General features: G+C 33.1%; 1 protein-coding gene and 1 non-coding gene across 3 annotated transcripts; both read right to left on the reverse strand.

Moving 5' to 3' along the window:
- Positions 1 to 617: 617 nt before the first annotated feature.
- LOC120175820 lies at positions 618 to 724 on the reverse strand. Its single transcript, XR_005521279.1, has one exon. It is a non-coding gene; the product is annotated as a small nucleolar RNA R71 (small nucleolar RNA).
- A 7581-nt stretch (positions 725 to 8305) lies between these two features.
- Positions 8306 to 26083, reverse strand: LOC120175765 (trihelix transcription factor ASIL2-like). 2 transcript variants are annotated; one of them, XM_039182331.1, is made up of 3 exons: positions 25219 to 26083; positions 24346 to 24741; positions 8306 to 8320 (listed from the first exon to the last, which is right to left on the reverse strand). In XM_039182331.1, the coding sequence occupies exons 1-2, from the start codon at positions 25870 to 25872 to the stop codon at positions 24352 to 24354; spliced, it is 1044 nt and encodes a 347-aa protein (XP_039038262.1). In that variant the 5' UTR covers positions 25873 to 26083; the 3' UTR covers positions 8306 to 8320; positions 24346 to 24351. The 2 variants fall into 2 exon arrangements, with proteins under 2 accessions (XP_039038262.1, XP_039038263.1); XM_039182332.1 differs by lacking the exon at positions 8306 to 8320 and having other exon boundaries at positions 24224 to 24741.
- Between the last annotated feature and the right edge of the window lie 46006 nt (positions 26084 to 72089).

The following is a 72089-nucleotide window of genomic DNA, read 5'->3' on the forward strand; positions in this document are numbered from 1 at the left end:
TGACCCACAACAACATCCAGAACTTAACACCTTTTAATTCAGAGATAGAGAGAACTTTTCACCGAAGGAGACAACAAAATCAACAAGATCCAAACATGAAGAAGAATGTTATGGGAAATGATGGTGAACTATAATTGCCAATTAAAGATATTAGAATTTCCCAAACAACAATGGGAAAAATAAAGAGAGGATTCCACCTTAGCGTAATGAAATGATGCAGCCACATTACCACAACATTGATGACATAAATAGGAAAATTAGAGAGCACGTTGTACTCATTCTTGATGAATTAAATCATGATATTGTTTAGTTGGCTATCCATGTTGCCCACTTTGAGTTAAAGTTGATGATGTTTCAAATGTTGTAATCAATGGGGTAATATAGTGGAATGCACATTGAGGACCTTAGAGAACACTTGCGAGAATTTATGAAAGTGTGTGATTCATTCATATAGTAAGGAGTGATCGAAGTAGGCTTGAAGCTAAAATTATTTCCATAGTCACTTGGTGACAAAGACAAGACGTGGCTCAATTCGCTACCACCCAGTGCTATAGCATCATGGAATGAACATGCCAAAAAATTTATTGATGTGATTCAACCCTCCCAACATGAATGCTAGATTTAGGAATGACATCATATCTTTCGAGCAAATAATGGATGGGAACTTGAATGAAGCATGTGAGAGGTTTAAAGACTTGATATAAAAGTTTCCAATTCATGGTTTCCAACATTGGACACAATTATAGATATTCTACAATGTTCTTAACATGCAAAAGTTTTAAAGACTTAATGCGGAAATGTCCAATTCATTGTTTCCAGCATTGGACGCAAATAGAGGATGGTTGTAGATGCCTCTGCCAATGGAGAATTGTTGGACAAATCCTACAACGTAGCTTATGATATCTTGGATAGGATTTCCAATAATGACTATCAATACCCTAATACAAGGATCATATTAGGTAGACGCATTGTAACAACAGTGGATATCGATACTTTGAACACATTGACCACACAGGTGACATTATTGACTGAAATGATGAATAACATGCAAAAGCCTAGAGGTATGTATGAGGAAAAGGCTACAACTCTTGTCAATTGTGTTTATTGTAGTGATAACCATAACTTTGAAGAATGTCCAAAAAACCATGAGTATGTGTACTCTTTTTTAGGAATTAAAACAGGAATGACAATACCAATACTTATGTGAATACTTACAATCCAAACTTGTGAAAGCATCCTATCTTATCTTGTAGAAGTTAGAATGTGGCCAACCTCAATATGACATTACAATCAAATTTTAGGAATACACAATAGCATTATTCGCACAAACAATAAACTTAGTAGTACTCGATGCTTCAACATCAACACAACAACAAATAAGGTTGCCAAGGGTAGAATTCTAACCAACGCAACAATCAGCAAGGTTATCAAGAGCATTGGAGAATCAAGTTGGAAAGATGGCCAATATTCTCAACAACATATCATAAGGAGTATTTCCAAGTGACACTAACGTTCCAAAAGCTCAAGAAAAAACTCATTACAATGAGCATTGCAAAGTCCTCACAACACGTAGTGGACTCCACGTTGGAAAATCAAATGATGAAAGCAAAAAGGAGGAGGATGAGAGACATAAACAACAATATAAAGGCAATGAGTTGGAAGTTAAAATTAAGACACCAGCATTGGATGTCACAACAAAATATGAAAGTCATAGCAGTAACTCTAGGACATTACCTCTAGCAATGCCGACAACACTACCACATGTGATGCCAGCAGCATTGACATTGCAACAAAATCCAAGACCTCCACCTCTATTTTCTCAGATTCTAGAAAAGCAAGAAGGACTGACAATTTAGAAAATTCATTGATGTTCTACGAAAATTAGTGTTAACATCCATTACTAGAAGCATTGGAGCAAATGGAAAACAACATTAAATTTATAAACGAGGTGCTTTACAAGAAACGTAGAATTGGTGATTTTGAGACCATTGCACTCATTGAAGGGTGTAACTCCATTGTCACGAGCAAATTGCCTCCAAAGTTAAAGGATCTAGGGAGTTTTACTAATCTTTGCACTATTGGAAATTAATACATAGGTAGAGCTTTATGTGAGTTACGCTATAATATTAACTTAATGCCTTTGTCTATTTTTAGGAAACTTGGGATTAGTAAAGCATAAACCACAATAGTTACACTTCAACTTGCCAACCAATCCACTGTGTATCCAAGGGCAAGATTTAGAATGTGTTAGTCCAAGTGGAAAATTTTATTTTTTCCAACAGAATTTATTATTTTGGACTGTGAATCTGACTAAGAAGTGTCAATCATACTTGGCTGGCCATTCATTTTTACAGGTAGAGTGATAATCGATATTGAAAAGGGAGAACTTACTATTCGTCTTGATGATGAACACATTACCTTTAATGTTTTAAATCTTGTTATGAATGATAATAATGTTGAATGTCATGCTATTGACATCATTTGATGAAATTGTGCAGTAATATATGGATAAATGTCACGATATTGTGATTATCACTCCCAATGTCTGAACAACAGAAGAATCAAATGAGCCAAACCATGAAGATACTAAGTCATTTGATGGGAATAAATGCTTCTACATTGATCCTCTCATCAACAATAGTTCTACACTAATAATGTCAATAACAGAGTCGTAAGATAAGAACCTGAGGAAAATTGTAAATGTTGCATGGTGTAGAAAAACACAACATCATCCAAAAGATCAAGGAAGCTCTCACAAGGATCTTATAATGAAATTCCTTCTTTGGAGATTCAACCTGTCAAGCTACAACATTTCTATGGTGACAATGAAGAAGTGTGATTCATGACTGATTCCAACAAGCACGATTTTTAGTTCAAACAATGTCTCAATTTCACAAGTGTAAAGGACTAAGTGCAACATGATCATGTCATATCAACCTTCAACAAGCAAAAAGGGATATCGTTTTACTGGGACCTAGGATATGTTATCACAAACCTCAATTTCAATATGTGAAAACATTTTTACATGCTTTCAATAAGTCATTTATGACATTAAATTAGATTTTTTAGTTTAATTTATAATTTTTCTTTTCTTAATATTTTTTAGGAAATGTTCCCACATCGATTGCCGCACCATCATTCATTACATGTTGCCTTTTCTTCACAGCATTAACTAGAGTTACAAATGAACTTTACTACCCATCATCTTCTTGCATTCCAAACTATCATTTCTATATCATTAATAATACAACATCTGCAAAAACATTAGCGGAGTATTGGTGTCCTTTCTCCCATGTCTTATTATTTTTGCATGCATTGAGGGAAATGAACATCATAGGTTTGGGGTGTATTATTTTTTTGTGTTGTTCATTATTATATGCATTTGTCATGTTCATATTTTGTGTTGTTCATTCAACCTTTCCAAGATATTTTTTATCACGTTATTTAGATAGACAAACAATTGTCTAGACTTTGTATTTACCTATGATGAGATGATTGTCGATAGCAATATAATGTCAACAATCTTAGAATTTAAAGATAACATGAGATTGCCTTAATGATTCTTATGATGCTAAATTATTTATCGAATGTTGTGCTTGGTTCATTTGTGGATATTTTGGAGAATATTTAGTTATCTTGCATTAAAAAATTATTATATTTTGTATAAGTTCTGTGTGAACTGCTAGAGGTGCCAAACTGATTCTAGTTGAATAAATTGTTCATGGAAATCTTTTAGCTCTAGGAAACTTCGTTGCTAAGGCAATTTTGGTACGCTTAGTGAATACTAAGTAGGAAAGATAGTATCAGATAGCATGAGTGAATGAAAGTCTGCATGGGATGACTCTACCTAAAAGGCTATGGAGTTCGTTGTTGACAATACACTCAAGTATTGGCACGTAAATGTGATAAGTTAAAGCTCTAGTTAAGCTACAAAGTAATTATTATGACATCATCTGCTTTATTAATTACTTTGATAATTATGGTATTCTTTGCTAATACCCATGATGGTGAACTATCACGACTAAGAACGCACACATGCATAAGCTTTAAAAGTTGATTTGAGTTAATTTTTGGTTGTCTTGAGATACGAAAATGATTGGCAGAAAATTGCTAAGGTTATGTGGTGAAAGGTACAAGACAAGTGTGAGAGTTATGATGTCTAATTATTGAGGGAAAGTTATTGTCATGCATTGCTTGAGGACAAGCAAACACTTAGATTTAGCGGTGTGATAATTATAAAAAAGAATTATTATTTAGAGCCTTTTACTTAGGTTCAACTTCTACTTTAGAAATTTTAGAATCATATTTATATTTATTTTAGCATATTTACATCATTTGCATATTGGGAGTGAATTGTTAGTACTTGGGTAGATTTTATTATTTTTTCTGCAAATTGATATACCAATGCTATGAAATTGTTAACACTATAGACATTGTTGTGAGCTGATGCCGGATGGATTGTTGAGATGATTCTGCAGCAATTGTTGAGTCACAAACTGTTAAGATAAAATTTAGGAATTGATAAAGCTACAGAAAAAAAGGTTGGAATTTAAACTCAATGAGCTTTCAAAAAATGGAACTTTTCTAGTGGTGGAAAGTTTGACTTTGATGGGCTGTAAATATATTATTTTTCACACACTTTATTTATCCTTAGAAACCCTAATTTTCATAGTCGTCTTTTATTTTTCTCTCCTACTGTAGCTATGGCAGCCTAAAAACATTTGGGAAAACAACACTTGGATGTGAAACATGTTGCAACAGTTAGAACGAAGGCCAACGATTGATTAAGCGTCATCTTAGCGATTCAGATCGAACTTGAGAAAGGGAGTTTATTTTGTTAAGATGATTTATTTTTATTTTATGTTGAGATGTTAAACTTGGATCTTTTATTTTTGAAATATTTTTTTGGATTTCATGTTTATTCACTTTGTTTTAGTATTATTGATTGGTGTTGCTATAGTTTAATTTTAGACTTGTTTGTAGAGATATAAATTGTCTAGTAATGTTGCAAGAGTAGGTTACATCATGAATAACATCAACATCTATGAGAGAAACATTTAGCATAAAAGATATTTTTTCAGACAATTTATCATAGTATTCTTAGTACACTTATTTGAATTGCTAAAGGGATATAGTCCTAGTAATTTGTTGGTGAATATTTTCGATAGAAGAATAACCTGCTAGGTTAATGCTAGACACAGCAATCGTAATGCTACATCATTGTTAATTGCATGATGTTGTTTAATATCCCATAATCCTGTCTAAATTGATCACTACTTCATTTACTTTGTTGTAATCTCTTTTATTTTGTTTTGTTTTCTATTATATTGCTACAACATTGCTCCATTCATCAACAATACACAATTTTACATTTTTTGCGTAACAATTCTACAAAGTAATACTAATATATATGGATATGATACTCGATGTACTTGTTGCGTCCACTTTTACTACTTGATAAACGATGGTATATTCTTGCACTTATTGTTGTTATATTATTAGAAGCATCATTAGGCCCTTAGTAGAGGATTAAGGGAAACATGAGATCCTACTTTAGTGATAGAATAGTTAAACCTTAAGTATGTAGCACTTGATTAAGATCATGCATGTACCTACTGCTTAGTACCATGTCTTTAGCATTCATATGTTTGTGGAACTCATAATGCTGATCTAGGTTAGATATTATACTTCGGTGTTTGTAAGCTCAACGTTATGATGTTTTTCGTTCGTAGATCAGTAGCTTGAGCTGATCGTGGAGCACTATCACAACAGGACTCCCAATATCTTCTTTAGAGTATTGTATTGTAGCTTTAGTGGGCATGTGTATTCGTAGGAACCTTACTTATGTATCTAGTTTATCGAATTCTAAGTTTGTATTATATTTTTTAAATAATATCTCGAATCTCCAATTTATAAAATGTTTTCATAACTGTTGTTTATGTTTAGTCTTGGTACCATATATTGTGCTTTAAAAATATAAATGAACAGTTTTTGAAACCACTAGTTATCTCGGTAGCCCAATGTGGAACTTTAGGCCTAATCGGGTTTAGGGTGTTATTATATTGGAAATCATCACATCAAGGTGACAAGTTCTTTGGGATTTTTGAGAAAAAAAATTAGTTGTTGGGTTTGTGGTTATAAATATGGGATTAGGGTTTAGGGTTTTTATTATGTTTTGTTAAGAAAATATTGAAAGAAAGTTGTAATTTTTGAAAATTCTCGAAAAATGTCTACTTGGGATGAAATGTTATGCCTTGATGATGTCCATATTTCTTCGTTTGAACTCAGTTCAGAAGAACAATGGGGTATTCGTCAATGAGGAATGACACTGAAAGATCTGCATCAATGGATTATTATATATCTATAATAATTAGGGTTATATCCAGCCACATTTCTACGTGTTTTTAAGATGAACTAGACATTGATTTCAACTTTGATTGAATGTTGGAGGCCCGAGACACATACTTTCCATTTTTTGAGTGGTCAAACGACAATTACGTTGGAAGATGTCACTTACCAACTCGGTGTTCTGAATAATTATGTGGAACTAGTCAGGCAAAACGATTTTAATTGATTTGCAATTGTTCACCAAGTTTTAGGAAAGATGTCCGCACTAGAGGTCTTAGAGGGGTACCGGATATGGATCACTTGGCTGGAGTCTGAATTTAATGTAACTAACGACTCTACTGAGGAGGAGGTTATATTTGCAGCCAGAGCGTATTTGCTCCAATTGATTGGAGGGAATTGTTACCAGATAAATCTGGTAATTTGGCGTACATTCAGTATCTTTTGATATTGAATAATTTTATTGAGTGTCACAACTTTAGTTATGGCTCGATCATTTTGACATTTTTGTACTAGGAACTTTATAAGACTATAATCGTCAGAAGGGGTCAAAAAGCTGAAGTTGAGTTTCTTTTTATTGGAAGGTAATTTTTCAACTTTATTTTTAGTAAATTTTTAATTTATTTTTAATTTTTAAAATTTTTTATTTATTATATTATTTAGATGGTGTATAAAATTACAGAGACCAAGTTTTCGAGTGCAAATAAAATTGACACACAAATGAGGATCGATATCTCCAATCGACATGTGATAAATTACTAACTTTTATATTAATTTTATACTAATTTTTTATTTGTAGTAACTTTTATAATTGATGTTTATAGTTTTCTTGGATCCCGTATTATGGCGATGAGATCCAATGGTTACTTCCAATGGGATTTTTGAAGGTTCAGAGTTGTGGTGTGTCGTTACATCTTTTCTACACTTAGTGATTGTTGAGATGCATGTCACAGATAGAGTGCTGCGACAGTTTGCGTCTCATCAATCAATTCATACGCAAATATTTGATATGGACTCGGTCTATATAATTGATACGTGTGTGAAGCATGAAGATAATTAGTCGAGGAAGCATGTTGTTTACATTCAACAATGGAATGAGCGACATTTAAATGTCCCTAAGCGTATAGAAATTACAGCTATTGACCTTGATTTTGGCATTTCTCCCTACCTCCTAAATTATGAAGCATATGGGAAACCATGTTTAACAAAACATGAAGAGAGGGAACAATGGGAGAAAATGAAATCCAAGTTTGCAAAGGGAAATAAAGCATCATCATCGACATCATTTTCTTATACTTCTGTCTAGTATTTTGAATCTCAAACCAGTTATGGTTTTTATCCTCCATATCATGCTTTAATGGAGAGTTAACCAAATTAGGTTGGAGGTTCATGGGATGCAATGAAAAGCACTCAAGCATCTTCGATCAAACGTGTGGGTGAAAGTGAATGGGATCATATTATACAAGGTATTCAACTCGAGTTTATGATGACAATGATTGCATCAAATACCTAAATTACTCCATCACCATATTTCAAAGGTGGATCTCAAAGTGGAATGATGTTTAGTACACCTCCTATTCAAGAAGCAAACGAATATGAAGATGAAGATGATCAAGGTGAATGATCACGACGTACTCGACGAGCCCCACGTCATTATCATTTGACCATTCCTCGATATCGCTAAGAATTAAGAAAATATAAATAAATTTTATCATGCATTGTATTAGTTTGTTAATTATTTTGTAATAAAAGTATTTTGTTAATGATTTGTAACATTAATTTTTTAGTTAATTATTTTTTAACTTATATTCGAGCAAACTCGTCACGTCGATGTGATGAGTTTCAACGGTTACATTTTTAAAATTCAAAAGTTGCCCATTGCTCAATGGCTAGGTTTTTTAAACTCAATGGTAACTCCTCACCTCAATGTGGTGAGTTCCTTAGTTTATTTTAATTTTTCCTTTAAATATTTTTACTGAATTTAAAAATTATAAATTCCATAAGGGATTCGTTACGTCGACAAGATGAGTTCCTGTAAATATATTAAAATATTAGCTCACATGGGTCTACCTGCCTGGAGCCATTAAAAAATTATTTCCAAGAAAACTCGTCACGTCGAGGTGATGAGTTACTGTTAGGACCGTCGGCGCAACGAAAACAAAAACACGACAGTCTCACCAGCGATCCAAGTACGCAAAAACCGAAATTAGGAGGAAATGATGTGAATACTTATAGTGGGTTCCCTGAAAAACAACAACGACTAATGGTGATCATGAATGGCTTGATTCGTAAGCCTCCACGAAAATACGTCTCGGCCTCTACTCAGTTCACTCGATTGAGAGCAAAAAATTTATTTTCCCAAAAACAATTTTGAGAAAACAACTGAAGACAATGAGGCTGCTAGACCTTACACAACTTTAAATATTCGAGTTACCCTAATATCTTAGGGATTTTTGGTTATTTCGAATTAATTAAATTTTTATTTAATTAATTCAAATTAAATGTGCATTAAAGACTTATAATCCAAAATTACACTCTTTAACGTTTATTTAAACTCTTATTTAATTATTATGAATTAAAAAATTCATTAAAAGAGTTGTAATTAGAATTACATTCTTTTAATGTTTATTCACTATATTCGGGATAATTAAAATCATATGTATATCAAATATACATATATTAACTCTAGATATATTTTAGTAACGTACAACAAATTATACATCTTTGCTCAATTCAATCCTAGGGTGTGACCCTATAGGTACTTGTAACGTTAGTAGTAATTATTAGAACAATTCTAATATTACATACAATGAGTGACGTCTAGCAATATATCATTGTCACCTAAGTTACAAGAAATTATTATTCGACATACCATCTTCGTGATTAACTCTTTTATGTATTACATCATTTTGTCTTTTATATCTAGAATAGACACAAGTCTTGGAATAGTCACACTTGTATAACTCATTTATTGTTTCTTGATATTTAGAGTAGACTATAATTAACGAATAATTTGTGATATCTCATATCAACTTATTCGAGCATGGTCATGCATTTCTAGTCTCACTCAACAAGTGGCATGTGATATATTTTTTATTATATAGGAAGGACAAATCATATCTTAATCATACACACCCACTATATATATCGAGATATATTCAATAACAGTCTTTAACCAGTTACGGAGCATGTTTAACTGTATCAAAACATACAACAATATATGTTGGGGTAATATTGATCTCAAGTCTTAGGATCATACATATAGTCATCACCATGAGCAATGTTATGACCATCACATAATAATCCAAGACATATGCTCATTGTGGATCAATCCAATACATTTTTCAATTCTGACATCTCTATGTCAATGACAACTCATCAATCAATAACATGTTAGTCTTAAGCGTATTATTATTATTTATGCCCATAATAATACTTGACTAGGGATCTTTTAATAATAATAATAATAATAATAATAATAATGTTATTATATAGATTTTATTATCTTTTTATTTATGTTAAATACAAGTATATAACTGAAAATAATAGTTACAATGCCTTTATTCAATAAAATCGGTAAATAAAATGTATTATTACAATCATCATTGATCTTTGGGCATACTCTAACAGTTACCCTATTATTGTAGTGTTTGTCGTAGATTGCAAAATAAAGATTTGAATGACCTATTGGGCAAAATATATATTTTTCGCCTACCCTGTTGGGTCAAAAAAAAACCAAAAGCCTAAACTTGAAAATTACAATTAAGACCCTAAATCGAATGCACCCGACTAATATTTTATATTGAAGCCTTAAAACTAAAATCTTGAAATACATGACCCGAATCTGATCGTTATTTAAAATCGACCTATAGGCCCAAAACTCAAACGTAAAGGACCCAAACAAAAGTCAGTGTCTATTTGATGATTGCTATGTGTCGCAACCGTCTTTCGGTTGGGCCTCGAAATTGGGCTTCGACTTGAAAAATATGGATTGGAGTCGTCACCGATAATTTATTTAAAACAAATGGGTTGATCGGATACCCTATTTCTTACCTGATCTACGTCTTTCCAAAGATGTGTCGGGTTCGGGAGTCGGTTACGATCAAGGAATGATTAGCACCCTTGAACCGTCCTTTCGGTACTACGTAATTTCCAGTTGCCTTTGATTAAGAAAATTGCAAGTTAAATTAAAAGGTAAAATTTGATCTGAATTACTTACCCTTAATGAGTTTACGGAAATACCCTTAAAAATAAGATTTTAAAAGAGAATAATAATAATAAAAAAAAGTAACAAAACTAAAGATTAAACCAAGGAAATAAATGAGACCAATAATAATAAACATAAAATAATTGGATGAAAAAAAATGAAATTGAATAAAATAAAATAAATGAAGATAAAATATATATACAAAAAGAATAAAAAAGGTAAAGTGTTTTTTTCAAAAAAATAATAATAATAAGAGCAAAGAAACTAAAAATATAATGAAAATAAATAAATAGTATAAATAAAATAATAAAAATATATATATATAAATATAAAAATGTATGTATAACATAATAAAATACTAAATAGTAATAATAATAATAAAAAAATGAAAAATAAATATACATATAATATTAACTAAAAAAATAGTAATCATAGAAATATAAAATAAAATAAAGTAAGAATATATATATATAACGTTAGGAAAATATAGTAAAAAACATAGTAAATAAGTAAACATAGATAAAAAAAATAATAATATATATATATATAATAGGAAAATACAATATAACGCAAAGAAAAATGAAAAAAATTATAATAAATAAATAAATAAAATATAATTAAATATATACATATATATATATAAATAATAAGGGTTAAATTAAAATAAAAAATGAATTAGGGGTCAAAATTAATAGCCAATCGAAGAAAAAAACGACAAAACACGCGGATCCACACGACCCGTTTATAAAAATCCGAATAGTTTTTCAAAAACACAAGCCTCGGGGACTAGATCTACAGAAATAGATATTGAAAACGCCCCCGTTCATCGGCCAAAAACACTTCTCTCAGTTTTCTTTCGAAATCAAAACACAACAAAGGTAAGGAAAAATAACATGCGAAGGTATGAACTTTACCTTTCAAAATATAAATGCTTCGAAAAATGGCTACGAGTTGCTTGTAATTTTTTGCTTGGTATTTCGTATATCCTCCTCCGAATGTGTAACAATAGTGAGTTACAATGACTATTTATAATGCTTGTGGATCCTATCATTAGGAGTTTAAATAATAGTATAACTCTATCCTATTTTTAGGAGTTTGAATCCTAGAAAAATTCTATCCTATTATTAGGAGTTTGAATCCTAGTAGGACGAAAAGGTGTGTTGACAGCTGCCCCTCTTTGCCCATAGTCGTGTCACGGGGATAGGGCAAAAATTAAAAGACACACTTTTCGTTCAGCGGAGTTGAAAATTGACTTTGATGTTTCAATAACTCCCTGTCGAATTGAGTTACGGATGACTCCACCATCGTGAAGTTGAGTTCATCTTGAAATGATATGAATTTGCAGCCGTAGTTCGGAATTTGAATTAGCACGTGGCTTCCCGTTGACTTTCGGTCTTCTTCTCGGTTTAAAGACCTTGGATCGGAATCGAACTCAAAAATCTTCATTGACAAATAGTTTTTTCTTGACTTAAGCTATGCTGCTTGAAAATGGTTGCTTGTCACTCAGGCACGGCTAACCCAGATCCTCTTCTCGACTTGAAAACCTCGACTGCAACCGGAAAGTAGTGCGATTGATGTGTCATCTAGCTGAATGGAATCGAACTCGACAATTTTGATGGTAGATAACCCTTCTAACCTTGAGTTATGTTGTAAATGATGTGCCTTGGAGCTGAGCGTAGTCGAACTCGAAGGTCTTTGTTGAAAAATAATCCTTCTTTGAGTTGGATATCCCTCATCATGAAGTTGAAATCCAATCTAAAGATGGATGATGCTTGTGTGCACGATTCCCTTCGTCGTGAAGTTGAAACCGCGGGTGGCCCCTTCGTCGTGAAGTTGAGCCTGAAATTGGATATCCTTTATCGTGAAGTTGAAATCCAAGTAAGTAGCATTGTTCCGAGTCCAATATCCTCCGTCGTGAAGTTGAAATTGGCTCTGGAATCGGGAAATTGTTTGTTGACAACCAGCCATCCCTTCGTTGTGAAGTTGAACTTGTGTTGTCTCGAGTCCAATATCCTTTTTTGTGAAGTTGAAATTGGCTCCGAAATTGGGAAATTGTTTGTTGACAACCAGCGGTCCCTTCGTCGTGAAGTTGAACTTGCGTTGTCTCGAGTCCAATATCCTTCGTTGTGAAGTTGAAATTGGAACTGAAATTAAGAAGTTGTTTGTTGACAACCAGCGGTCCCTTCGTCGTGAAGTTGAACTTGCGTTGTCTGGAGTCCAATATCCTTCGTTGTGAAGTTGAAATTGGCTCTGAAATTGAGAAGTTATTTGTTGACAACCAGCGGTTCGTCGTGAAGTTGAACTTGCGTTGTCTGGAGTCCAATATCCTTCGCTGTGAAGTTGAAATTGGCTCCGAAATTGAGAAATTGTTTGTTGACAACCAGCGGTCCTTTCGTCGTGAAGTTGAACTTGCGTTGTCTGGAGTCCAATATCTTTCGCAGTGAAGTTGAAATTGGCTCCAAAATTGGGAAATTGTTTGTTGACAACCAGCGGTCCCTTCATCGTGAAGTTGAACTTGCGTTGTCTCGAGTCCAATATCCTTCGCTGTGAAGTTGAGATTGGCTCTGAAATTGGGAAGTTGTTTGTTGAAAACCAGCGGTCCCTTCGTCGTGAAGTTGAACTTGCGTTGTCTGGAGTCCAATATCCTTCGTTGTGAAGTTAAAATTGGCTCTGAAATTGAGAAGTTGTTTATTCACAACCAGCAGTCCCTTCGTCGTGAAGTTGAACTTGCCTTGTCTGGAGTCCAATATCCTTCGCTGTGAAGTTGAAATTGGCTCTGAAATTGAGAAGTTGTTTATTGACAACCAGCGGTCCCTTCTTCATGAAGTTGAACTTGCGTTGTCTTGAGTCCAATATCCTTCGCTGTGAAGTTGAAATTGGCTCTGAAATTGGGAAATTGTTTATTGACAACCAGCGGTCCTTTCGTCGTGAAGTTGAACTTGCGTTGTCTGGAGTCCAATATCCTTCGTTGTGAAGTTGAAATTGGCTCTGAAATTGAGAAGTTGTTTGTTGACAACCAGCGGTCCCTTCGTCGTGAAGTTGAACTTGTGTTGTCTGGAGTCCAATATCCTTCGCTGTGAAGTTGAAATTGGCTCTGAATTTGGGAAGTTGTTTGTTGACAACCAGTCGTCCCTCCGTTGTGAAGTTGAACTTGTGTTGTCTCGAGTGGCACGATATCCTCCATCGTGGAGTTGAAATCGAGGATAGCCACTTTGTTGTGAAGTTGAGCCTTGACTTGAATAATCTTCGTCGTGAAGTTGAAATCCAAGTATTGTATATTGCGGGTGGACACAATTCCCTTCGCCGTGAAGTTGAAACCGTGGAGACCCCTTTATTGTAAAGTTTGGCTTCGAGCTAGATATCCTTCGTCGTGAAGTTAAAATCCACTCTCGAGCAAATTGTGTTGTTTCGAGAGAAACTTTCAATCTGTCGAGTTGGTCGAAGTGTAGCTTCTTACTGCTGAGTTAAGCAACCAACATGAATCTTTAAAAGTGCTTTTGAATCGAGTATCCTTCGTCTTGAAGTTGAAACTTGACTCTAAAAGCTGTAAAAAATTATGTATGTGGAAAATGATAAATATGATGCTCTAAAATGTATGCATAAGATGCATGTAACATGAATTGTTTATATTTTATCTCCTGAAAAAGGTCTGATAATTTGCATTAGGATGTTGAATCCCCAAATGATGCCCCAATATCCAAAAATGCCCAATATTTGATGTTGAATCTCCAAATATGCCCCAAATGTTCCTCATTTCTTACTTCAGCATTGATTCTGAGCATGAGTTTTGTGTCTAAGAGTCACATGCATTTACCAAGATCCACTCTAGAGAGACTGTCTTGTTTGAAAAAAAATGTTTTTCTTTCTCTTTTATTTTCAAAGTTCTGAAAATATCAATAAAGAGTTTCGAAAAATGTTTAATCAAAAGTTTTTAAAATATTGTCTCTTTCACGGTTTTACAATTGAGACGAATCATAAAACTAGAGTTCATTGAATATCAAATGTTTAATTACAATGTTAATCCTTCAATAAATTATAGCTATTTGACACATGCCAAGATCAAAGCTATCTTTGGGAAATGGTTAAGTAAGGAAAGGATAAAAAGGTCTCAGGTTATTGTGTTCGGTCAAAGGTTTGGCATTTGATGCTCAAAGGTTTGATGGGGTAGCTTGCATTCTCCTCTACTGGAAGTGTTCTCCGACTCCCAGCTTTCATAGTCATATTTGGATTGTGCGATGCCTTATCAAGGAATTTGTGTGATCGCCTTAGTTGCATAATTTTTATATTCGAGCCACTTTTTTAGGTTTTTAACTCGAATCCTCCTTTGGTTTTAAGACATTATTCAAGATTTACGTCTTGAACCCCCTTGTTATTTTTCTCTACCATGCATTAATTACATTGTTTTTTGCAAACAAAGATTAATCCTGATGGGCGGGATGAAATCTAAAGATATTCTCTTTTGTTTAGAAATCCATGTATGATTAGAAGGGACTTTTAAGGCACGTAATGTAGGTCAGGGTTCATGGTTATGAAAGAAAAGGATAAATAGGCCCAAACAAGTGTTTCAAGGTGTTGAACCAAGGATCAATTCATTCTGATGCCTTCAATCTTGCTCAAAATGTTTCTCTCTGTTGATGCTCTATTATCTTCGAGTGAAGTGATTCAGTGATTCGGGAATGATTGTGCTTGATCAATCTCATAGTTTGAAGCTTGATGTACCATTTGTCTTTAGGGAATCTTTGCATGTGCTTTTTTGTCCCTTTTTCTTTTTGATTTTTGTTCTTTCTTTTTTTTTGTTTTCTTCTTTTTTGCTTCTTTTCTTTTTTGTTTTTGCCCTTTTTGTTCTGATTGAATCTTCGCACTTGGCATTTGGTTCATCTTTTGGTATCTCATCTGAATCAATGTCTTTGCTCATGTGAGCATATTTCTTCCACCTTGCCCCCCAGTGTGGAGGGTGATCCTTGGTTAGGGTTGAATCGGAAGAAAAATACTACAGGCTCAAAAGGGGACACAAGGGATATATTTTTTCTCCTGTTGTGAAGGGATAAAGAAAGAAAGTCGTTCATCATTTCATACATGTAAATCTTCACAGAAGAGGTATACCTAGGGGGATAGATTTTCAAGATTAATTCTATTCACATGAAAACAGTGTAATTAATGTATGATATAATTATTTCGAATGAATTCTTCTTCTTTTTTCCTAGATGTCTCAATGTTCAGGCTCCCCGCGAGATGCCCCAAGTTGGTTCTTTAGAAGAATGCTCATGTTAAAATGAACAACTCAATGCCTTGGGTTTTAATGGTAAGAAAGGTTATTTTCGAGTCTAAAAAAGACAGTGGTGTGATCTTATTGACTCAAAGAAAGGTATGAGTGTATCAAAAAGATAAAGGCAATGTTCAAGAATTTCAAAAGGAGGTAATGACAAAATTTCGTCTTTTGGTAATGACCACGAGTTATTTTGGGAAAAGAATCAAGGTATTTTATTATGAGGTTTAAGACAGGGTAATAAAGGTCTAATATTTCCATATGTCAAAAATATATAATTCTTGAAGAATTAAAAGAATCATTAATTCATTTAATATTCGAAGAACTAAAGATTAAAATTTGTTCAATTGCTCCACCTTAGAAAGCATCATAAATTCAATCATTTAAAAGATTAAGCAAATATGAAAGATCAAAGACATGTTCAAACAAAACAGTCCTCTAAGTGCAAATGGTATATGCCATGCCCCCTTCTTCTGCAAGCGCCTTATAATTTTCAGAGGAATGTTTGGGGTTTTTTATGTGGTAACAGCTAACAGCTTCAACATCGTAGCCCTTAGGATATGGAGATTCTTTTCTTAGATCATCCTGGCAGGCTTTGTCCTACAATCAGCTGATCAGGCTCCCACTGTATTGTTTTTAGGTTTTTTCTTTTGATGTTACAATCTTGCTTCCATGTGGTGTAATGTGGTTAAAACCACTTCATCGAATCCTCCATGAAGAAATTTCATGTTTATGAAAATGCTTAAAAATGAAATGTAGATCCACAACGCAAAATGAAAAAAATGCATGAAATATTCGAGGCATTGATCCAGAAAAGTGCCCATTATTATAAATAATCCTTATTTCGACAAAAATGTTTTATCTTGTAAGAGACATAAAAACAATCAAAGGTACATTCGGACTAAATCCTCTAGACCCCGAACAACTTCCAGCAGGTTGACAAGTCTTCTGTTTTCATTTGTCACTGGTTGTATGCCTTGTTGGACCACTCCTGCTTCTCTTGCCAGGCCATGTAGATGGTGAGCTGCCTTCTGTACTTGATCCAGGAAATCTCGGATGACCGCGTCTCTGGCTTTCACCCTTTGTTGTGCTTGATCCCAACGGAAACGCCACTGCAAACCCCCGTCGAAGGGCACTATCTGAAGCTCACTCGCTTGCTTTTTGAAGCTATTGTTTTAACATCTTTCTCATGTTGTTTCTCCAGATCAGCCATTTGGATTCTCAGGCGTTGGATTCTCAGGAGTTATCATTGACTTTATCTTGGTACCCTTTTCTCAAGTCTTCAAGCTCAAAATAAACTCTTTTCTACTCCCTTTCCAGTTTGTCTGCTCTATCTTTCTGAGAATCGGTATCTAGTTTCCATTGATAACGTTCAGCTTCAAGTTCCTTTACTCTCTGTTTCAACTCATTATTCACAACTTCAAACTCTGCCTTGACTATCTCAAGTTCAGAAGGGACAGGCCTGAGATGTTCCTCCATGATTCGGGTGTCTTCACAGTCTGGCATCGGGATGCTATCATTCTTTCTCAATCTTCGCCACTCCATATAATCCAGAGTAAGCATATCTCTGGCAGCCACGACATCCATCCGGGATACTTTCTTCCATGACTCGGCTGCCTCTTTGATCCTCTTCTTATAACTGTCACCGTGATACACAAACTCTGATATAGATAATCCGTATGTTGTTGGGATAAACTGATGTGGCCCATACTGTCTAAGTGCCAACAACAGAGCATACCCAACTGCACCCCAAAGTCCAAGTAAGGTCATAGTGTCATAATCCCCAAATCAGAAAAGAACATCACTTAGGAACAACCAGGGGGCTCTTCAAGTAATATCCCAGTCTTGAAGATGAGTGAAGACCTTCATCCATTCTTCCTTCGAAGCACCTTCATGCCATTTCATAGTGATGAACTCTCCCAATGGTGAATAGGTAGTGCTGAATCGGCAGTAAGCAACCCCGTTAGTCTTCCAGAAGTGGCTGTGAATCCAGACTTGAAGGAGCTGAACATATCCAATGAACCTTCCTCCACCAGTTCTTCTGCAATGATTAAGAGACCGAAAGGTCTCGACTAAGATGATCGGTACGGGGTTAACTCGCCTTGGAAGTTGTTCAAATAGTTCTACTACGGCTGCGTCGATGCACCCCAAGGTCTTTGGAAAGATAATCAAACCGTACAGACCCAGTGCAAAAAGATCTATAGTCTTCCATTCATCACGGTGGTTCTTCATTAGTTTCTTTATATGGATCCACTCGATTCCTTCCCCACTACCTTTGTGTCGGAGTCGATCAGTCACCCACTTTTCATCAACCCCTGCAATCTTGGCCAGTTCGTTCTTAAAAGGCTGACCCTTGATATGTTTGATATATGCCTTCTCTAGTCTGATGCTTTCGCAGTGCAGTAGTGTGGTACACTCTTCGATAGTGGGCACCATGTCCTCCCGGTTAAAGGTGAAGCAACTATATCCCGGGTTCCAGAATTGAACCAAGGCTCTGATTAAGGGCTCACCGGTCTTAACATGAAGCAAAAGTGCAATGTCACCATACCGCTGACTGAACTTCTGTTTTCGATCATTCTTCCAACTATCCCAGATGTCTCGAAGTTCTTGTACATTGTTATGTTTTAGGCTGATAGAGGCATAGCTAACAAGCTCTGACACATAACTTCCTTGAAGATTGTCTCCCTTTTCTTTCTGAGTCTTCTCGGACCATAGTCGTACCTCGGGGTTTTTAATCTCCTGTATTACAACACCTTTTTCCATTAATACAGATTATTTATGGTTAACGAACACATTTTTTTGGTGGATCAACACCTCTTTTGAATGATGCAGATGATGGAAATAAAATTAAAGAGAGGAAAAAAATGAAAAGAGTTAGTAAGGTAAAGATAATAATCAAAGCAATCATAAAAAATAAAAGTCCTACCCCACATGCTTATTATTCCTACCCGGATATGATCTCTATCCCGCAAGTTGATTTTGAACAAGTCCTAACCGCATAAATTTCTAGTTCACATGTTTTGAACAGAAAGTAAAGTAAAAAATAATTTCGGCATCCTAGGGTTTAAAACGAGGTTTTGGGATGGGCCCTAACTCCTTATAGTCTCCGAGTTTAGGTTCTAAAAAAAGGTACTTGAGTTCTCATTGCCGGTTCCCCCTTGGGCTTGATAGACCCTTAGTCCTAAACCCATCACAGGCTTGTGTGGACTAAGTTAAACTCGAGAGAAAACATTCCATTATGCCCGCACGGTGAATAAATTCACACGAAGACATAAGGTATATGAATCCCGAATGCTACTTTCTAGGCCCGCACGGTGAATAAATTCACACGAAGGTGTCGATTTCACCCCCACTTAAAATAGGGTTTAGAGCTCGAGTTTAGAGCCTTAGATGAAAAATCTTTAAGAGCTGAAATCATTAGAAAACGGTTAGTGCAACTATTTACTCGAAAAATATAATCAAAAGTAAGCAATAAGGATCGAAATGTTACCTAAAAATTTAAACTTACCCTTTTCGTTAAAAAGACAACTGGAAATTACCTTAGCCTAACTCACTTACCTGCTTCCTCAGTGGAGTCGCCAACCTGTCACAACCGTCTTTCGGTTAGGCCCCGAAATTGGGCTTCGACTTGAAAAATGTGGATTGGAGTCGCCACCAATCATTTATTTAAAACAAATGGGTTGATCGGATACCCTATTTCTTACCTGATCTGCGTCTTTCCAAAGATGTGTCGGGTTCGGGAGTCGGTTACAGTCAAGGAAGGATTAACACCCTTGAACCGTCCTTTCGGTACTACGTAATTTCCAGTTGTCTTTGATTAAGAAAATTGCAAGTTAAATTAAAAGGTAAAATTTGATCTGAATTACTTACCCTTAATGAGTTTACAAAAATACCCTTAAAAATAAGATTTTAAAAGAAAATAATAATAATAAAAGAAAATAACAAAACTAAAGATTAAACCAAGGAAATAAATGAGACCAATAATAATAAACATAAAATAATTGGATGAAAAAAAATGAAATTGAATAAAATAAAATAAATGAAGATAAAATATATATACAAAAAGAATAAAAAAGGTAAAGTGTTTTTTTAAAAAAAGAAAAATAATAATAAGAGCAAAGAAACTAAAAATATAATGAAAATAAATAAATAGTATAAATAAAAATAATAAAAAATATATATAAAAATATAAAAATGTGTGTATAATATAATAAAATACTAAATAGTAATAGTAATAATAAATAAATGAAAAATAAATATACATATAATATTAACTAAAAAATAGTAATCATAGAAATATAAAATAAAATAAAGTAAGAATATATATATATAAAGTTAGGAAAATATAGTAAAAAACATAGTAAATAAGTAAACATTGATAAAAAAATAATAATATAATATATATATATATATAATAATAGGAAAATAATATAATATAACACAAAGAAAAATGAAAAAAATTATAATAAATAAATAAATAAAATATAATTAAATATATACATATATACATATAAATAATAAGGGTTAAATTAAAATAAAAAAATAAATTAGGGGTTAAAATTAAAAGTCAATCGAAGAAAAAAACGACAAAACACGCGGATCCACACGACCCGTTTATAAAAATCTAAATAGTTTTTCAAAAACACAAGCCTCGGGGACTAGATCTACAAAAATAGATCTCGAAAACGCCCTCGTTCATTGGCCAAAAACACTTCTCTCAGTTTTCTTTCGAAATCAAAATACAACAAAGGTAAGAAAAAATAACATGCGATGGTATGAACTTTACCTTTCAAAATATAAATGCTTCGAAAAATGGCTACGAGTTGCTTGTAATTTTTTGCTTGGTATTTCGTATATCCTCCTCCGAATGTGTTACAATAGTGAGTTACAATGACTATTTATAATGCTTGTGGATCCTATCTTTAGGAGTTTAAATAATAGTATAACTCTATCCTATTTTTAGGAGTTTGAATCCTAGCAAAATTCTATCATATTTTTAGGAGTTTGAATCCTAATAGGACGAAAATGTGTGTTGACACTATGAAACAAGAATATAGAAAAGATTAGAAGGCAATTGATTTCATTTGATCAAGTTGGATCTTGGATTTTTGGGTATAAATCAGTAAAAAAATATCGCTCATAATGTAGTAAACTTAGAAGGTCACTTTAGCACATCTTGAAGAAATAGAACCAGGTCATTCGCATATGACTCAATTTGATGATTCGCTCGACACAGATTGAGGATATATGAATACAGGAGGTTGCTTGCTCCGCACATCTCGAAGTGATAAGACTTGTTTTGTTAATCTATTCCAACACATCCTAATAAGATAGGGTTTTGGAGATAATAAATACATTCTATCTTAATCATCTCTTTTCGATAATTACATTTTTAATATCATATTTGAATGTTTTAACACATATAAGGTCTTACGGATGACCCAAAAATTCTAACATCAAGCCCAAAGGTCTTAAAGATGACTTGAAAGACTTAGTAGACGAGGAGCTTTATAAATCAATTTCTTACTTTAAAAATTTACCTTTCTAAAACATTTTACTCAAAGGATTTAATATGCGAGAAACTTTAAATATTAATTTATCATTTTTAAAATTTTTCTTTTAAAAGATTATACCTGAAAGTCTTACAAATGACTGAAAAACATAACATATTGTTGAGAAAAAAAAACTTAACATCATACTCGAAGGTTTTACCGACGATCACATGGACTATTTAAGCGAGAGATTTAGGAATCAGATTTTTATTTTTCAAAAATTCATATTTTCTTAAAAACATCATTTTCGAAATATATTGATGATACCTAGAAGGTCTCAACCACCATGAATTCCCTCATTTTTGTATCTTTGTTCTTCAGGTGATTGACTCTACAACTCTTATACTTTTAGCTTTTCCTTGAGGCTTTACCACTCTGAGCTCAATTTCCTCAATTTTTTAGGCTTAAATCTTATGTACATTTGGCTCAAAGTGGAAAATATACTTTTACTCCTTTTGATTTTTTTTTCTATAACCAAAACTATCTCTTAGAATTATATATTAGGTTCAATTCTCACCCGTTAAGGTACAAAATTAACAACTAAATGCACCTTGAATTATAGTTTTTAAGCTTGGTTCAGTTTCTATAATGTTAACTCAAAATTTATGGACCTTTACAGTTCTAGTAATTACATTTTGTTACAATAATGTTTTGTCGTCTAAATACATCCTTATTCATTTTTGTAAGTTTAATTTGTCAATTACATGTTCTAGTTTCTTGAATATATAACAAAAACCTAATTTGATAAAGTTAGAATTATTAAATACAAAGGAGCCTTGCATCGCACGAATGATAAAACAAATTGATAAATGAAGCAAATTTGGTTACAAGTTAAAATCTGATTCGAATTAATTAATTAATAAATCATATACTACTATTGATTATATATATGTTTGTGTGTGAATGAAAAAACTACATTAAAAGTCATCTAAAATCTAATTCAAAATAATCAATCAATAGATCAAATATTACTGTTGACTATATATATATATATAATAAAACAAGAACATAATAAATTATAACCCATAGGGAATTCAATAGTGTGGTCAAGTTATATGATTTTATCCAGATATCGTTTAAAATTATGACACCGCAATTTGAAATTTCTAGCTCCACCTCTGTTTATGGTGATTACAAGATAATCTCTGTTTAAATTTTTTTAATCATTGATAACATATACATATCTACAGACGCAATTGTTTGAACCCTTAATCTCTAGAAATAACAACATTTTCTTTAATCACTACGATCACTTTGTGAATTCTATTTGAATATGGATATTAAGCATGCACATTTGAACCAATAAATGATGAATATTTTTTTTATGAAAAAAATAGGTTAAATAAAAAGTAAGTTATAAAAAAGGCAACACAATCCTGATATAGGAATCTAAAGTGCGTGAAGAAAAATAAAATCAAAATATTTTTTTGGGTAGATGCTTTATCCTTTAAAAAAAATAGTAACTATCAATAATTTCGATATCTTTATTTGAGTTAAAACGTAATATTGTTGTAGGCATCGAGATTGAGAGATATAATTTGACATATTGTTCCGTGAACTGTTCTAAATGCGTTGATAAATTACCACAAAAGGGTATCTAATCATATGAAACCATCGACCTTTTCTAATTAAGAGACGTGTCATGATGAATGTAACATGAAACGTCAAAGCATCATAACGATAGACAAAATTGTGCCATAAAAACATACAGATAATTGTTCCCTAAAGAAAAACAAAAATAAACGCTTAAAAGTATACGAAAAGAAAAAAATTAAAAATGAACGATATTTATTTATATCGGAATAAAAAATAAAGAAAATAAAAATAAAAAAGGAGAGACGATGGCACTAAGTCGCGGCCTAAGATAGTACTTTAAAAGAGAACTAGAGGGGTTAGTTTATATATATATATATATATATATATATATATATATATATATATATATATATATATATATATATATATATATGCATGTATGTTTAAAGATGAAAATAAAATATTGGAAATTGATTGCATGGATGGAATTAAGGCGATTAAAGACGATATTAGGATACTAGAAGAAAATTCAATAGTTGAAGCTAGGTAAGTTCTACCGTACCGCAGGCTTAATATACGGTAAGGAAATGCGTTAACGGTTTTGTTATTATTATTTTTAACAAAACCAGTAAAAAATTACCTAAAACATTAATGTTTTTTAACATTTCCGGTAAAGTACCCAATAATAACAAAACAGGTAGAAAAAATAACAAAACTGGTAGCGTTTTACCGGATATGTTAACAAAACAGATAGAAATAATAATGTTTCCGATAATTTTTTACCGGTTTTATTAAAAAATAATAACAAATCGATAACGCCTTTTTTTAACCGTATATTAACACTGCCGCACGAGACTTTCCATTGAAGCTACCCATAAGTTCCTGAAGCAGGATTGGGAAATTAATATTCGACATGTAGGAATGAACCATAATAAAGTTGTCCATATTTTAGTAAGAACTAGTCGCTGTGGACCAGTACTTGAGGACATCGGATTTGACTCACCCCAAACTATATCATACAACTCAGCCTTAATCTTAAAGTTATGTTTGTAAAAAGAAATGGAAGGAAAATCATATTTGCAACCTTAATTTTAAGGAAAAATAAAACTAATTACATGAAAGAGTGAATAGATCGGAATATGCAAATTGAATTAACTCCATACGCACCATTTCTAATTCATTTATTAACTTAAAAGTTCTTGCACACAACAATTACTATGATTATGCTTGTACATTTTTTCTTTGCATATAAAGTAAACATTTTAGCTTATAAATGAGGTAGAAATTGCTATTTACCTACCCCACTACCCTTATCTAATTAATTAATTAGTCTATTGAAAGTTAACCCTTGATTTCTAGGGGGTGCTCATTGTCAATACACAAAACCTACTCATGCAAAGGTATAATTAATTAGATTTTTGTTCACTAATAATCATAACAAGTAATCAATTTCTTCCAATCCTTAATGAAGAATCAACTCCTTTATTTGATGCTGCAAAGAGCCTAGCAATTTCCAGTTGAGTGGTGGCAATGATCTCAGTTCTTTTGAGGTCCGTTTCTCCTCTTTTAGCCTCAGCTTCAACTCTCATTCTCTCAATTTCTTTCATGGTTTCCATCCTTGCATGTTCTGATTTTAAAACTACTTGTGCTACCCATTCAATGCTCTTAGCTATTTCCCATTCGTCTTCGTTCCTTCTCTTCTTGTTCTTCGTCGTCTTCAATTTCTTCGTCCTCGGTCTTTCATTTTCACCGTAAAGAGTCGGTGTGCTACTATATGTCTCCATAGCTATCTTATCCGATAAATGATCCGATATTCTTGTTCCCGCCCCATCCTCCTGTTATAATCAATACAAGATAATATATGTTCAGAATCTTAACCTATTAACAATGCACACATTTTGTAGACATAATTGTTCAAATCCAAGTACTAATTAAATGTGATAGCATGGTGCCCTTAATAAAACAAAGAACTTTGTACAAGGTCTTCAATGGTCTTTTTCTTGCTTTGTAAAAGATGCCATGGCTAAAAAAAAATGGAGGAAATGGGTACTTAGCCTTCTTCTTTTTTAACAAGAAACTACTCTTCTGAAAATAGGTTTTGCTGTCATGGAATGAAAAATATGTAAGTTCAGATTTTCACCTTTTTAGAATCAAAACCATGAAGTAAAGTTACATATACACTATTTTTCTTTATTATACCCTATTAGAATTAAATATCTTCTTCTAATTGGGAAAAATAATATTTTTAAGAAAATCTTAAATTCATGTAATAGGACAATTTAAAAGATTGTGTGTATATAATTCTTACTGACCTTTGGGATCCTATCAATACCATTGGAGCTATGCGAATTTTGTGTATGTCCAGGAAGCTGAGGAGCCAAATGCTGCGGCGGCTGTGGTGGTGGTGGAGCAGGTGGCTGATGTTGTTGCTGTAGCACCACCATCATGGCCGGCTCCGGTAAACTCATCCGAGGAGGGTTAGTGGAAATTGGAGTAGCTGCTTGAGGAACTGCTGACGGTTGCAGCTGTGGCGGCAGTGGCGGAGGAGGAGGAGGTGCAGTACTGCCACGAAGTAAAAGGTCAAGCCGCGGATACAAAGGCCAAGACGATCCGTCAGCTGTGGCGGACTCCGATCGGTACCTTTTCTTCATGGACTCGATCTTGTTCTTGCACTGAGTCTGAGTCTTGGGAGACTTGGTACAATTAGCCCGAGCCGAAACATAACGAGCCACGTCTTCCCAATCTTGACCCTTAAGTTTTGCTCTATTTCGAAGCACCCATTTGTTTTCGTAAGCTTCAAGTAAGCTCGACACAGCTCCTTCACTCCATTCATCACGTTTCAGCCTATCTCCGCCGCCTCCGGCGGTGTTTGCAGGGTGTTTTTTTGGGGAAGAGTCTTCTTTGGTGATGGAAATGTTATTGTTTGAGAGGAGAGATTGGTTTTCTAGGTTAGTTTCTTTGTCCATCTCTCCTTGTACTAAAAAAACGTCTTTAGTCTCGTTTAGCTGCTAACATTGTGTATTCACACCCACTAAAGAAGTTTAAGCTTGAAAAAAAGGGGCTTTAGTGGAGGGAGGGTTGAAAAGAAAGAAATGAGTGAAGTAGCAGAAATAGAATAAAAATGGGGGAAGAAAAGGCAGGGTTTGGAGTGGTGGCCAACCAAAAGAAAAGGAGAGTAGAGAAAGAGAGCCACTAGCATTAGAGAGAAAATAGGAAAGCAAAGGCTTAGGGTAAAGGTTAGTGGGCAACCAAGTTAACTGCTAGCTTTGTCAATTAAGTTAATGATACTAAATACTAACCCCTTTTACTTCCTTTTTTTAAATTACAAAACTATTTCAAATAAGGTTTTAAAAATTAAGATAAATACCTGATTTTATGATAGGGTATAGGTTGTTAAAAATTTAAAGGACAACAAATTATAAAATTTTTAGAGGACGAAAATATATTATTAATAAAAAATATATATAATAAATAATAATTTAAAATTTTCATAAACATATTATGGATGGTCGTTCTAACTTAATTTATTTTTTTCATAAAGTTAAAATTTAAACTTATGATCTTACTTAAAGAATATATTATATTATCTCAATAAACTAATTGATTATTAATTGTTTAATATGTATGTAATAAATAATGTGGGGGGAGAACCCATTGAGTGACTTTAAAAACTGAAAAGAGTATTATTTTCTTTTAAAATTTGGGTTATAACTATATCAAGTTGTATGCACGTTTGTCAATAACTAAAAATTTATATGTAAATGTTATTTTATAATCACCATATAATTAAAAATTAATGTGAGTTATGTTTTATCATACATGAGTGTATTTGATAATTTAGAAATGTAAAATAAACATGATAAAAATATATATTAAAATTAAAGAAAATTGTTACAAAGAAAAATTGTCACATGTAACTTGTATACGATATATTATGTCAAAATTTATATAAATTTAAACACTAAAATAAATTTATAAAGATAAAAAAATAATATAGAAATGGTAAAATCTAATTGTTGGTGTGTTGGTTTAATTGGTGTGGTTGGGTTATTTGGCAGTTAGCGTTGATATGAAGCCAACCAAGAAATCCAGTCCACGGGCCTATTACAGATTAGAGAAAGGGGCGGTGATAGTGGAAGGGGTGGTGGGTCACTCACATGCCTCTGTCACCCACTCCCCTTCCCTTCCAATATCTCATCTCATACATAATAAAATTATGTCATCACAATATATTTGAATATCTATTTTAATAATATAATTTAAAAAATAATAATAAATATGAACTAAATGACTTCGATGATTAAAAAATTATTATTATACTTTGAGATTAAATTCATATACAAGATGAAAAGAGTGTATTACAGAGATTCTCTTTAGGTCAGATAACATTTACATCTGTTGTTCGTCACTCTTTCTAAAACTATCGTCCTCGCTTAAATTTAAAAAGATAAATAACCTATAATCATTATAATATCAAATATTACCATCAACTATACCCGATATCCTTTGGTCACTATAGTTAGCCATGCCCCACCCTTTTAAACCAGTCTTTTGAGTGTTCCTTGTGAGCATTGCCTTTTGCCTTTTGCAATAACTTTGGTGGGATCATTTGCTATTAGAGTATGGCATAAGACTAGAGTTAGGGTATAATGACATTTTTCTATGGCAATAGGTTTGTAGTGGCATATTCTTGTGATGGGAATATTTGATTATGGTTGGCTAATTGGATTCCCAATTAATGTGTGCCACGTCAAGTTGATTCCATTTCGTTCTATGTTTGGTCAATATCAATAAGACTCTCCTTTTTAATTGATCCTTATATTCTTATCTTCAAAATCTTTTAAACATCACATTACATCTGGTAATTTTAGATACAATGCATAAAATGATACAAAAACATTATGCCAAAAAACAATTAGAATATGATACCAAATCATGCACATACATTTATATATATATATATATATATATATATATATACACACAAGGGTAAACTACACACTAAAGTTTGAGTAAGTTTTCATTTCCCCCACTGAAATTTCAAAAATAATATATTAGTTTCTAACGTTATTGATTTATTACAAAATGATCATTATACATTCATCTTCATTAAATTGATGACGTGTCAACATTAACAAAAAGGTAAATATTTAGTATTACACCTAAACTATTGCTAAAATATCAAATAGATCATTCAACAATGATTTTATATCTAATTTACCCAAAAAATTTATAATTTTAATTTTTTTTAAATGCCCATCACCATCACCACCTTGTTCCTCTCCTCCTCGTCTCTCCTACTTCTCCCACACAATAATCTACTGGACAATCTCTCAAAGCTTCAACAATTCCCAAGTGTCTGATTTCATAATTTTAACATTCCACGCAGTTATGCAAAATAACAATCTTAGATGAAATCGGACCTGAGAAAATAAAATAAAAGAAACTAAACTTCATTAAAATTAAAGTAAAATAAATACAAATGAAAATAATCCTTTTATTTTGATTTGTTCATTAAAAACAGTTGAGACATGTTGCTACACAGTTTCCTTAAGAGTGATTTTCGGCCACTCTTTTGGTGCTCGAGTTCGTTTGGTCGCTTGTCTCTCAAGATACAACAACTCGATGATCAACGAACAATGGCACAAACTTTTGAGATTACAAATTATTTTTTGCCTTTGCTTATCACCGAAAAACTAGAGAATGAGAGAAAATATTTTTCAAGAAAGAGAAGAAGTTCTTGAATTCCAAGATATCAAAACTTGTTTTGAATTGTTGAACAGATGTAAAAACTTGTGTTTAACTCAGTAGTTTAACACAATATTTATAGGGGATTTTCAAGATAGATTTACTCCAATTAGATGTCTTTTAATATTCAATTTTAAATAGATAATAATATCTTTTAATTTGAAATATTCAAAAGATATAGACAACTTTTACTATTCAAAATTAAAAAGATATTATTTTAGTTTGAAATATTTAAAAGTGTATGATTATCTTGAATAGTCAAAGTTAAATAGCTAATAAATAACTTCTAATTTGACATATTAAAAGAGTAATTATTCTACTAATATTCAAATTAAAAATATCTTTTAATTTCTAATTGTCAAAAGAAATATGAATTTAATTTAAATATTAAATTAATAAATGAAATTCACTATTTTTCCAACAATCCCTGACATGAACAAAATGAATGACTTATCAAAAACATTTCAACACGATGTGGTGTACACTTGACATCGATAGTTACATAGGATACGTAGGTGTTCTCCTTTGAACCTTCCATTGTGACAATATATTTACTTTACTGACTAAACAGTAGACGCGATGGCCTTAAACTATTGTGTTGTTTGTGTAAATGATGACATACTTCACACGACTACCTCTCTAACAAGAATTTTAATTCTCATGGGTATGTCTTTAAAGTCATAGACATCGTCTAATTCTGCAAGAGTTTGAAATAACTATGCCCAATAGTCTCCTTGAAGCGACCCCACTTCACTCTAACATAGGTGGTTTATGTTGCTCGGCTCACCGAAGTACAAAATAGTCATTAAAAGCTTTGCTTAACATTTACCACTTTGATCAGTATTTACATCATAAGAACATACTTGGATAAGAAACCCCCATAGTGATTGTGCATGGTTTATGCAATTAGGTTGTCCCTTTGAACCTAGATCTTGGGATCTCCACGCAACAAGGTAGGATTTTCTTTTACATAAAACTTTTAAATTTCATGGGATTTAGTCTCATTCCTTTAGTTATTTTCTCAATTTGATTTCAATTCAACACTTTGGTTAGTGGATCCATGATATTATCATTTGATCTTACAAAATCAATAGAGATAATTCCATATAAGATCAATTGTCTATGGTATTACTTGACGACACATATGTCTCAACTTACCATTTTACTTGAAATTTTATGCTAGTCACGGTATATGCATACTGTGGGCACATGCTTCAGCCATTCAAGAATATCCTCCAAGAAATTCAAAAGTCATTCAACTTATTCTCTAGACTTATCTAGTGCTACAAAATCAGATTCCATTATGAATTTTGTTATAACCGATTTCATAAGGATTTCCATGACACAATTTATTCTCCCATTGTGAAACATATTCACTTGTGTCATTGATATCTTAAATATCAAATTTCAAATAGCATCAGTCTATCCTTCTATGATAGTAAGATAGTTAATGAAAATACAATCCATCATTTAGGACCTATTTTTATTTGTTTTGGTAATATGGTCATTACCTTTTCAAGACCATCCCATATGGTGTCTTGTCCTTTTTCTTGCATTGGCACCTTATTTAAAATGTAATTAGTTGATAGAACAACTTCTTCTCTCCCCCATATATTCTGTGAGAACTCAAAACTTCATAGTGTTGTGTTCATCATTTTTTAGAGTCTGATTTTCCTTTCGGCTAGTCCATTTGATCTAGGAGAGTTTGATGTTGTTACTCTATGAATAATATATTGTTATAAATAATATTCATCAAATGGTTGAACGTATTAATCACCATTATTACTTCTTACCATCTTAATCTTTTTATTAAGTTGGTTTTCAACTTCTTATTTATAACAAAATTCTTTATAACTTCACTTTTTTTCTTTTAGCAAACCCACATAGCATTTTTTATGTTATCATCAATAGAGGTAATAAAATATTTATTCTCTTTCGTTTGTGTCATTATGACAAATTTTAAAAACTTGGTCACTAATAATTCATTAGTACTAGCATCTTCCGTTTTGTATCTATGATCTAGTGTTATCCATAATTAATTTATTCATCTCATGGATATTATACAACTTATATATTGTATCCGATAATACGTTCAGGTTGTATTTCCAATATAGGAAGTCATAATACTTCCAAATTTTAACATCACTTAATGCAATAACAACATTTACCTCATTCTCTCTAATAATAGGAGGATCATCCTATATTTAGTCAAATTTAACATGGTCAAATAGAAAAACATATTATATTGTCACACCTTAAAATTCTATCCATAGAATTTTACAAGTTTCTCATTGTGGCTCGTGACCACTGACAATCATGATTTCGTTTAACACACTAAATTAGAATTAATAATAATTCCAACTACAAACTGAAAAATAAATTCTAGTTTATTCTACCAACAGAATTAGTACGAAACTAAATCAATAACAAATTCGTTACTTTCAAACGGTTTTTTATTATAAATAGTAATCAAATAATTCTGTCAAGTGATAGAATTAATCTCAATTGATTTCAAATATGAAATAAAAAAGTTTCAATAAATAGAAAATTAATTTTTCATTTATTTTTATTTTGTTATCGGATAAAATCAGTGTTCTGAAACAAAATTAGTCACCAAAGTTACTTTAATGATAATTTATATTAAACATATTTGTTCACATTGAGATTTTAGCAAACTCATAAATCTCGAAGCAATTTTATTTTCTATCTCGATTTTCTCACAATTTTTGAATCATCTCAAATTAAGAAAGGTAGAATAATGAGATGAAAATTTGTCTTAAGTTGTTAACCAAAATAACAATCCGAGACGAAATCGAACCTAAGAAAATTAAATTAAATTAAATTAAATTCTTTAAATTTGAAGTAAAATAAACAGAAATAAAAATATTCCTTTGGTGCTCGAGTTTGTTTGGTCGTTTGTCTCCCAAGACACAACAACTCGATGATAAATGAACATTAGCACAAACTTTCGATATCATGAACTATTTCTTGCCTTTGCCTATCACCGGAAAATTAGATAACGAGAGAAAATACTTTTCAAGAAAACTAGAAGTTCTTGAATTCTGAATTATCAAAACTTATTTTGAATTTTTTAACACATGTAAAATCTTGTTTTTAACCTCATGTTAGCAAAATATTTATAGGGGATTTTCAAGAGAAATTTACTCCAATTAGATATATTTTAATATTCAAATTTAAATAGATAATAATATCTTTATTTGAAATATTTAAAAGTATATAATTATCGTTAATATTCAAAATTAAATAGATAATAAATACATTTTAATTTGAAATATTCAAAGAGTAATTATCCAAATAATATTCAAATTAAAAATATCTTTTAATTTATAATTGTCAAAAGAAATATAAATTTAATTTAAATATTAAATATGAAATTCACCAATTTTCTAGGGCACACAAGTACAAAGGTAATGTAAAATACAGCTGCATCCTTAGTGTGATTGTCTATAAATGATTATGAAACTGATATTAGAACTTTGAAATTTTTTCAGTCTGCAGATGCTCGGCCAATGACTATGGATGAACCAAATGTGAAAGTCGAGTTAAAAACATCGAACAGAGCATCTGATCAGATGTACTCAAAGCCCTAAACCGAGACGTTTCTAATCACTGCTGGGTGTAACTTGTGTGCATTACCAATTTCTAACGTATAGGCCTCTTTGGTTTGCTGATCAGTTTAGATCTCTAGAAGCCAAAGAAAACTTCAGAGTTCTTGGCAATTGGATTTGTTTCTCTTGGATTCGAATAAATTTAGAAAATGCATTCAATGTGTTGGTTTCAGTTATGATTCTTCTTCAAGTGGTAGATTCAATTCCTGAGCAGAATTTGCTATTGATCCCCCTCTTCTACGGAACAGAAGGAAACGAATAAGTCATGGTATACAACAACTACATATGATCATACCCATGATAGTTTGATAAAAGTCATACGTGTCGAGACGTTTCTCTGCCCTGGCGACGGAGAGTACAAATAGTACACCCCAGACGGTGTAACTAGTCTCGAAAAAGTAAGTGCTTATCGTCCATGAATCAGATAAAACACCAAATTGTAGAGTCGCCACCAATCTTTTAATTTGGTGAGATTGGTCACCAAAATGTCATATTATTTTAATAAAAATTCCTAAGAATAATATTAAAATAATACAATTCGGGTCTGCTTTACCAGAAAAATGAGTTCGGGAGTCGATTACGTATGGGAAAGAATTAACATTTCCACAACGCCCAAAATTGGTACCAGTATTTATTAATTAAATGTCTTTGCATTAAATTATAAACGTGTATTTAAAACTTAATATAAAAATCTATTATTAATTCTATTATAAAATCATATTAATTATGTATGATAATAATTCTAATGTATATAAGTACTAATTAATCACATAATGTATAATTATTAATAATTATTACATAGAATAACAATATTAATTAATCTTAATTCAAAAATAATCCTAAAATTATATACAAACTGTGTAATTTTCCCTAAATTTTTAACACTAGATTAAAACATAAATTTAATAATATTTAAGGACCAAAATGTTATTTAACATAATTATATATATACGTAACAGTGACCAAAATAAAAATTAATAAAACTAGAAAACTAAATTAAAATATAATAAAAATATGTTTTCAGTGACTAAATCGAATAATTACAAAGTTACAAAGACTTAAATGAGAATTTCCCCTGCTCGTATTTGCACCAACACTCCCTCCCCAAAACAACACCATTCAGGGAGGGGTTCATATAGACCCTAAATCAATCTAAGAGGCTTTAAGCCTCATTTTTCAAAAATATTTCTCTCTCTTAGAGAGAGAAACTCTCGTCCCTCTCTAGGATTCCCTCGCCGGAGGGAATCCGACAACCGTTGGCCACCATACATTGGCACTGTTACCCATCGCCAACTACCATTCACGGTGGCCAGTTTTTACAAATTTATATCAAAATAAAGATCTCTTCTTCCTAAACTTAGATCTGCCCTTATTTTCTACAAAAAAAACCATCACATAGCAATAGATCTACAAAGTTTACTTTCGAAAAAATCTTCTCCGATGACGCTGTTTGCTTCTGTTGATGGCTGAAACTTCGAGGGTAAGACTCTTTTCTCTCCTTTCTCTATTTTGTTGGCTTGGTTGATGTGTATTGGGTGGTTTGCTTACTCTCTGTTGTTGTTGTTGTTGTTGTTTCTCTTCATAAGTTCACCCTATTTATAGGGTTCTTCAAGTCCCCTTTTGGACCGGTTAAACAAACGAACCCCGATGAGTCACTAGAGCTAGGTGGTGATTCACCCTAGGGGAGGTGAGTTGTGCGGTGGAGAGGCTGGGTGCAATAACTACACCCAGATCTTGTAGATCCGGCGAGGACGTGGCACCATCGTGGCATGGTCCAATTGATGAGTTCGTCGGCGGGGCATCTGACCATGACAAATTGCTTTTATTCTTTTTTCTTCGATCAAATTTAATTGGTCATATCTGGTTTGTACCCAGTCTATCTCATCTAACTTTACTTCTGATAGAACTCGTAATGAAGGAATTTCTACCTCAATTGGTAAGACTGTTTTTGTCCCATAGGTTAATGAAAATGGAGTTGCCCTAGTCTATGTTCGTACTGAATTTCGATAGGCTAACAGAGAAAATGGTAGTTTCTTATGCCAATCCTTATAATTTTTAGTCATCTTCTCTATAAGCCTCTTGATATTCTTATTAGCTACCTCAACCGCTCCATTCATCTTTGGGCTATAGGTGGTGGAATTATGATGCTTTATCTGAAATTGTTCACATATTGTTTTCATCATTTTGTTGTTCAAGTTCAAAGTATTGTGAGTAATAATTCTCTCTGACAAACCATATCGACAAATGATCTCTTTCTTCAAGAATTTACAGACTGTGGCCTGAGTATTGTTCGTATAAGAAGTTGCTTCTACCCATTTGGTGAAATAGTCTATTGCTACCAAAATGAAGCGATGACCATTTGAAGCTTTTGGAAAAATTTGTCCAATAGCATCTATGCCCCACATAGAGAATGGCCAAGGAGCTGTCATTACATATAATGAATGAGGAGGAGTATGCTTATTGTCTCCATAGATTTGACACTTTCGGGCATAATTAATACAATATGTTTCCATAGTTGACCAACAGTATTCAAATCTCATAATTTGTCTAACCACTGTATGTCCATTAGCATGAGTACCACATACTCCTTCATGTACTTCTTCAAGAATTAATTTAGCTTCCTTGGTATCCATACATCTTAACAGGGCTCGACCCAAGCTCTTTTTGTACAAGACTTCCCTATCAAGTACATACCCTGATGATATTCTTCGGATGGTTCTCTTATCATTTTCAGTTGCTTGTTCAGGGTAATTCTGATATTTGATATATTGCAAAATATCATAATACCAAGGTTTCTCTTCTTTTTCTTCCTCAATGTTAAGATAATGAGCTGGATATTCATAAGCCTGCATTTCATTAGGCATCATACTCGTATGCTCATTTTCTTTAAATGCGACTGCCAAAGTTGCCAAGGCATCTGCCATTTGATTTTCTTCTCTGGGGATATAATCAAAAGTCACTTCTTTAAATTCTTTGATGAGTTTCAGAACCAGTTTCTAATACTTCACAAGCTTGAAATCTTTCATCTCCCATTCTCCTCTGATTTGGTAAATTACTAGAGTTGAATCCCCATAAACCCTAAGCATTTTTACTTTACGTTCAATGGCATATTTAAGACCCAAAATACACGCCTCATACTCAGCCATATTGTTTGTGCAATCAAAATTAAGTTGACTAGTAAACGGAAATTGCTCTCCATCTGGTGAAACTAATATTGCCCCAATTCCATGTCCTAAAACATTTGAAGCACCATCAAAAGTTAACTTCTGATGTTCATCATTGGACACACTTGCTTCTCTTATTGAAATTGCCATCAAATCTTTATCAGGAAAATCAAAATCTATTGGTTCATATTCTTGAGAAGTTCTACTCGCAATAAATTCAGTTATTGCACTTTCTTTTACTGCTTTTCGACTGACATATTGGATGTCAAATTCTGACAACAATATTTGCCAATGAGCTAATCTTCCAGATAATACAGGAACATTCATTAGATATTTCAAAGGATCAAATCTGGATATGAGCCATGTAGTGTGATACAACATATACTGCTTAAGCCTTCGAGTGGTCCATACCAAAGCACAACATAATTTCTCAATTAAAGAATATCTAGTCTCACATTCAGTGAACTTATTACTGAGATAATAAATAGCTCTTTTCTTCTTCTCAGATTGATCATGTTGTCCTAATACACATCCCATTGAATTTTCCCAGACCAACAAATAAAGAATTAAAAGTTTGTATGGAATATGTGGTACCAATATTGGAGTACGCGATAGATATTTCTTAATTGTCTTAAAGGCTTCTTGACAGTCTTCTTTCCACGTCCTAGAATAATTCTTTCTAAGAAGGCAAAAGTAGGATCACATTTCTCAGTTAGCTGCGAAATGAAACGAGTTATATAATTAAGCCTTCCTAAAAATCCTCGAACTTCCTTTTGTGTTTGTGGGGGTGGAAAATCTTGAATAGCTTTGACTTTATATGGGTCTATTTCAATTCCTTTTTGGCTTACCAAAAATACCAAGAGTTTACCAGAGGTTACTCTAAATGTACACTTATTTGGGTTGAGCTTTAACTGACATTCCCTTAATCTCTGAAAAAACTTCCTCAAATTCTCAAAATGCTCTTCTTCAGACTTGGCTTTGACAATCATATCATCAACATAAACTTCTATTTCTTTATACATCATGTCGTGAAATATGGTTATCATAGCCCTTTGATAAGTTGCTCCCATATTCTTAAGTCCAAATGGCATTACTTTATAACAAAATGTTCCCTATAAGGTGATGAACGTTGTTTTCTCTATATCCTTAGGGTACTAATATGTCTACTAATATGTCTATGTGTAGCAAAGGAAAATTATCCTTTGGAATGACTCTATTAAGATCTCGATAATCAACACACATACGGACTTTACCATCCTTTTTTGTTACATGGACAATATTTGCTACCCATTCAGGATATTTGGCTACCCTAAGAAATCTACCATCAAATTGCTTTTTACTTATCCCTTAATCTTGAGCAGAATTTCAGGTTTCATTCTTCTTAGCTTTTGTTGCACATGTTTACATTATGATTTTATTGGTAACTTATGTACTACCAATTCCGTATCCAGTCCTGGCATGTCTTCGTATCACTAAGAAAACACATCCTTGTATTCTTGCAGCAATTTAATCAAATTCTGTAGCCCTTTATCAGATAAAGTGGTACCAATTTTTATCTCCTTCTTATCTATATTGGATCCTAAATTTAAGATCTCAAACGGTTCCTTATGAGGTAGAATTTTCTTATCCTTTTTTCCAACATTTTTAACAATTCAAAGGGTAAATCACATTCTTCACTATAATTTTCAACTTCCTCAGGACACATAGGCTGCTCAAAATCAATTTTTGGGCCATCATCATTAGCATTATGTCATGGATATTTGAGTTCCTGAAAATAAACAAGAGTATATACATATAATCATGAAAATGAATTTTAAAAAAATGATTGCCATTTAGAACTAATGCATCTTTTATTGAAAAAGAAAAACGCATAGTTTAACCCTTTACACCAAATCAAACTACTGCCCCAGGCAATAATGAAAGTTTTAATGTATTACTCTGAAAAAGATTTGAAAACTACATGTAATTCTTCCGCAGTCCAATTATTTAACTCAAAATCTGATGATGTGTAGTAAATGCCCATAGCTTCTTCTACTGTAGATTCATCATCTAATATGACATTGATACTCATTTCTTTTAAAGCATCTTCAACAAACAGCCTTTTTCTTTGCTGATCTTCTTGAAAAGTATGTCCTCCAAACACAAAAGTATCATTTAATGCTGGAAAGATAATCGATTCCCATGGGAAATCTTTTCCAGCTAACTTTGCATTTCTCAATTCCTGATTCTTTCTAATGTTCCTCTGTCTCTCTTTTATTGATGGTTGATATCCCAAACCAAATTGATCTTTCTTGGATATAGGAAATACTAGATTCATTGGTCCTTACAAATAGCTTCTTAATCATTTTTCTATTTTTGCCCCTTTCCATAGGGTCAACCTGAGTCCCATTTTTGTGCAATTAGAAATTTTGGGTTTAGGCATCCTTTTCCCCTCAGCTACAAATGTTGCATTAACAAACTCCAAGGATCTGAAAGAGCATTCAATAGCTTCTTCATCCAATTCGACATATGGAGCAGTGGTAGAGACTGAAGCGATAATGTCTTCTTCAACATTAAGACATATCAGCCTATCATCTATTACAAACTTTATCTTTCGGTGTAACATAGATGGAACTGTCCCTACCTGATGAATCCATGGTCTTCCCAACAAAAAATTGTAAGTGGGTATAATATCCATTACAAGGAACTCTATCTCATATGTAGGTAGACCAATAGTCAAGGGAATATTGATTTTTCCTAATACCTCCTTCTTGGTTCCATCAAAAGCTCGGACAATACTCTGACTGCTTCTAATGAGTGTGCTATCAATTGGTAATTTCTTCAGAGTCACTAATGGAATCACATTCAAAATCGAGCCATTATTCACTAACACTCGAGATAAAATATGTCATTTGTACTTAACTGTAATATGCAGAGCTTTAGGGCTACCATTCATTTCAGAAGGAATTTTGTCTTCCGAAAAAGAAAGAAAATTATTAGCCTGCATATTTGCAATCAGCCTATCCAATTTGTTAACAGGTAATTCCTTTGGTACAGAAGTTTGATTCAACACTTTTAGTAAAGCATTATGATGTGCTTTAGAGCTTAATAGAAGTTCTAAAACTGATATACGAGCCAACAATTTGTGCAATTGTTCAACAATGTTGTATTCACTGTGTTTGAGAAACTTAAAAAATTCTACAGCTTCGCTTTCAGTTACAGGTTCATTGATGGCAATTTCAATCTCTTTTAATTATAGCTCTACCTTTTTCCCTTTATCAACTAGACCTTATTTCTCATATTCCTTAGAATAACATCTCCCACTGCGGGTAAAATGTCCAACTTCATCTACCTCTTCATTTTCTCCCATTGTTTCCTTCATTTGGCATTCGTAATTCCAAGGAACATGTTTGTCATCTTTATAAGGAAATGAAGATGGTGAAGCAATAACCATATTTGGAGCTTTCTTATCTGGTATCTGAGTCCTTGGTGTGATAATTAGAGGATGATTAGAGTTTATAAAACTCTTTAGATGATCCCTCAGATACGCAAATATCCATTTCTTCTTTTGATATTTCTTTGAAAAATTTCATTTCCTTTGCATCCATCATTTTTTTGTACCAAAACCCGAAAATCTAAGCATTGATGTATAACATGTCTTTCATATCCATGATAATGACATATATTTCCACAGCTTAATTGCTCTGTTGATAGATCAGATTTTAACAAACCAACTTTGATCACTTGAGTCCATATCCATAACATGGGTGCTTTCACTTCACTAACTTGCTTTATCACCTGCTTTCATTTTTCCGCAATAACTGCATTGATCTCTGTTCCTGTATGATTTGGTAATGGATTTTGAGCCATATTTGGTTTCTCTTTATCACCAAAATTTATGATATTCTTTGTTCTCAGGCTTTGAACAATTCTTTTGAATGCAATACAGATTTCGATGGAATACCCACGAGCCCCTGCATGGTATTCGCACTACAAGTTTTCATTGTACCACTTAGGATATGGAGGTTGTATGGGTGATACATGATAAGGTGATATTATATGTTTTTATATAATATCTGGTATAACTCTTTATAGGTCATCAGAATTGAGTCAAACTGAAATCTCTCTCTTTCCGCCCTTGGTTACCTTGTTTCTTGCTTGGAGAAGTTTGGTGTAGAAGATTCAATATTCTAAGGTCGAGCCACTATGATATTATTGGACTCATGTTTCCTTGCATCATTTACCTCACTTTCTTTCTTTTTCATAAATGGCTTTTTGCTAGATTCACCACCTTCAAGTTTCCCACTCTTAATTGCCATTTCAATCATCTCACATGCTGTAACTATGTCAGCAAAGCTTTTGAAAGAATTCCCTATCAGGTGAGTAAAGAAATGAGCTTTCAAAGTGTTCACAAAGAGCTCATTTGTTTCTTCTAGCTATGTCCCTCCATCTCTAGGCATATTTCCTGAAACTTTCATTGAATTTATTTTCCATGTTCTATAGTACCATTCGATTAGGCCTTAAATCCTTCACATGCTTATATTGTTCCAAAAAGGATTCAACCAAATCTTTCAAAGATTTAATATGAGCTCTAGTTAATTGGTTATACCATTGGATGGTCGAAATAATTAATCTTTCTTGGAAACAATGGATCAGGAACTGATCATTCCCTATATAACCCGTCATTTTTCTGCAAAACATTGTGATATGGATAGAAGGGCATTCATACCATCAAATTTTTCAAAATCTGGGATTTTGAACTTAGGTGGTAATACCAAATCAGGTACCAATTTTAATTCCTTGGCTTCAATTCCATACACATTAGAGCCTTCCTTTATTTCCCTAACTTCTTCCATTAGTTGTTCCAGTTTTTTGTTTGACTCTTTCTTTGCTTCTTGATCAAAATCTAGAACATTCTCAACTTGTTGTTGGTTTATAGAAGCACTAGGTTAATTTATGTTTACCCTCCCTATTTGAGTAAATGCCCCTGACTGGACTTTATCGTGAGAGGTTGCATGATCTGGGGGGACAAAGGTTCCTCAGTTACTTTAATTCTTAGGCAATCTGCCCTTGGTGTAAAGCCTGAAGGATACAAAGGATCTTCAGTGAAAGTACCAACAGTTGGGGTATTTGTTTGATCCATGCTTTTTCTTTGTAACATATTTGTGAATTTTTCCATCGTCTCATTCTGGGATTTCATCAACTGTTCATGCATTTCTTCCTGAATTTTCTTGAAATTTTCTTGCATCTCTAGCTGATTCATTTCAAATTGAGCGACCTTATCATCCATTTCCCTTTTTTTTGGTATTATATGGATGCTTAGGGGGGTCCAGTATTCTTCGAAAAAAGAAGAAAAACCTTTTTAATGAATATGGATGAAAAATATAATGTCAAAATGTTCATGCTCAATATGTAAATGCAAGGTGTTGATATCAAGATAATTTCTTTAGAATAACTTTTATATTAAAACAAAGTCTTATTACAAAGCTTTTAAAACATAGTACAAACTACAGATACATCTAAGCAGATTCTCCCAACTGCTGTATGTGTTCAAGAAACTCAAAGACCTTATCAACTTCTTCGGATTCTGATTCCAATTCCTCACTCAAAGTGTTAGCTTCGTATGCCAAGTCCACTAAATATTGTGCTACTCCCTGAGCTTGCTCTAGATACTTTGCAATGAGGTCATCTCTTTGTTTAACTTTCCATTGAGCACGTTCCCAATGGTAGTGCCATTGCAAAATTCCTTCGTACGGGACAATAGGGAGTTGATTTGGCCTTCTTTGAAGATCTTGGACTTTGGTTTCTAGCTCATTCACTTGCTTCCTTAGATTCTTAGCTTCCAAGTTACTTTCTTGATTTTGCAATGCAATTTCCAACCCTTCAATCATGCTTTTTGGTCTCTGGTTTTTAGCTTGATTTTCCAATAGTCTTTTCTCTAATGCCTCATTTTTCTTTAGCAAGAATCTTGGTCTGGTGTTTTCTTTGTTTGAGCCCATCTTTACCTTCTTCAGCTTTTCTTTTCAGACTTGTCAACCCTTGTTTGCTTGATCTTTCGGTAATCTGAGTCTTTACCACATGTTGATAGGTTGATTGGAGATCGTTGAAGTCTATCCTGAGCTATTTTTCAACCTTTCTAACTTGATTTTCTCTCCCTTTATGGATATCTATCTTAATTTCTTTGTAGTAGACTTTTTCTTCCAGCTTTTGTAGAGTTTTTCTCCACTGTTTTCTTTCGATCTCAAAATCTTGTTTCATTAGTTCCAATGGAGATTGTATAATTCTTAAATGTTATTTGATGAGTTGAACATTCTCGAAATTAACCACTGGAATGTTGTCATTGACGCGATTGATTCTCCATTGCTTATATTCGGGTGAGAGCTTTTGACTGAAAGTAAATAAATTTACTCGATGAATCCACTTCCAAACCTCAGCAACCTTTCTGATCTTTTCTTTGTACTGATCGCTTCTGAATGCAAATTTTGATTCAGATAAACCAGATGTCACGGGAATAAATTGCCTTGATCCGAATTGTCTGGAAACCATAAAAGGTGCATATCCTACAGAACCCCATATGCCAGGTAAGGGAACCCAATCGTGCTTTCCACACTTATACACTATGTTTGAAGAAATGTTTCATGAGGCTCACCATAATACATCGTTATCTTCAAGATTTCGAAATACGTTTATCCATTTTTCTTCATCATAATCTCCGGACCATTTGCGAGAAAGGAAATCTTGTAGAGGTGAGAAACCTTCAAGAAATACCCGTCCATGAGCATTTTATTCATGTTTAAAAAGGTTTAAAATCCATACCAATAATAGGGGTGCACAGCCTATAAAACGCCATTCTCCCTCCCGTCAGCAGGAATTCAAGGAACGGAATATTTCAGCTAATATGGCAGGAACTGGATCTACATTCTTGTTCAATTTTTCAAACAGATCTACAATTGATATATCCACATACCATAGAATATTCGGGAAAATGATTAATCCATAAATTTCTAAAGCCAACATATCAATCTACTTCCTTTTTGTCTGGATGGCGGTAGATTACTTCTTTCAAGCCAGTCCAAGTAATGCATTCACTATCACCATTTTTCTTGATATGTCTTGTATCCCATTCTTCACTCATCCCGGTCAATAAGAGCACTTTCTTCTTGAAAGGAGTGGTGTTAGGTGACTTGATATATACACTGTCTTCGTAGATTCTTGGAAAGCGGATAAAAGCTCGATACTCTTCTATAGTGGGTGTAAAATCTACCTTGCCAAAGCTGAAACAACTGTAGGTAGGATTACAAAATTATGATAGAGATCTGAACAGATGTCGGTCAATAGGAATGTCCAAAAGATAAGCAATATCGTCATATAACTGATGAAATAACTGCTTGTCTGATGCTTCCCATCTTTCCCAGATTTCTTTCAACTCACCCAGGTTATTTTGGCGAACGTTGATATGTGTATATTTGACTAGATCTGACACATGTCCAGGTGATAAACTATTTCCTTTGACAAGTTGAGATTGCTCAGACCATCTTAAAATAATTGCATTGTCTTCTACTTCATATTGGACTTTTTGTTCCATATTTCCAGCTCTCTATATGAAATCAGTCATGAATCAACACCATGATATGAAAATGCAAAATGCAAAAATGAAAATGAATCAAAATAATAAAACCCTAATTCCATGCAATCTAGTTTCATACTTTATTTAAAACAACAAACCTAACCACATGATTTCTAGTTCACATGCATTTATTCAGAAAATAAATAAAAGACTCAAACATGCTTTTCCTTGTGTGCTAACTTTACAAGACTTATTTGGGTTAGGTTCCACCTAAACTTCAGTTCTAAGTTTATTATATGCTGAGTTTTGGCTCTAAAGTAAGAAGGGTCAACCAATTGTCCTTTGTTGGTGTTCCCTTGGACTGTTAAACCCTCAATCCTAGTCTATTATAGACTTTTAGATTAAGTTCAATTCGAAGGAACACACTTCCTTAAGTCCACACGGAGGTGAAAACCACACGAGGAACATAAGGTGTGAGCTCAAAGAATGGTCTTCTATCCCATATGGAGGTGAAAACCACATGAGGGAGTAGTTTCTCATTCACTTAAACAGGATAAGAGTAGGGTTTTAGCTCATGTCATGAATGCAGTGCAAAGTGGGTGAGGAAAAGCATAACAAAAAATGAAATAATATAAAACCTATTATTTAATGACCTAAAATTAAATATGTACATATAAAAGCAAAAGGTTAGTAAAATAATAAAAATAATTAAAACAAAAATCAAAATAAATTTATTATTTACTGCAAAGAAGATTAATTAATAAATTGGTGGTTAGACTCTCATTTTAAAAAAATCCCCAACAGAGTCGCCAAGCTGTCGAGACAGTTCTCTGCCCTGGTGACGGAGAGTACAAATAGTACACCCAGACGGTGTAACTAGTCTCAAAAAAGTAAGTGCTTATCCTCCATGAATCAGTTAAAACACCAAATTGTAGAGTCGGCACCAATCTTTTAATTTAGTGAGATTGGTCACCAAAATGTCATATTATTTTAATAAAAATTCCTAAGAATAATATTAAAATAATACAACTCGGGTCGTCTTTACCAGAAAAATGAGTTCGGGAGTCGGTTACGTATGGGAAAGAATTAATATTCCCACAACGCCCAAAATTAGTACCAGTATTTATTAATTAAATGTCTTTGCATTAAATTTTAAACTTGTATTTAAAACTTAATATAAAATCTATTATTAATTCTATTATAAAATCATATTATAATCATATTAATTATGTATGATAATAATTCTAATGTATATAAGTACTAATTAATCACATAATGTATAATTATTAATAATTATTACATAGAATAATAATATTAATTAATCTTAATTCAAAATAATCCTAAAATTATATGCAAATTGTGTAATTTCCCTAAATTATTAACACTAGATTAAAACATAAATTTAATAATATTTAAGGACCAAATATGATATTTAACATAATTATATATATATATATACACGTAATAGTGACCAAAATAAAAATTAATAAAACTTAAAAACTAAATTAAAATATACTAAAACATGCTTTTCAGTGACTAAATTGAATAATTACAAAGTTACAAAGACCTTAAATGAGAATTTCCCCTACTCTTATTTGCACCGACACTCCCTCCCCAAAATGATACCGTTCGAAGAAGGGTTTATATATACCCTAAACTAGTCTAAGAGGCTTTAAGCCTCATTTTTCAAAAATGCTTCTCTCTCTTAGAGAGAGAAGCTCTCGTCCCTCTCTAGGATTCCCTCGCCGGAGGTAATCCGACAACCGTTGGCCACCGTACGTCGGCACTGTTACCCATCGTCGGCCATCACTCACGGTAGCCGGTTTTTATAAATTTATATCAAAATAAAGATCTATTCTTCCTAAAACTATATATGCCCTTATTTTCTATAAAAAACGATCCTATAGCAATAGATCTACAAGTTTTACCTTCGAAAAAATCTTCTCCGATGATGTTGTTTGCTTCTGTTGATGGCCGAAACTTCGAGGGTAAGACTCTTTTCTCTCATTTCTCTATTTTGTTGGCTTGGTTGTTGTGTATTGGGTTGTTTGCTTGCTCTATGTTGTTGTTGTTTCTCTTCGTAGGTTTACCCTATTTATAGGGTTCTTCGAGTACTCCCCTTTTGAACCGGTTAAACAAATACACCCAGATCTTGTAGATCCAGCGAGGACGTGGCACCATCATGGCATGTTCAAATTGGTGAGTTCGTCAACGGGGCATCACATCTCTAAGGCGGCGCCGAAATTGTCCTAGGGTTACAATGAGTACCCTAGGGTTTCTGTTTTTTGCCTGTGGATCCTTGGATTTGCTTCTGGATCGGACAACTGGGACTCGTGCGGCGCTGGAACCTTGCGTGGAAACCCTAGCTAAACGTGGGTTCGCTTCTGGGCCTGTAGGGTTGTTCGGGCCAAGTCTGGACCTTGTTGTAATCGGGCTTCAAGTAGTATTTGATTTGGGCCTTCAGGTTGTAATTTGGGTCCTGTAAAACTGTTATTATTAAGAATAATAATAATATAATATAATAACATTCATTATATTTATTATGTATATAATAATAATAATATAAATATATTAATAATATATAAAAACATCACTCGGACGAAAACCATTATCGACAATACGGTATAGAACAAATAAGAATTAATTAATCTGTGGGAGATGCAGGGAGGGGATGAATATTATGTTGGTGGTGGCCATTTGAAAGCGAGCCAAAAATTAGAATTTTTTTTGGATAAATTAGAGATAAAATTATTGTTTTAATACTCATTTTATGTTTTAGTAGTAATTTAAGGATAAAATGAAATATTTACCTTTTTGTTAATGTTGTCACGTCATTAATTTAACATAGATTACGGTGTAATGATCATTTTATAACAAATCAATAATATTAATGACCAATATGTTAATTTTAAAACTTCAATGTTAAAAATAAAAACTTACTCAAATTTTTGTGACCATTTATGTAGTTTATCCTTTATATAAATAAAAATATCTTAAAATATAAGATTAATACACAAACTTTTCTCGTTCAATGCTGAAAAGTTCATATAAAAAGAATAAGTAGTTTTGTTAGGTTGTTCAAAGCTACTCATCTTTTATTTTTTCTATATTTTTTAGGTCATGAGTTTTAGACTCTCTAAGAGTATTCTTCTTCCTTTTTTTTAGTGATTTTCATATTCATCCCCTCTAAGTAGGATTAAGATTAAATTTGAAATTTGTTAGATAAAAAATACTAAAATGAAGGAAATGTTAAAATAATTTGTAAAATTTGAATATCTAGAAAGATTAAAATATTAAAATAATTTTATTATAAATAATTATTTATGTGAATGGTCGTCTTTATTTATAAGATATAATTTTGATATACTTTATTATTACGAGTTTAATATTTATTATCTTTAGAGTTATTTATGACATAATAACTATAAATATAAAATTTAGATAAAGCATTGTACACAACTCAAATTGAAATAATATTACAAATGCTTTTCTTATTCTCATATCTCTTATTCTTCTAGTTTTTCTTACTACTTCATTCTGCTTATTTTATAACAAATTTAAGAACAATACTACTTTAAAACACAAATTATTATATAAGAATTTATACCCATCATTAGGGTGTTTCTCTCTACCCATTATTAGGGTTTTTCGGTCATCTGGTTCATTTGGCTCTATTGATCTTTTGATTGACTCTGGGTGTTTGGATCGAAGAAGCAAGGTAAGCGATGGGTGATTTAACTGAGGAGTTAGAGAATTTGGATTTAGGAGCGGAGGAGGAGGAAGTTCTTCAACTTGATAATACGAAAACAACTTCATTAATCTCTTTTGAGCACTGTTTAGTGGGTCGTTTTACCACCATGGTTAATATTATCTTTAGGCAATGAAGACAACGATGGCCAATGTCTAGTTCATCGGGGTGTTTATGGAGTTTGATGCGAAAGTAGTTACTTTGGGATATAAGGGAAGTATGTGATTCCGAGTGTTATTAGATGTTCGAAGACCATCGAAAAAGAAAAAAGAATATAGCTTTTTTGAACGGAGGTTTCCATTATGTCACATTCCAGTATGAGAAGTTAAGGGTGTTTTGTTTCCTTTGTGGGAAGTTGGGTCACGGAGAAGGGTCATGTCTGTTACGAGTGCTACGACTAATGCAGGAGTTTATTCCACAATGGGATATATCCCTGAGGGATCTATCGAGACGTAGGAATTATTCACCTAGTCCATGGCTATGGGATGATGATGAATAGGATAATAGAGTAGTAATAATTTGGAGGGGTTAATGTTAGTTTGAATAGTGGCTTAGCAAGGGGGAAAATGATAAAGTTATGGACTGGGACTTCGAAGGAAGGAAGAATGGGGTTATTACAAGTGACGATGTGACAATGGTTTTGGTTGAGGAAAATTCACCTATGCACAAAGTGGAGGGGGTGAAGCGACAGAGGAATTCATTGAGGTTGTAAAAAATGGAGCAATGGGGGTTGGACACATGAACAAATCGGCAGGCTTGAAGAAACAGGCCAACCAATCGCCATGAAAATCTTAAGTTGGAACGTTTGGGGTTGGGGCTAACTCGTATTAACCGTCATCTCCGACATTCTCTAAGAGACATAAATCCTTCTGTGATTTTTTTATAGAAACAAAATTACAGAGAGTAAGTATGGAGAAGGTTAAAATATCGAGAGGTACTTGTGGTGGTTTATGTTTAGAATGGAAAACTAATTGTAATGTTTCATTGAGGTCTTTTTCGTTGTCGCATATTGATGTGCTTATTTCTGATGATGAGATAGGGTGTACGTGGACATTGACAGGTTTTTATGGTGCCCCGGAGGAAGAGAGACGTAATGATTCTTGGAACCTGTTAAGGCAGTTGAATGACATGACGGATGTCCCATGGGTAGTGGTAGGTGAATTTAATGAGATAATGTTCTCATATGAAAAAGAAAGGGCGTGTTAGGAACTAAAGGAGAATGAATGAATTTTGTGTAGCAGTAAAGGATTGTGGTATTTAAGATTTGGGTTATTCGGGTATTTGGTATACTTGGGAGAGAGGTCATTTAACAGAAATTAATATCCGTGAAAGACTAGATCCTGCGTTGGCTAATGATTTATGGTTAGCCCAATTTCCGCATTACACGTTACAACACAAGCTGCACATTTTTTCAGACCATTTCCCTTTGTTGATGAGTATGGATTATCCAGGGGTAGCAAATAGGCATTGTCACTTTTGTTTTGAAGTCTCATGGTTACTTGAAGACTCGTGTGAGGAAACAATTTCTAGACTTTGAAGTGAAGCGTGTAGTACGATCCTGAAGAAATTCATGTTCGTTTGTCATGGTTTAGATAAATAGCTTAAGGATATTTGTCAGGAAAAACATTTGACTGCTACAGATCTTAAAAGAAAGCTTTCTGAGTTGACCAAGCTGTCACCCACTGATGATGTTTTGGGAGAAACATTAGACACAAAACTATAGGTGAATTTAGAAGCTGATAGAGAGGGGTTATAGTGGGAACAATGGGCTCACGCAAATTGGTTGAAAATATGGACAATAACACCACTTTTTTCCACCGGTTTGCATCTTCTTGCAAATGCCACAATGGAATCCGAGCTCTTGAATCGAACGATGGAACTAATTATGAGGATGAGGAGGGCATGGCACATTTGGCATAGTGGTGTTTTGTTGAGGTTTTTTAGTCAAGTTTACCAACAATTAAAGATAGCATTTGGATGGTTTGGATAGGCGAGTTACGGGGGAGATGAATAATTCCCCTAGTAGGCCTTTCACTAGGGAAGAGGTCACGGTTGCTTCAAAATCATTAACTCCTTTAAAATCTTTGGGGGAGGATGGTATTGGGGCTTTCTTTTATCAAAGGTTTTGGTACTTATTCGGAGAGGAGATCTCAGATTATTGTATTGCACTTATTGAAGAAAGAGCTGATAAATAGGAGATTAATCATACCCATATTGTGTTGATTCCTAAGGTGGCATCTCTGAAAAGTTTGACTCAATTTCTCTCCATCAATCATTGCAACGTTATTTTCAAGATTGTTTCGAAAATGTTGGTGCTGCAAATGCAAGGTTTTCTGGACAGCTGTATTGATGAAGCACATAACGCTTTTGTCCGGGGTCGTTTAATCACTGATAACATCACATTTACGTATGAGCTTCTACAATCGTTCATGAAAAAAAGTGATGGCCGTAAATGTTTTTTTTACCTTGAAATTAGACATGAACAAGGAATATGACAAGGTGGAGTTCAGCTTCTTATGGGCGGTGATGGATAGAATTGGATAGAAGAGGCGTTGAGAATTGGCTCAATAAAGTTTGTTTCTACCAAGGCGAGTGGGAGCCAAGTGCAGGAAGGGTTGAAAGAGGTGCTTGCCAAGGATGTTCAAGTGAAGAACGGTCCTCAAGATTTTTATTTAAGCTTATAGTCAGTGGCGGATGCACTAAGCCCCCATAGGGGTCAAGTGCATCCCATTATTTTGAAAAAGTTGTTAAATTTAATTTAATATGTTAAGAAAAAAAGAAAAAAAATTACAATTTTTGCATACACATTATATTTAAGAAAAGAAAATTAAAATTTTGGAACCCAATTCTTAAATTTCTAGATCCGTCACTGCTTATAGTATTGATACCCGTGTTATATACGAATACCATATGTGTCAAATAGTTAAAATGATAATTTAAACATATTTCAATTTGCACTAAACTTTACCTAGACTATATGCAATAAACATAAAATGTAATAATATACTAATAGTGAAACACAATTTTCGTGTCAACCATGTTTCACCAATTGTATACCTTATATACATACTTAGTTTTGAATAGTCAACCTACTATTTATTTATTTATCATTTGTTCCTTCATTTCAGCGCATGCATACTTTAAGCATAACATTAATATATTTATACAAAACATAATATCATGAAAACATCATCAAATAAATATAGTAACTCAAAACATACATCAAAACATCAAAATAATATTAAGTTTATATAGTTATCACTCTAGGAGTTTTATCTAGATAATCACACTAACCAAAGCTGATAACTTGCAACAGTATGTAATTTCGATCATCGAAGTAGAGTGATATCCTAAAATATTAAAACATACAAAAGAAGATTATATAGTTTAGTAAGGTAGTCATAAACATAACAGTATTTGGATGTCAAATGCACTAATCATATCAAAGACATGAAAACTATAGCATATTTAATAATAAATATAGTTATGACCATGTATCATATCATATCAAAGTCCAAATAATACTCATACAAGCGCTATGAATACTATAATATGTCAATTGTATCCCAAAATTGATCAGATAACCATGAACACTTAGAAAAACAACATCAATATCACAACTTACCAAATTTCGCATTTGGGCATAGCTCCCAATAAATATATACATGGCCTCATATGTAATGTTCGGATCTCCAAAATTTAATCCGATCGAATATGATTATAAAATTTATTTTTTAAAATATATAAATATCTTATTAAAACGAATATTCTAAAATTTATTTTTGAATATTGAGTTAATACTTGAAACGATTTATTATATATCTCATATTAATTTGATTTGATAAATGTTATTATCATTATTATTTGGAAAATAGAGAAAAACACACGGAAAAATATTTTGGGTTAAGACACGTTTTAAACCAAGGGAGTGGAAAAATAATCTAATGTAGTCTAAAACCCCAAAATTTCCCTTCAATAATCTGATCCATGAGCCCAACCCTTTTGGTTCACCGGAACAATAAATCGGTAAAGGAACCCGACCAAACTAACCAACCAGAAAGCTTTACACTACCCAACAACCCCGCAGTGAACCACAACAACTTTGGATTATCTCCCGGAAGCAACCGATGATGTAAACTACACCCTCATGAGTATAAACAGTGGCTACAGTAAATGGGGTGAACCAACAGCGATGACACTAGTTGTCCTTTCTTCAACAACAATAACAAACGACAAGGACGATCGTCTCTTTGAACTTACTTCCACGTGTTAGTGACTAAAAGAATAAACATTCACTTTTCTTTCATAATGACTCGATCTATTTACCAAGGTTCACACAAAATCTTAGCAACAACCTTTTGATGCTTATGTTATTGAGAACAATTTACTTTAGTTATGCACTCTAATATTTAAGACGTGGCAGAAGAACTTTCAACTTCACTTTATACTTACGATATTAATGTAGGAAGATGCTCGAATCGATATGCTAATCTTAAAAATCATTAATCATTTTCACAAAAATTTCAATCCTATACCTATCTATCATCTGTGTACTAACTTTCATTCTCTTTTTTTTATCATATCATTTTAACAACTCTTTCTCTAGGCACTTTTATTCATTGAATGAAAATACTTATTTCTTTTATTTTAAAAAAACGGAATAGTTCATCACTCTAACTTTTATTTACATATTTTAATGTCTGATATATTATTCTTGACGAGAATTTCACTCTAAATTTTTAACCATTTTAGAAAAATTTAATCAATTCATTCATATTTACACTTTAATTAATCAAGGCTAACATAATAACTTACAAATCAACGAGGAATGAACAATAATGGAGTCTCAATCTATTAATACCCTTCTTAACCTTTGGAGCATAAAGGACTCAACCAAGTTAACCTAGAACATGTTAAACTCTAGTTCTGATACCATTAAATGTAAAACTCTTGAATCGATCAAGAAATTTTATCTGAATCGAAGATATCATATTAGATCATCGGAATGATCTCACACTACTTATCTTTAAAACCCTAACTTATAAACTTTTTAAAATAATTATATAACATAAGAAAAACATAATATTTAGAAATTAAGAGTTCTTTTAATTTAACACATAACGAACAAGAAATCCATTTTTAAAATCATTTGAATAAATCAACTCATATCATCTACATGCCGATACAAGACATTCGAACTATACTCTGGTACTCCCTCCGATACTCTTCCAATGATATCATTGTCTCATCGTGATTCGTGAAATCTCCGACCTAAAAATGTAAATAATTTTAAAAAATAAGTTAATAAGTCCAGTGATTGCACAACTACTCTATCATATTTCATGAATTTCATAAGTAATAAGAATCCAAGTCATATATTAACATATAGACCTATGTGTAATATTTACAGACTCGTAATTAATCTAAAAATTTAACTTAATAAAGTTTATGAACTAATAGAATCATGTTTTAGCTTAGCGTATATCAAGTACTGCAACCCATCAACTAGGTCATCTCAATAATTCATAATTCACCTAGTCAGACTGAATATCATCATTAACTGAAATCTCATAATAATATTTGTAATGGTTTTTACGTACTCATTCAAATATTTAATAACTATACACATTGTCATATATTACTTATTCACCCCCCAACAACTCATTATATCTCATCATTGTTTATAATATACTTTATCTTTATCATTTAATTATTTGTGTATCTTATATAATACTCATATAGGTATATCGTTACTCATGGTCGATAAACATATATTTTTAAGTGTATATCTCGTACAATACATCATTATTCTTATAATTAGGTGTCTATCCATACAATACATCACTATCTCTGTAATTAGATGTGTATCTGGTGCAATACATCACCATCTTTGTAGTTAGATATGTATCAAATGTAATACATCACCATTATTGTAATTAAGTTTGTATCCCGTACAATACATCACCGTATATGTAATTAGGTTTATATCTTATACAATATATCATCATGTTTGTAGTTGAGTGTGTATCCCGTACGTACGAGTCACCTTACCTATCCATGTCTCACAATTATTCGATATTTATCAGTATACAATCACATTATAGTTAATAATATACATAAGGCTCAATACACCACCTTAATAGACCTTCTACCATTATCAACATTGTTTCTAAATCTTATGCTTTATCCACGTTTTTAATTTTTGGGTATTTTATGCTCAAGAGTAATTATGGAAACATCAATTTCATATTCCATTTATTCTCAATGATCGACCTCAAATATACGATCAGCAACTTAGTTTCACTTATACCAACTTCTAATTATTTTAACCCATAAGGGTATTTTTGTAATTTTCACTCTCAATCTGGGTTTTCAAAGGCATGCCTAGGCACAAGGCGTAATCTGATGATGAAGGAAGTGCCCGCCTGAGTTGGGGAAAGATGTTTTACAAGAGACGCTCCGATACATTTTTCAGATTTTTTTTAGATATTAATATTTTTAATAAATAAGTGTATTTAATATCTAGAAACCCCAACTTACTTCACTCAACTCACTCATGATATAATTCGTAAAAAACCCACTAAAAAATAAAAATCCCTAACATTCTTTATCTCTATCTCGCTCGCCTTTCTTCACCGTTTTTCTTTTCTTCATCGGTCGTCGAACCACCACTCTTGTCGTACCAATCACCACTGACCCGGTAATCCTCATTCTCTCCTCCTCCTTCTCCTTCTATCTTTTTCCTTCTTTATCATATGATAAAAAAAACCTTTCTCCTTTTACTCCACTTATGTGTAACATGTCATTGTGATTGATTAATTGTGATGTATTTTTCCCTAACAAACCGGTTTTACATTTGAGTTACGCACATGAACTAAATATTCTAATTAATGCGAACCTGCATATTTGTAGTTGATCATGAATTTTGGGTTTCTATTAAATTTGGCTTGACTATATATGTTTTCCTTAGAAACTCAAGTAATAAAACTAACCATTGTTTGAAAGGAACTGTTTCTTTTTTGTGTCATTTTTTTTTGTGATAATGATAAATTAAATAGCATTTGATGATATTGATAAACAACTTTTTAAACTATGCATAGTAGAACAAAGATTTGTTTTAATTTGAAATATACAACTTGTAAATTTTTAGTATAAGAGTTCTCAGTGTCACTTGTAGTGTCACCGGTTGCGAGAGGAATTGAAATGTTTTTCAAATAGTAAGTGATGTGATCCCAATCAGCCCTAACTTTCATCTTGATCTGATTAAATCGTTGAACTTCACCAAGGCTGATTCAAAGGGAGTTCTATCTTACTTCATCCTATACCTGCTCATTTATGCACTATATTTCATCATATGTTTGTACTTACCTCTTGGGATATGCTTATCATATGATATCATTCATTGCATGAATTTGCATTAGTTTTATTAGTTTCATGACATGCATTGCATTTAATAAGTATGTTGTTCATTAAAGCATGCATTACATTTAAGCATGTATTTCATTTAGGGAAGTAGTTCATTTATGCATCTAGTTATTTAATAAACTACTTCATTCATGCATTTAGTTCATTGAATAAAGTTAGTTCATTAATCAAACTAACTCTTAATTATCCCATGCATATTTACATGTTATGATTGATTAAAGTTTATCTTTGTGTTTAGGTGCAAGAGTGAAGCAGAACAGTCTCAACAGATGCAAGAATATCAGTCAGACTGTATTCTTATTCTGGATGCGATACAAACATTTTTGGGTCCAGAAACCAATTGGACATTATTCCTATATCTCTTAGCTTTCCAACGCCTTTTGAATCATCTCAATTCGATATCGGGAGCTTGAGATATGATTGAATTACCAAAGAAAGTACAGACTGAAATTTTCATTACGGGAATTTCATGCATGGATTATTTGGATAAGTTTGAGCTAAGGAAGAGTCCTTTCATCTTCTACCAAGAGACAAGCAATTGAAGGCTATCTTAATGCTTCTATTCAAAGAAATTCAAGGATTAATTCTTTTCATCTTTTCAAGGTTGTTCATATTCTTGGAGAGACAATGCTTCAATCCTTCATAATTCACCTATTCAAGTCTTACTTATCATTCTTTGAAGGCTATTCACAAGCTACCAAGGAACAAGCAATGAAGACTGATTTTATTTCATTTACTCATCAAATTAAGTGATAAAATCAGCAAGGAATTTGAAGAAACAAGCTGATTTGGACATGTAGGATGTCCACATTCATCCTATGACTTCATTTATCCTATTTTCTTCCATTTGCAAGCAAAGCAAGGCAGCCCAAGAGTCACCCCTCCTTTTTGGATGAATTTAAGGCTGGAATTATCTCAAATTAAAGCTTAATTCATCCATTTTCAATCTACATGGCCAACCATCAAAGGATAAGAATAATGACAAATGATCATTTAATTAAATTCAATTGCATTTAGGTGATTGTTTTATTTTAATTGTAAAAAAACTCTTCATATGGTGCCTATCAACACTATAAATAGGCACCTCCATGGCATTTGTACTTAGAACTTTTTGCATAATAAACTCTTTGAAAGGTTGCTTTCATTTTAGTTCTTGGATTAGAACTATATCAGTTTCTTGTCGGTCTTGAAGCCTTCATCCATTTCATCCTCTTATAGCGTTGGTTCTTAGCTCTACTATAGCTAGTGGGTCACGTTCCACCCTCTATCACTTCGATTCCATCTTTATTATATTGTTGGTTCCTAACTCATATATAGTTAGAGGGTCACAATCCATCCTTTGAATTACTATCATTCTCCACGCCAAACACAAACATCCTTTACCATTTTTGTTACATCCATTCAACCACTATCACCACCACACTTCTTTCATTTACAATCCACTTCAATTTCATTCTATCATTTCCATTATTTTCATACACATATTTATATATACATATTTCCCTTCTTATAACTTTGTTTGTACATTTTCAGTCTTCAATCAAAGCACTGTGAAGTTCTTACTAGAATCACGATCGGGCAACATCGTATATGACTCGGAACAAATAATCGGGATCATATCAGTAAGAAACTCTTTTTTTTTTGTATTTTTTGTCTCTTGTCATAAATTTAATTACTTAATAACACATAAAAAAATTTACTTCTTATGTATGATTTAATTACTTAATAACATATATAAAATGTTACTTCTTATGTCTTCATACAAATACTAGAAACATATTGACACAAAGTTGGTTAAATGATTTGATATTGTAAAATATAAATGTGCACTAAAACGTCGATACAAAGGAATGAAACTATCAATCAAATTCTCTTAGAGGATGTTGATGAGAGTAACGAGTGGTCACTTGGAAAAATGGAAAATGACAATGACAATGATAATGATGAAGATGATTTTTTGTTTGATGATGATGACTTGACATGGAGTCAAGTTCGTAGAGTTACCTAAGCACACAATCTTAGTTATTGACTAGAGCATTAAAGATTGTAAATAAAAATTCTGCACCTTCCTCCAAATTCGGCAAGGGAAAAGCTGTAACTTCTAGCTCTACTCCTAGATCGACTCCCACTCCGGTGCATAATGATGATAAGATAGAAGAAGATATTGGTGAAGATGAACAATATGATGACAAATGATGTAGATGGTTACGAGGATGATGATGATTTGGAGTGATGATGTATTGATGTAGTTATTTGCTACTTTGCTTTGTTTTTTGTTTAAGTGTCGTAACTCGAAACATTAAGATGATGAGGACAAGGCCCACATATTTCTTCTTATTATAAAATATTTTAGGAAACTCATTTTAATAAAGTAATACAAGGCTCGCATACTTTTTGGGACAGGCCTGATTATTGGATGTTATCTTGATTTTTGCTCGGCTTAGTTTATTTCCAGGTTATTGGACCAAGGAAGAGATGATCGTCCTCGCCATTTATTAATACAGCTGGAGAGGAAACAGCTAGTGTTGTTGATTCACTCATTTCACCGTAGTCGCTGTTGATACTCATGAAGGTATAGTCTTCACCATCGGTTGCTATTGGGGGCTAATCCAAGGTTGTTGTGGTTCATCGTAGGTTGTTGGGTTGTGTAAAGCTTTCTGGTTGGTTAGTTTGGTCGGGTCCCTTTACTGATTTACTATTTCGATGAACCAAAAGGGTTGAGTTCATGAATCATATTATTGAAGGGTAAAATTTGGTGTTTTGGAGTACATCAGATTATTTTCCCACTCATCGGTTTAAAATAGAGTCTTAACTCAAAATATCTTTCAAATGCAGTTCTCCCTTTTCCAAATAATAATAATAATAATAATAATAATAATATTTATCAAATCAAATTAACATAAAATAAAATTTCACGTGGATTCTATAAGCTCATAAAATAAATAAATACCCCCCATTTCACGTAAACAGCCGAAGCTTACTAAGCTTCCAAAAGTGTTTTAGCCGACGCACGCCAGCCACCGGGCCGGTGATCAACCTACACCAATCAGCGACCTCGACACAACTGGAGGAGGGCCGGCCGAACTACTTGAACGGCCGAAAAACCTCCCCGCTCCATTCCTTTCTTGTCGAAACGGATTTTCAAAGAGGGAAAGGAGATCTCATTTCGAAATAATTTTGATGACCGATTAACGATAAAACGTAGTTCGAGGATTTACCACCAATATTTGGTTAGGGTGTGAATGGACACCCAAAAAGTATTTGTCATTTAAAAAAATATTATTTTTAATTAAAACAACAAATTTACGATTTGCTTTACCAAAATTTGAGTCGGGAGTCGGTTACGTGTAGAGAATGATTAGCATCCCCATAGTGCACTAAATCGGTACCTAGTCGATTAATTAGTTGGCTTTCCAATGAAATTTAAAAATTTGAGTCTAATTTAATTTAAGATCCCCTACAAATAATATTCTTTGAATTTTTAGACGAAACATGATAATATTTAATTATTTTCTATCGAGAAGAATCGATCTCTCATACCTTAAAGCAATTGATTCTTACTCCAATCAAAATAAAGAAATATTAAAATTTCATTCTAAAGTTTATTATTATTTCAAGATGACAACACCCAAAATAATTTTAAGAGAGAAAACGATAATGTCTAATTATTTCCAATCGAAAATAAATGACATTTCAAGCCTTAAAACAATCATTTATTACTCCAATCGAAATGAAGTGATATTACTATTTCATCTTAAAATTCAATATCGATTCGATTGGAAACAATAATATCTAATGATTTCCAATAGAGAATAAATGATCTCTCATACCTTAAAGCAGTCATTTATTGCTCCAATCGAAATGAAGAGATATCACCATTCTGTCTTTAAAATCAATATTGATTCAAGAGAAAACGATAATATTGAATTATTTCCAATCGAGAATAAATGACATGTCATGCCTTAAAGCATTCATTTATTACTCCAACCTAAATGAAAAGATATTACTATTCTCAATATCGATTCGAGTGTTATTATTTTGAAAACCCATTGGAAAACACATGCAAAAATAAAGCAAATTAAAAGCATATATCAAGCAAGTATACGTAATTATTTATTTTACCAATATTTAATGAGAATAAGGATATTCAATTATTTAAATACCTCGAGACAAGACATTAGATTCGATCTAACAGTCTTTTCTCGGTGAATTTAATTAAAAGAACATGATCTTTTTTTCAATCCCCGAATTTTAAAATGGATTCAATTTAATTCATGTCACTAATTGAGATAGACTTTCATTTTAAAATTATTGAAAGTAACTTTCTTATACGTTAAGACAGTCACTTTATGATAATATTAAAATGAACGAATAGTACCCTTTGTCAGTTTATTTCAATTTGAGGCAAGAGATGCTTATGAGGGTATCATGCAAAATTAATTAATGACTAAAATGAACTAACATGCAAGCAACATGCAAAAATTAAAATAAAATAAAATGAAAATAAGAGTAAAATATAAACAATCAAACCATCATGTCAAAATTAAATAAAATAAAGTGCAAAAGTAACTAAAATGAACATTTTTTATATTAAGTGCTAAAATTGCAAAGAATAAAAATAAACAAAACATAGGGACAAAAATAAAATAAATTAAAATTGCATGGACAAAATTAAATTAAATAAAAAAAACATATTATAGTTTAAAATATAAACATGTTGAAACTACAGGGACCATTTCACAATTAATCCTTTTTTAGCCTAAAACATGCATTTAAAGAAAAATGGGCAAATTACCTAATTAAACAGTCACTACATATGACCAAAATGTAAAATCACACTAAATATAGAGGGATTAAAAAATAAATAACCCTAAAAATATAATATACATAAAAATGGGTAAATAGCATATTTAGTCCCTATAGGTAACTAACATGCAAAAACAAGGCTAAACTATGAGACTAAATAGTAAATAACCCTAAAAATATAAAGCAAGCACAAAAAAGGGTAAATAACAAGTTCGATCTTTACATATTATCATTTTGTAAAAACATGCACAACTTAAGGAGACCTACGTGCAATTTCCCTTAAAGTTTTCTATAAATACAATTTTTTTTTTAATTTTCTTTCATTTTTTTTATTTCTAGAGAGAACCCTTACCACCCATTCGACCCTCATCGATTGTTGTTGGTCGTCGTGCCGCCGTCTGAGCCACAGTGTAGTCGCCGGTGGCCGTTGACCATTAAATTTCACCATGAGACTCACCTCAATCTCATCGTCTTATATCTGGGCTTGATTTTGTGAAAAACAACCCCTAATGATGTGAAATAGACCTGAGACCCTTTAACTTTCTCAGGCTCTGATCGCTTCCGTCCGTCGTTGGATCAGGCCGATCTTGAGGTATGTTATTTTCCTCCCTCGGTCGTTCCTCCTCACCGTTTCGATCTGGAGATGGAGGCTCTAAACGCCAGCGAAACCTCCGATCGAATGTAACTTCTCTGCTCTTTTCTTCTTCTTTTTTTTTTACTTTATTATTGCTAAAAAATGTATTTTGAATGAGAAAAAAATAAAGAATTTTTTGGATTTTTTTATATCCTTTCGAAAAAATGGAGCCAGAGCCCCTTACACTGTTGTTTTTAGTTTTTATATTACCCTTACATTTCTGAAACAATCATAAAAGAAAGCTATTGATTTGATGTTTGCTTGCTGCTTGGGACCTGTTGGCTGAGATGGAACCTGGTGACAGGGGGTTGGTGCAGTCACAGTAACTGAACGTGGGGTGTTGGTGCAGATGAAGATGGTCTGGGACAGGGCAATTGAGGTGGCGGTGGTAAAATGGGGTTTAGGTTTGAAAACCCTAACTTTTTGGGTCTTGGGTCGAGTTGTAAAGGGTTCTGGGCCGGGTTGCAAATATTTTTTTATTTGGCCTAATCGAGCCTATTGTAATTTGGGGGCCAGCTTTGGGCTGGTTGTAATTGGATTCCATTAAATAATAATAATAATAGCGGGACAAAAATGGGTGTTGACATTTCTAACTTTTTCTCTTTCCCACTTGAGGACCGAGAAGGCTAAAAACAAGCCTCAACTAGACTTATCCTTCTTCCTACTCTCCTCTCTTCCTACATGGCGACAACCAAAAAACTAAAGTCAAAATGGCTCTCTCGCCGACCACCAACATCCGGTACTGTTTGGCCGTGAGCCAGCCTCTCTCACACGTCGGCCACTGCTCAACAATGGCCACCCCCTATGCCACGAATGACTACAAAGAAAGAAAATATAGAAAAATGGAGGAAAAAAGTAAAAAAATCATACTTTTTATTCCAAAATGTTCGGGGAAAAATAAGGGTTTACAAAGTGGTTAGTTGGGGTTATTATAACCCAACTGCTACAATTTTATAATGTTTTTTAATAATAATAAAATAAATAATAAATAAAAAAATAAAAAAATGGTGTTTACAGTAGCCTTTTTTTCTCATTGCTATGGAACAAGAATAGAGCAAAGATAGTAAGCACTATTTTCTATCCAGCCTGAACTGCTGAAATCTTGAGCTCCAAGTTCTTCATATCGGGCGAGTTCTTCTTATTATGAACTCTTCGCTGGGGATGTTAATCCACTTTCTTCTGCGATGGTTGACCCAAGGTGATGTTGATCCAACTCCTTGTGTGATGGATGAGAAAAGGTTGAAAAAGTTCTTATCATTATGAACTTTTTCTCCCTCATCGGATGAGTTCTTCTCAGTATGAACTATCCGTAGGAAGTATTGATCCCTTGAGTGAGGTGTTGCTGATTCAACTCCATATATGATGAATCGAGCTATGGTTGAACAAGTTCTTATCATTATGAACTTTTTCTCCCTCATAGGATGAGTTTTTCTCATTATGAACCCTCCACTGGAAATGTTGATCCCTCGAGTGAGGTGTAGCTGATTCAACTCCATATATGATGAAACGAGCTAAGGTTGAACAAGTTCTTCTCATTATGAACTTCTTCTCCCTCATCAGATGATTTATTCTCATTATGAACTCTCCACTGGAAATGTTGATCCCTCGAGTGAGGTGTTGCTGATTTAACTCCATATGTGAGGAATCGAGCTAAAGTTGAACAAGTTCTTCTCATTATGAACTTTTTCCCCTTCATCGGATGAGTTCTTATTATTATGAACTCTCCACTGGAAATGTTGATCCCTCGAGTAAGGTGTTGTTGATTCAACTCCATATGTGATAAATCGAGCTAAGGTTGAACAAGTTCTCTCATTATGAACTTCTTCTCCCTCATCAGATGATTTCTTCTCATTATGAACTCTCCACTGGAAATGTTGATCCAAGGTTGAACAAGTTCTTCTCATTATGAACTTCTTCTCCCTCGTTGGATGAGTTATTATCATTATGAACTCTCCACTGGAAATGTTGATTGGTTTATCCTCTCTTTGACATGTTTTAAACCTGCAAAAGATTATCATATGTTAGTGATTGTATTTGAAATACCCTAAGGTAATGGCCCCATGGTCCTCAATTCTTGTTGAGATTCATGTCTTTTATTAGTGAAAAAAATATGGATTTATTCTTTGTTGAAATCATCTTCTTCTTCCTCAAGAAGTCGTGAAATGAAATCTTTGTTAACTCTTTCAATTCATGTCAGATATTCAAAACTTGAATGTGTATGCTTCTATTTTGAAAATGTCTCAATATATATGCATGATGGCATTTTAGTGTTGCAAATTCTGTTGTCCATTTTAAATGCATCCTGCTCGAGAGTCTTATGGATGGCCTGAATGACTTAATCGCCATGATTGAAAGACTTACTAGTGGTCCGAAGGACTTACTAAGTAAGAAACTTTGGAAATCGTATTTTTTCTTTCAAAAATCTCAATTTCCAAAAAAGAATAAAAAACTTTGGAAATCATTTTCTCATTTTTTTTTCAAAAATCATGTGAAAACATGTTACCTGAAGGTCTTATGGATGGCCTGAAGAACTTATTATCTTGCTCGAATGACGTATAGATGACCCGAAGGATTTAAGCATCATGCTCAAAAGACTTACTGATGGCCCGAAGGACTTACTAAGTAAGAAAATTTGGAAATTGTTTTCTTAATTTTTAAAAAACCAATTTTCAGAAAAGATTTAAATGAGAAACTTTGGAAATCACTTTCTCATATTTTGAAAATCTTGTGAAAACATCCAGCCTGAAGGTCTTATGGATGGCTCGAAGGACTTATCATCTTGCTCGAAAGACATATAGATGACCTGAAGAATTTAAGCATCATGCTCGAAAGACTTATTGATGGCCCGATGGACTTACTCATCAAGAAACCCTTGAAAATCATGCCTAGTTTCTTAAAAACTTTCGTTTACAATTATCATCAAGAAACCCCTAAAAATTAGGCTTAGATTCTTTAAAAATTAATTTGAAAACATCAAGAAACCCTTGAAAATCAGGTTTAGCTTCTTTCAAATTCATTTGAAAATATCAAGAAACCCTTAAAAATTAGGTTTAGCTTTTTTTTTAAAATTCATTTGAAAACATCAAGAAACCCCTAAAAATCAGGCTTAGCTTCTTTCAAATGCATTTCAAAACATCAAAAAACCCCTAAAAATTAAGCTTAACTTATTCAAATTCATTTGAAAACATCAAGAAACCCTTGAAAATCAGGCTTAGCTTCTTTCAAATTCATTTGAAAACATCAAGAAACCCCTGAAAATCAGGCTTAGCTTCTTTCAAATTCATTTGAAAACATCAAGAAACCCCTCAAAATTAGGCTTAGCTACTTTAAAAATTCAAGAAACCCCTGAAAATAAAGCTTAGCTTCTTTCAAAAATTCATTTGAAAATATCAAGAAACCCCTGAAAATCAGGCTTAACTTCTTTCAAGTTCATCTGAAAACATCAAGAAACCTCTAAAATCAGGCTTAGCTTCTTTCAAAATTCATTTAAAAATATCAAGAAACCCTTGAAAATTAGGCTTAGCTTCTAAAAAATCACATTAGCCGGGTAACATGCCCTACTTCAAAAATGATGATTGCTTTGTGTATTAAGTTTCTCAATTCTTGAGGTTCTTCCACTCTTAATGTAAGTCCCTCCATTTGAGGCTTGAATTCTTACTTTTCTTTCCTTTCTCTTATTTCCTTGGAAAATATGTAAGAATTATGTATATATGTATGGCAATATGAACACACTTAAATGTATAAAAAAGGAATGCATTATTTTCCTGTATGCAAAAATGTTGATCATTCTTCTTCTCGATTCTCACTTTAAATTAGAGATATCAGCCTTCCTTCACTTGATCATTCTTGAATGAATCTTGCCTTACTGGCAACTTGCCAGCTCAAGTTTGCAATATTCTGGGGATCAATTTGATCATCTTATGGTCTTTGTTTTCTGTCTTCACTTCAGAGGAAACACTTTCTCTCTCGAATTCTTGTTATGATTATGTATATGAACTTAATGCCATTTCTATCCCTGAATCGACCACTCAATCAAATTTGTCTCAGAACTCGTCTTCCAACTGAAACATGAATGGTTTGCTTCTCAAGGTAAGCTCTTTTTGTTTTCATCTTTTAACACTGGTACTCCAAGTGGTGATACTCATTTACCATGTCTGATTGATTTGAATCTTGTTATCTTATTGAGATCTGGTTTTGGAAGTGCCCAATGTAGGCACTCATGGCTCTCTTTGTGCTTAAATCTTAATCTCGAATGGTTTCACTCTTGTGTCACTACTCAACAATGTTATTGAATAGTTTAAGGGCTTCTCTTCATAATGTCATAATCAGATGGAATACTTAAGAAGTTTTCAATTCTTCTAACGAAAATGTCTTGAAATTGTGCTATGAGCTGAGATATGTGTCCATTTCAACTAAGGTGATCATCTACTTATTGACGAATTACCGACATGTCACAAGGAAGTGTTAGAAGTTATATCCTCAAGTCGTTCTGATCTCTCACACTATTTACTTTCAAGATTGTGAAATGTTTCATTATTCTGACATCTTTTGTTCTTCTTCAATTTGAGACAGTATGGGCCTCTCCAGCTTCAAGGACCTTTTTCACTTGAGATTGTCCTATTTGAAAATGTTTTTCTCCTTTCTTTTATTTTAGAAAAGTGGAAAAATTTGTTGAATAAATTTAAAAAATGTTGTCATTTTCTTCAGGCTCACAATCAAAACAAATTGTAAAACAAGAGTTCATTGAATATCAAATAAGTCAACATCTCTTTTAATCCTTCAAAAATTATATACATTTGAAAAGTGTAAAGATTAGTGTTGATATAAGGTTTAGGCTAATTTGGGAAAGTAATGTGTTTCAGATTAATTTAAGGTGGTAATGTGTTTCAGGTTGGTTTATTTAGTTATGGTCTAGCTTTCTTGATTATGTTCATTGATCGGATGAAATAGCCGTTATGTTTATCTTCCAGAAATGTTCACCGGTTCCCAGTCCTCGTGAGTGCTTTTGGGTTGTGTAGTGCTTTATCAAGAGATGTACAAGATCGTCTTCTGTGTAGTGGTTGACAATCTTCGTGTTCTACCAACCTTTTTAGGTTTTCAACTCGAATTCTCTTTTAGTTTCAAGACGTCATCTAAACTTTTACGTCTTGAACCCTCCTTTGTTATTTTTCCCGATCATGCACTGTCGAAACGATTTTTTCTTGAAAAGTGAAAAGGTGAGATTTTGAAAAAACCACATTAATTTTTAATATACCTCTTTCAATTGATTTTTAATTTAAAAATAAATGTGATTTAAAAGACCTCTCGTTTCGAAATATTTTGGATTTTCTTTACGATAGCAAAAAATTCGGTTCAAAGAGTCACCACCAATCCTTGATTAGGGTGTGAGGGCACCCACAAATGTTTTATCATTTTAAATAAAAATTAATTTTAATTAAAACAACAAATTGTGATATGCGTTACCAAAAATGAGTTCGGGAGTCGGTTACGTTTGGGGAAGGATTAACACCCCCACAACGCCCTAAATTGATACCTAGTCGATTAATTAACGTCTTTGCAATGGACTTTACAAATTCGAACTTAATTTGATTTTTGATCCCATAAAACAAAGATGTGAATTTAATAATATTCAAAAGCACCCAAATAAATTAAATTAAAATTACCAAGTCGTTTTAGAAAGATAAAAAATGTTCGATTATTTACAAATATAGAGACCAGATCTTAAAAGCTATAACAGCCTTTTCTCAATAAATTTAAATAGTCGAGCATTTCTTTTTATTCCATTCCCAATTTTTAAAGTGATGGATCAATTTTTAGGCGTCACTAATGGGATACTCTTTTATTTTAAAATCATTAAAAGCATACCTCAAATGCATTATGACAACCCACTTAAAACAATTTTAAATTAAAAGTGTATTACCCTTAATCCAATTATGTAATAGGGGTTGAGTTATGCACATGAGGGTATCATACAATTCAAGTAAAAAAATGTTATACGATCACATATACATTAAAGATTTAATAAAGAGCTATCATGCAAAGTAACATATTCATAACAAAATTACATACACCTATTTAATAATATAATATAAGTTAAACGCATGTTGTAATCCATTTATGTTGTAATGTATAAGTTAAAAGCATGTTGTAATACACAAAAACAACATATAACATATTAACTGAAACATATTCGATATAAATATATACATAATATTTACAAACTAGAGTTTAATAATAAATAAATAAAAAAAACACAAATCCATGATTTAAACGTGAAAACATGCAACTTTTGAGGGACTGGAAATCTGATTTTACCAAACAAAATCGGTGGCCAAAACTTAATTTACCCAAAACTATTAATATATAACCTAAACTAAAAAACCTAAACTAAATCTAAGCATAAGTAAATCCTGTGCAGGCAAGCACTGCCGCTCAAGCTCCCTTCTTCATTCTCTTCACTCTTCGTCTCTCTCTCGGCCACGCACAGCGCCTTTCGGAGCCCAAGCCGTCTCCGGCCATCATACCCAACGACCTGGTAACCTAAACTGACCACCTAACAACCCTTAACCTTAATCCCACTCTTCTAACTTCTAATTCAATGTCTAAAACACCCAAAATAGATTCCAAAAGCCTCACCGGAACACCCAATCGCTCAGCCAACCCTTTCCTTCTTCTAACACATGACATCGACCCCAAAGACCAACAACCCCCACTCAACACTACCCTCAACTCTTCAACGACAGTGGTATGGTACTCGAAACACTAGAGTAAATTTAAATCTTATTTTTTTCTATTTTTTTTATCTTGAAACTCCAATATATGATAACCCCAAATCAAAAAAAATAATAGGCACGGACTCAAACCACTCACAGTAATTCTACCCAACTTCGGTAAATTTGATAACTTGGCAATGGGACCCTAAAGTCTACGACCCATTTACTTCAATGACACACTGAAGGTAATTATTTCTATTTTTAGGCTTTATAATTTTCATTTAGTTTAAAAAAAATTATTAAAACAGATAAAGAAACATACTAATGTAATCATAGAGGAAAAATTGTAGGAAATGAATTCCACTTTGTATTGCTTTGATTCGTTGAAACGATCGAACTCTTCCGTTCCTTTGATTTTCAAATTGAAGGAAAAATACAGTACATTGTTTTTCGTTTTGCTATCTACCTTTTGTAAAGAGAAACAATGGAGGTTGTTTTAGCTCTCGATTAATTGCTGATATCTCTCCCCCTTTTTTTCTCCCTTTTGCGTGTAAAAACCCGTTCCAGTTTCCAGTAGTTAATTTTTATTTTAAAATAGTTTCCTCAATGCTCACGTATCCCTCCCCATTTCTCGTTTCTTAACTTCCCATAACCTTTTTTATTTTACAGTGAATCTTCACGTGGCGTGCTCTGCTGGATCATTGGATTGGGCCTCCAGCTGGTTTGGGTTCTTCTTTAAGCCCACCATTGCTTCGGGTCTACTCTGACTCAGCCCCGGACAAATCGAGTATCTATAGTTGCCCCTCTTTGCTCATTGTCGTGTAACGAGAATAGAGCAAAGATCAAAAGATGATCGAATTTGTCCAGTCATGAGAACTTCAAAAGATTAAATCACTCATTGTTACATCGGGATAAATGAGACTTGAAAAACCTTCAAATGACGAGACAACTCCCTATTTCTTCAGGGAGTATAAGACTCGAACAATCTTCAGTAAAAGTTTCTTCTCCCTATTCATTCAGGGAGTATAAGACTCGAACAATCTTCAATAAACGGGTCCGCTCCATATTCGTTCAGGGAGTATAGAACTCGAACAATCTTCATAAAACGGTTCTGCTCTCTATTCCTTCAGAGAGTATAGAACTCGAACAATCTTCAACAAACGGTCAACTCCCTATTCTATCAGAGAGTATAGGACTCAAACAATCTTCAACAAACGGGTACGCTCCCTATTTTATCAGAGAGTATAGAACTCTATCTTCATAAAATGAGTTTGCTTCACTACTCTTCCGTGAAGGCTTATGATGATTTGCTTCACTACTCTTCTATGAAGGCTTAAGTTTGAATTGCTTCACTGCTCTTTCGTGAAAGCTTAAGATTGACTTGTTTCGAAGGTCAAACCTGAAAATCAAACATTACCAATCATTAATGTATGTTTGAAAAATATTATACTAAAAAAATTTAGAATTTGAGAAAATTTCTAAATTTCCATCTCCAACCTGAAAACTTGTCTGAAAGCCATTGGATATGTGAATCTACTTCGACTCAGCTGTCATATAAACATCATTCTTTTCAAGATCTCAAAACTAGTTATCTTCATCTTGATGCTTCAATATCTTCAATATTCAACTATCTTTGGGAAACCTGTAAATGCTTAAGGCATCATGCAATTATGAATGTCATGATTCTATTCATGCCTAAAATGTGTGCAATTATGCAATTTAATGCATATTCTTCTTCGAAGGAACACCATCTCCTTCGATCTCGATGGAACTCGATTTCATCTTGGGCACATAACATTTGACCAGTTCACCCCAGTTAACAATCTCAATATCACATCTTTCAGTTTAACAGTACCTTGACTTATTTCTTTCTTGGAACCTGCCAGTACCCATGACCAACTCCTTGATAAATGACAATCTCTTTGGGTCATCTGTTAATGACTGAGATTTTCTATGAATTCCAAGGTTTTAGCTTCCCGTAACCACACAAGCTTTCATGTTAAAACCATTATCAAATTCAGAATACCTGCATTTTCCAAAACCTTTTGCACAATAATACAAAATGATCTCATGTACTTCAAGTTAAGCTATATGTTTTAACCTTTCAAAATAAGATGCTTGCAAAAGGAAAATTAATAAGAAAAATACATCTATTTATTTATATAAATACAGAGAATTTTTAGGTAACCATATGGCAAACTTTTAACTGGAAGCAATATAAGAAAAAAAGAGTAGGTGTCTTCCAATATCAATAATGCAAATGCTTTTGAACTGGCACGCCGTTAGAATGTCTAAAGTGTAAATTTTGTCAAAAGGATCTCCAAAATTGTGATGATGCTTAAGAGTGTGAAGCTCTTTCTGAATTCCCAAATATCCCATTATTGGATGCCCTAAACCAGTATTGAATCTCGTGTGCATTCAATTTCTCTCCTGGTTATTTCCATCGAGACTCATTAATCTTTAGTCTCAACCCTGATCACCAACTGTCATTGTTACTACCCATATAAGGATCTCTTTCTACTTCCAAAATCAATTCAGAACCTCCACCATGCACGAATTCTGAATTTAAACAAAACTCAAGTTGCCCTTTGCGGGTTTTCAACTTGAGACCTCCTTTAGTTCCAAGACACCCTTTTCGGGTTTTCATCTTGAACCCCCTTTTATTTTTCTCTTTTTTCATTTTTATTTCTCTTTCTTCTTTTTTCATTTTTTATTTTTTTCCATTTCCCATTTTCCATTTTTTTCCTTTCTATTTTTTCATCATTTTTCATTTTTCATTTTTTTCTCATTTTTCTTTTCTTCTTTTTCTTCTTTTCATTTTTTTTATCATTTTTTCATTTTTCATTTTTTTCTTTTTTCATTTATTCTTCAAGCAAAATATCTCTTAACAGCGTCGGAATTCACTAGATAGGGTAATTCTGATCCGTCTATTTCGGTTAAGACTAAAGCTCTGCAGAAAAGGCTTTCTTGACAACATAAGGTCCTTCCCAATTAGGCATTCATTTTCCTCGTAAATCCTTCTGAACAGGCAGAATCCTTTTAAGCACCAAATCTCCCTCATGGAATTCTCGAAGGTGGACTTTCTTATGATGTGCTCGTATCATACGTTTATGGTACATCTGACCATGAAAAATAGCTCTCAATCTCTTTTCTTCAATCAAATTCAATTGGTCATACCTAGAATGTACCCATTCTGCCTCATTTAGCTTCACCTCTGACAAAATCAGAAGTGAGAGAATTTCCACCTCAATAGGTAAGACAACTTCCATCTCATATACCAGAGAAAATGGAGTTGCCCCAGTTGACGTCCGTACAGAAGTTCGATAAGCAAAAAGAGAAAATGGTAACTTCTCATGCCAATCCTTATAGGTCTCGGTCATCTTCTCTATGAGCCTTTTGATGTTCTTATTGGCCGCCTCTACTGCCTCATTCATCTTTGGGTGATAAGTGCTGGAATTATGATGCTTTATTTTGAACTGCTTACAAACCGAGTCCATCATCTTATTATTTAAATTCAATGCATTATCGGAGATAATCCTCTCTGGCAAACCATATCTACAAATGATCTCCTTTAAAAATTTGCATATTGTCGATTGGGTAACATTTGCATAAGAAACTGCTTCTACCCACTTGGTGAAGTAATCTATGGCTACCAGAATGAAGCGATGACCATTTGAAGCTTTGGGCGAAATTTGTCCAATAAAATCCATGCCCCACATTGAGAATGGCCACGGAGCTGTCATTACATGCAACGGATGAAGAGGAGTATGTATCTTATCTCCATAAATCTGACATTTGTGACATTTTCAGGAATAATTAATAAAGTTTCTTTCCATAGTTGACCAATAATACCCAAATCTCATAATCTGCCTAGCCATAACATGTCTATTAGCATGGGTACCACATATTCCTTCATGCACTTCTTCGAGAATCAACTTGACTTCTTTTGTGTTCACACACCTTAATAAAATCTGATCTAGGCTTTTCTTGTACAAAGTCTTACTATCAAGCACATACCCTGATGATATTCTTCTAATGGCTCTCTTATCATTCTCAGTGGCATGTTCCGGATAACTCTGATACCCTATATATTGCAAGATATCATAATACCAGGGGTTTCCATCTTCTTCCTCTTCAATATTAAAACAATGGGTTGGATACTCATAAGCCTTCATTTCAGTGGGCATCATATTTGAATGCTCGTCCATTTTAAATGCTACTGCCAGTGTGGCCAAGGCATCTGCCATTTGATTCTCTTCTCTGGGGAGGTAATTGAAAGTTACTTCTTCAAATTCTTCAACAAGTTCCATAACCAACTTACGGTATTCTACAAGCTTGAGATCTTTTGTCTCTCATTCTCCTCTGAGTTGGTATATTACTAAAGCTGAATCCCCTTACACCTTGATCATTTTTACTCTGCGTTCAACGGCATCTCTAAGACCCAGAACACAAGCTTTATACTCGGCCATATTGTTTGTACAATCAAAATTAAGCTGAGTGGTGAAAGGATAATCCTCTCCCTCTGGTGAGACCAAAATTGCCCCGATTTTATGTCCCATGGCATTTGAAGCACCATCGAAGTTCAACTTACAATATTTCCTAGTGGATACAACTACTTATTCCACCGAAATAGTCATTAAATCCTCATATGGGAAATCAAAGCTCAACGGCTCATATTCTTCCGAAGCCCTACTTGCAATGAATTCCGCTATAGCACTTCCTTTAATTGTTGTTTGGTTTACATACTGGATGTCAAATTCAGACAATAGGATCTACCAACGAGTTAATCTTCCAGATAATGCAGGCACACCCATTAGATATTTCAAGGGATCAAGCTTGGATATAAGCCAAGTAGTATGATACAACATATATTTCCCAAGCCTTCGGGTAGCCCATACTAAAGCGTAACACAACTTTTCAATTGGTGAGTATCTTGTCTCATATTCGGTGAACTTCTTGCTAAGATATTAGATATACCTTTCTTTCTTCTCAGTTTGGTCACGTTGCCCCAGCACACACCCCATTGAATTTTCATAAACTGACAAATAAAGGATCAATGGTTTGCCTGAGATGGGTGGTGCTAAGATTGGAGTACTCGAAAAATATCTTTTCACTTCTTCAAAAGCTCTTTGACAATCCTCACTCCATTCCCCTGAGTTATTCTTGCGAAAAAGACGGAATATGGGATCACACGTTTCAGTCAACTGTGAAATAAACCAAGCTATATAATTCAATCTCCCCAAAAATCCCCTGACTTCTTTTTGTGTTCGTGAGGGTGGAAAGTCTTGAATAGCTTTTACTTTATCTGGATCTATTTCAATTCCTTTTCGGCTTACTACGAATCCCAAAAGCTTCCTATATGTCACCTCAAAAGTACATTTATTTGGGTTGAGTTTTAGATGGCATCTTCTTAGTCTTTTAAAGAGCTTTCTCAAACTCACAATGTGCTCTTCCTCTGTCTTGGCTTTGACAATCATATCATCAATATAAACTGCTATTTCTTTATGCATCATGTCGTGAAATAACGTCACCATGGCCCTTTGATATGTTGCCCCTGCATTCTTCAATCCAAACGGCATTACTTTATAACAAAATGTTCCCCACATGGTAACGAACGTCATTTTTTCCATAACTTCAGGGTTCATATTAATTTGATTGTATCCAGAGAAACCATCCATAAAAGAGAACAAAGAATTTCCAACAGTATTATCCACTAGAGTGTCTATATGTGGCAAAGGAAAATTATATTTTGGACTAGCTCGGTTGAGAT

The sequence above is a fragment of the Hibiscus syriacus genome, unplaced genomic scaffold (assembly GCF_006381635.1).
Source record: "Hibiscus syriacus cultivar Baekdansim isolate YM2019G1 unplaced genomic scaffold, ASM638163v2 tig00112215_pilon, whole genome shotgun sequence".
Classification (NCBI taxonomy): Eukaryota; Viridiplantae; Streptophyta; class Magnoliopsida; order Malvales; family Malvaceae; genus Hibiscus; species Hibiscus syriacus.

What these genes read in the sequence shown, in the direction of transcription:
- LOC120175765 (XM_039182331.1), bottom strand. Translation starts at nt 25,872, where the DNA reads ATGGACAAAGAAACTAACCTAGAAAACCAATCTCTCCTCTCAAACAAT. An exon ending in GTATTGATAGGATCCCAAAG is followed by an intron (nt 24,742 to 25,218) that starts GTCAGTAAGAAT and finishes TGATTATAACAG; the next exon opens with GAGGATGGGGCGGGAACAAG.